Raw genomic sequence first — 72,089 nt, forward strand, 5'->3', positions numbered from 1 at the left:
TGTGTGTGTGTGTGTGTGTTTACTATGAAATAAGTGTTTTTTTTATATTTTTTTTATAAATATGTGTTTGCATACAAATGTATTTATAATAAAATACTTGTTTGTATACATTTTTTTATAAAAAAGTTTTGTATATATTTATGTACATAATAAATACCTATTTTTATAAATAGATATTTCATATACAAAAACGTTTTTTAAAAAAAAGTTTTAATATAGAAAATATAAGATTTTTTATGTGAAAATATTTTTTTTGTATAAATATGATTTTATAAAAAAAATATATTCGAAAAAAAAATTGAGAAAAAAAAAGTTATAAAAACAACTAAATTTAGGATGAATTCATAACAAAATTCTAAAATTTGGGCCAAAAGGGTAAATTTTGGACCAAATTTGTAATAAAATTTAAAATCTGGGCCAAAAGTGTAAATTTTGGACCAAATTTGTAATAATTTTTTAGATCTGGGCCAAAAATGTAGTTTTTGAAAGTTGATTGACCTGTTGACCGAGTAAAAGGGTTGAATTGAATATGATTACCGTTTTTTGGGACTTAATTGAAGAAAAAAAATATATAATTATTCAATCAATTATGAGGCCAATATGTAAGAAATTTATTGGAGTTTTCCCTAAAATGTATGTATTTATTAACATATAATATCATAAATGTAAGTATAATAACCTGTTCAGTTTCATTATCATCAAAAGCCAAAACATCATCATTGAATTGATTTGTACTCCGCCCCCCTTCGTGCCCCCTTTCGTCCAACACCTACATTAATATATAATTATTAACAAACAATATAAATAATTATTTATAGTTTATATCATAATTATAATGTATAATAACCTTTTCAGCTTCATTATCATCAAAAACATTCTTATCAAATTTATTTCTAGTCTGCACCCCATCATCTAAAACCTACATTAGTACCTTTAAATTATTTTAAAAAAAATGTACATATTTATTAACAAGTTATATCATAAGTGTAGGGTGTCACTAACCATTTCATCAAAAGAAAATTTTGTTTGAAATTTTGTCGGTTCATCAAAATTTATGTTGTTCCATATACTTTCGGCATCCACTTCTTCCACAATCACCTCGGTGAGTTCTCAGTTCATATACACCTGTTGTTCGAGTGAAAATAATTGTTTCGCCACTAGAAGATACTCTACACGAAGATTCGTCTTGCCTCCTAAAATGGTTCCGCACTGGGGATGGAACTGAATGCGGTTCACCATATACATACTCTTGACATGACATATAATAAGAAGACCTTCTCTCATCATCACTCGGTGTCATGCTATGTCTTGGTCTTCGTCCCTCCTAAAACAAATTACATATTTATAATGTAGGTAAAATTCCAAACATAAAATTTAGATAAATAAAATAAAATATAAAAACCTTTGTCATATCAAAAATCTTGTTGAGATCAACCCATTTTAATTTTTTTGTTGCACCCCATCGCTTCATTTGAGGTGTATCTTTGTTTTTTCGTAACGCAAAACCATCACCTCGAACAGATGGAAGCATCTCATAGATCCATATCTATAATTTTAGCAATTCTATTAATAACAATTATAACAACTAAAATACTTGTTATATCTTAAAAATAATTGTATATTTGTATACCCTGAATGGCGTCGTAAATCTTGACACGGAGTATTTGAAAGGTTGACGAGGCTCGGGTAATGATAAATATTTATTGATCTTGTTTCATGTATAGAATGACTGATTTAAAATATAACTTTTCAATTATAACGACGATGATGTAGTTAGAGGTCATCGTATGTGAACTCCCACAAATAGTTACCCCAAGCAAAACTACAACAAAAAACTTTTAATTATGACAAACATTATCATAAAAAATATAAAACTTTCAAAGTCGACAAATAATACATGTTCCATCCATCCAAGTTCTCAGCCAAAAAAAACCAGTCTTGTGGCACACAATCATTTGCTTCTTTTCCCAAAAACCCTTCACACAAAACGTATATGAGACATGCTCTAACTACATCATCGTCGGTAACTGTTAAGAATGACTGATTTAAAATATAACTTTTCAAATCACAGATTTTCACCGAACTATTTGTGTGGTTCAGAAAGAGCCGTTCTCGCAATAAACATCTTTTCTGAATACTAAATTTTTTTTTCTGACAATTTTTTTCCAATCATTTTTGGATAAACTCCAAAATTAAACCCGGTTATCAAACAAAACTCTTTCGGGCCATAAACAATTTTAGTATCCCCCAATTTAAAATACAACCGTTTTATGCCATCTGGGGATACTACTGCGTCCGACCGTAATTGATAAAGAAACATTTTATGAAACACCAACTCGTCCCCTTGTAATTGAGGGATGTCAAACAAGTAATCAAACACAGTGTTTCTAAAACTTTACCGTCGCACACCATACAATGCTTCAAATACTTGTCATATGTTACATCCCAATCCTTTTAGGTTAACAACAGCTTTAACATTTAGATTTCTATAATCATGCTAAAATACAACATTTTAGAAAACATATTATTGTAACAAAAACTCAACTGCTTAGAAATTATTATATTTAAAAAAATTTGGCAATTACAATCACAAAATAAACCAAATGTTTATTTATAACCAGGATAAGTAAACAAATTATATATAAACGATATTTCTATTTATAAGCATTTTTATAACATCACCAATTAAATAAACATTTTTGATAAACTATATGTACAACATCAAAAATAAAAGGTACACCATCATCAAGCAGCAATAATCATTATTATATCAAAAAAATCATATTATTAAACATATTAACAAAAAAAGTAACAAGTGTGCAACCACACAATGCACGATTTACGCATTATACACTTGTACAATCATACATCTACTTATCAAATATCATCAAAACCTCAAGGCTACTAATAAAATCTACTAACTATCGAATATAACACATAGATCTAAGAAAATCGAATAATAACAATAAAGTTTCGTTTATTTTCAAAGTTTTTCAGAATAAGTTGTAAATAAACAAAGCCTAAAGTTGATAAATGATGATTAAAACACAAAATGAGTAAAGATCTTACCATATTATCGGGATTGTTCATGAAATCGTCCATAATGCTTCCCAGAGAGAGTTTTCCAACAAAAAAGTGTAAAAAATGAAACAAAAATAAAAATTTTCGTTTTTATACCTTCTTTCCTCGAAATCGCAGATGGGTTAACAAAATCGCAGATAGACTAGTCCATCTGCGAATGTACAAGTCGTTAAAGCACAATCATGCTTTAGCGACTTGTACGTTCGCAGATGGCTTGCTAAAATCGCAGATGAGCTTAATCCATCTATGATTTTCGTGGCTAAAAATGTAATTTGTGTTTTTTTTTTTTGCTATTTTCCACAAAGTAATTAATGGATTAGGCTAGATTTGTAATTTTCTCTTTTATAAATAGTTAAAGGTTATAATTATAGTGTTAAACCTAAATTATAATCCTAAATTAACAAAAAAAAATCATGAAACTATTTTTTATAATCATTAAAAAATTTCATATAAGTAGCATAAAAATAATTTACAATAAAAATAGTTAAAAGTAATATTATATAAAAAAAAATATAATATTATCACTAAAAACAAAAACAGTGTTTGTTATTTTAAATAATTACAATAAAAAAACTAACAATATTCATCAAATAAATATTATAAAAGTTTAAAATCTGAAACCAAATTAAAATAATTAAAAGTTTTCAAATACGTTATTTTAAATAATTTACAACAACAATAGTTAAACGTAACATTATATACAAAAAATATATTGTTACCTTTAAAACAAAAACAATGTTTGATGTTTTAAATAATTACACTCATAGAAATTAAAATCTTAAGCAAATAAACTTTTTTAAAATTATTTAATCATAACAACGACTATAAATATCATTAAACCATATATTATATTTAATTTTATTTATGAGTAACCCGCAGGTAGAGGCTATTGACATAATTGAGATTATAGAATTTTAAAAGATGTCTAAATTATCATATAATCAAAACAAACAATGTTTATACAAACTTATTATAAGATTTATTATATAAGATCTAACAAGAACGCTATTGATATATTTAAAAAACATATATTTGTAAAGATTTCAAATATATTTTTGTATTCTGCGCAACACGCGGGTATTCGTCTAGTATACTTATAAAAGAGACATTTTTTTGCACCATATGCATTTGAAACCTCCACGATTTTTTAATTTCTTTCTAATAATTATTATAAATTGGTTAATAATGTTAAATTAATATAAAAACTAAATTCTAATAAAAGTTTAACTAAACTATAATATTAAAATATCATATTTTACTTCTATTTATAAAATTATCACTTTAAGTTTTTTAATATGTTATTGATAACTTATTAGTTTAAATATGTTGTCGTATGTGAGCAATTATACTTATAAAATATGCATTTTTACTTGAACCACATGCATTTGAAATCTCCATGATTTTTTAATTTCTTTCTAATAATCATTATAAATTGGTTAATAATGTTAAATTAATATAAAAACTAAACTCTAATAAAAGTTTAACTAAACTATAATATTAAAATATCATATTTTACTTCTATTTATAAAATTACCGCTTTAAGTTTTTAACATATTATAGTTAACTTATTAGTTTAAATATGTTGTCGTATGTGAGCAATTATCATTTTAAAATCACAGTTTTGATATAGTTTATGATTTTATGCAAAATACTTAAATTATTAATTTCAATACAATGTTAAACGGTTAACTTAAATCAAAATTTCAGTTAAACTTGAAAACAAAATTGAGAAACTGTTTTATAAATTGTTAAAAGTTATAAATTATAGTGTTAAACCTCAGTTGTAATCCTAAATTAACAAAAAAAAACCCATATTTTTTATAATTATTAAGAATTTTCAAATAAGCAGCTTGAAAATAACTTACAATAGGAATAGTTAAAAGTAATATTATATAAAAAGTATAATGTTATCTTTAAGAACAAAAACAATGTTTGTTGTTTTAAATAATTACAATCAAAGAAACTAACAATATTCATCAAATAAATTTTAAAAACGTTAAATTTTTTAAACCAAATTAAAATAATTGAGAGTTTCCAAATACGTTATTTTAAATAACTTACAATAACAATAGTTAAAAGTAACATTATATAGAAAAATGATGTTTACTTTAAAATCAAAAACAATGTTTGATATGTTAAATAATTACAATGATAGAAATTAAAATCTTAAGCAAATAAACTTTTTTAAAATTAATTAATCATAACAATAAGTATAAATATCATTAAACCATATATTATATTTAATTCTATTCACGAGTAACATGTAGGTAGAGGTCCTTGAAACAATTGAGATTATAGAATTTTAAAAGATGTCTACATTATCATATAATTCAAAAAAACTATGTTTATACTAACTTATTATAAGATTTATTATATAGGAACTAACAACAACGTCATTGATATATTTAAAAACATATATTTGTAAAGATTTCAAATATTTGTTGTATTCTGCGTAAGGCGCGGATATTCACCTAATTTTAAAATAAAGTAATGAACTAAGAAATGGAAAAGGAAAAAATTAAATGGTTAGATTTTTATTATCACTCAAAATTGTTTTTTTTCTAAAATAAGAGCAAACAGAAACGTTTGTCAATGGTTGGGTGGGAAGTGGAACAAAGGAAAGAAAAAAAAGTATATACAATCGATGAATTGATTCCTCATAATGATACGTTGAATATTAACATTAAGGGGTTGTTTGTTTACCTCTTAATTGCAAAATTAAGAGGCAATGTCTTAAAATTTAAGATTCAGAGCGTTTGTTTGTGTATTAATTTTTACCTCTTAAAAATAAAAATGCCTCTTATTTTTTCAGATGACAAACAAAGTCTGAAAATTAAAAACGAGAGGCGCGTTTCTATTTGCCCTAAAGGATTCGACCGCCTATTTTCTTTTCTTCCCTTCGACTCTTCTTGCTTTGCATCGTCTTCTCTTCTGCTCCTACCAGCGACGCCACCATTGAAGACACCGTCGGCGACGCCCAGCGATTACGCCAGCGACGACGGTAGCAGCGCCGCCTTCCTCCGCCGCAGCCCATCTTCTTCCTCCGACGACGCCACTGAAGTCATTACCGACAGCAGGTATATTTTCCGCTCAATTCCTTCAGTTTCTTCATTCTTTCCCATCGAATACATTAGTCCTTTTGTTTTTCTTCCTTCTTTCTCCTCAAAGTTGAAAATAAAAAAACGAAATTGTTATGCTATATTTTCTGATTTGTTCAATCAGATTCAATATTTGATGTTATGCTATATTTTGATGTTAGATGCTTGATTATGATGTTATATGCTTGATTATGATGTTATATGCCCAATTTTGATGTTATATGATCGATTATATCCTCAATTTTGATGTTCATTCTTGATGTTATGTTTGATTTTTTCTATTCATATATTTATGTTTAATGTTTTTATGTTTGGGTATTATCCTGAAATGTTGTTGCTGACATATCCATTAGTTTTGTTCTTGACATATCATGAAATATTCATTAGTTTTGTTGAATTGTGTATTTGTTTTGTAGAAGAAGTTGTTGAAAATGTGTCTTTGTATTGCTTAAATTGTTGTTGAAAATGTGTATTTGCAATGCTTAAGTTGTTGCTAAAACATACGTCTTTTTGTTGAATTGATCAAAGAAATGGGAGAAAAGAAGGATAGGATTAGTTGGAAGGTTGAAGGTGTAGAGAAAGCGTTTCTAGAAGCTTGTTTACGTGAAGTTACAGTCAATGGACGGGAAGGGAGTAGTTTGAAAGCACTATCTTGGAGGAATGTAGCTGAAACATTAAAAATTGAACATAACTTTATTGTCGACCAAAAACAAATGAAGAACCGCTATGACTACCTAAAGTCAAAGTTTGGTGCTTTTTTGAAGTTAAAAAACAAAACCGGCAATGTGTACAATGCAACAACCAACACCTTCAATCTTTCCAAAGAAGAATGGGAACTAGAATCGAAGGTATTTTGTTAATTTATAAAAAATAGATTATCATGTTTAAATAATAAAATATTTTTTCCAAACAGTCAAACAAACATGTGGATTCTTTGAGACGCACACCACTACCGTACCCCGACCTTTGCACACAGTTGTTTGAAGGCGCGACTGCGACATGCATTCATAGTTGGGGGCCAACTTCTACCCTTCCCCGTCCTACTCAAGAGTCAAGCCACTATAGTTTGCATGACTTTGACGACATTGATTGCACTCAACAAGAAACTGTAGGTCTCAGTGACGAGTCATCCGCTCAATCAAAAAAACAAAAGACTACAGATTCGGCAAAGAGCCAAAATAAAAGTAAAGATAAGGGTAAAGATAAGGGTAAAGATGCATCGAATTCAAGATTGCTTGAAATCGGGGAAGATATTGCAACAGTGGCTAAGATATTTGTGGAAAAACATACTTCTTCGAATTTGGGTGCGTGTATGGAAAAGTTGGAGAAGTTAGGATGGGGTATATTTGATCCAAGATACACTACTGCTGTTGCTCTTTTTGGTGAAGGTGCGGATAAGAGGCACGTGTGGTTAACCATTGATCCAGCTATTTGTGAGAATTGGGTCAAGACTGTTGGAGCACATTATGGAATGTTTCGCTAAGTAAATGTTTTGAATGTTTTTTTTTGGATAACTAGATGTTTGGTTTGAACAAGATTTTTATATGACATGAATGACTCGATATTTTGGATTACTTGATGTTTTGGGTTACTATATTTTTATATGACATGAATGAGTTGATGTTTTGGATTACTTGGATGAATTTTTATGTTATATGTTATTATAATTGTTATGTATTTTCAAAATAACAGATTGCTTATGGATTCGGATGAAGAAATTGCATTTTTCCTTTTACTATGTTGCTATTGGTTGAATCTAGCATCCAATAGAATTGGAAGGGCAATTGATAATGATTCGGAAATGAGCGGTCATCAACATACACAAGAATTGCTACATGGAACTTCTACACAATGTCATGAGCTGATGCGTCTTTCACGTGAAGCGTATGTACTTTTATGCAATCATTTTAGACGAAACAATTGGTTGCAAAGTAGTAGGCATATAAGCGTTGAAGAAAAGATGGCTATGTTCTTGACAACTATAGCACATAATAAACGGTTTAGGATTATCAAACGAAGGTTTCAACACTCCACAGAAACAGTTCATAGATGCTTTCATGAGGTGCTAAATGCAATGATGATTTTTGCAAAAGAAGTTATAGTGCCAACGAATTCTAATGCAACCGTGAATTCCTCAGAGAGACATCGTAGGCTAAAAGAAATCTTTCCTGGAGCAATAGGTGCGTTAGATGGAACTCTTGTACATGCAGTCGTGCCTGCTGATCAACAAACTCGCTACAGGGGAAGAGGAAAAGGTGAATGCTTTCAAAATGTTTTAGGAATTTGTGATTTTGATATGATATTCACATTCGTATGGGCCGGTTGGAAGGGTATAACACATGATTCACGAGTTTTGAAAGAAGTTGCATGTAACCCGACTTCAGGCTTTCCGTTCCCTCCTCCAGGTTTGTAATTCTTTTTAAATTTATTCTAAAATACAATTTTAAATTTCTATATATAATACTTCCTTCACTCATGTGTATAGATAAATATTACCTTTGCGATGTTGCATACACCAACACTCGTGGATTTATGACTCCTTACCGCAACACGAGGTATTGGTTAGCCGATTATCGACGACGACATGCGTTAACTAAGGAAGAAAAATTCAATCATGCACATGCGCAACTCAGAAATGTTATTGAACGTGCTTACGGTGTTTTGAAGGCGAGATTCCCAATCCTAAAGCGAATGACTCCTTTTCCTTTATCAGTGCAAAGAGATATAGTCGTTGCTTGTTTTGCAGTCCACAATTTCATAAGGAAATGCGATATTCATGATGAGTTATTTATGGCGTTCGAGGAGAACAATGCTCAAGCACAAGGGGGAGAGAATGATGGCGAAAACGTACATGATATGGAATGGGGTTCACAAGGAAATGAATACATGAATAATTTGCGTGACCAGATTGCGAATCAATTGGGGTGAAATTAAATTTGTAGGATTTTATTTGGATTTTAGTATGATTTTATGGATTTAAAAATATTTATGTTTGATTTGGATTTGTGTTTAATTTTGATTTATGTTAAATTTGGATTTTATATGGTGTTTATATTTTTTTTAATACATATTTAATAAATTTATTAGATTATTTTCTAAATAAACAGTTGAATTCAATAAAAAATAAAACAGAAGGGTAAAATGGTCATTTTAATAATTCAGCACAACAATTCAGAGGTCCCAACCAAACAGCATGTTAAACATTCAACTCTTAAATTTTCAAACCCTCTTAGAAATTCAGACTTTAAAAATTCAGATCCTGCCAAACAGCCCCTAAGTTACAATCATAAATTGTGAGATTAATTTATCAACTTTTTATTATTTATTGTTTGAAAAAGATAGCACATTGTTATAAGTATATTTTCAATTTGTAAAAGTTCAAAATATATAAGAGATTTAAAGCTGAAAACAATACGTATAAGAAATTTCATTTGTTTCCTTAGTCCCACATCGCTACAAGCATCAAACAAAAAAGGCAGTAAAGCGCTATAAAAGGCAAGGGTGGAGTAGCTTTGAGAAGCACATGTGCTTTCCATGTTTAAGCCGTGTGAAAAGCTTGGGCTTGAAATAGCCTCTATAGTTTAAAATTTTTAATTTTTATTGACAAGTTTAATGTCTAATCGGTTTGGTTTTCTCTAACTCGTCAGACTTTGTTTGATTTGGTCAGAGTTGGACTGAATTTTACAACATCTATTGTAGTTTGGGGTAAAAACCGAACCACATTGTTTAAAACCGAAAACTGAAAAACCACAATTGATTGGTTTGCTGCGGTTTTGATTTTGAAAATCAAAAAACCAACTATTGTGGTTTTTAGTTTGGTTTTGGTTAGAAACCGCATGCTCACCCCTAGAATCTCATGTTAAAAATAACCCATTTTATTATAACGACTTATTATTTTTATTTATCTTATTTCTTATCTAACTGTCCAATTTTACATAATAATTTTAAAATTAAGATTAGAATCTCATACTAAAAGTAACCCATTTTGTTATAATAACTTAGACCATGTTTGATATGTGTTTGACCATGTCAGCTCAGACAGACATTTTTAGCTGACTTGGTCTGCTGAAGTTGTTTGGTAAACCTTTTGACTCGGATATTCTGACCCGGTGAGAAAGAAGGAATTGATTGACTGAGAAAGGAAGACATCGTATCCCACTTATGCCCTTGCCCTAACCCTCCTCTTTCTGTAACGACAGGTTCTTGGTAGGTATTTTAACTAAGAATTCTCATTTTTACAAAGGGACTCGACGAGTTGGAGGCCCCAAACTCGTCGAGTAGAAATGGGAATGAGTTTGGATGCGAGTTGAGAAACCTACTCGACGAGTTGGTGTTGGAGAATGAAACCCTAATTTCGGGGTTTTGCACCCTATTTAAGCATCTTATTCTCCACTTGTTGGCCTCATTTTCTTCCTCAATTGTCATAAACCCAAGCTACAAAACCCTAATCCACCCTTGAGTGTTTTGGAACCATTATTGTGTGTTCTTGGTGATTTTGAAGCTTAAGAAGGAAGGAGAAGCTTGAGGATTCAAGAGGAAGTCAGTAGATCCAGAGTTCAAGCCACATTTCGGACTCATTTGAGGTATAAAGCTTATACCTTGACTTTCTATCACTTAGATCCTCATTTAGGATAGTATGTTGTCACTTTTGGGCCATTTTGAAGTCATTTTTGGGATTTGAGTGTATTATGGAGTTGTGATTTCAGATCTAGGAACATATGAGCCCATGAAGCTCAAAGTTGCCAGCTTTATTAGCCCATGGCCTTTCTCCATGCCCTAGATCTCCTTTATAGCTTGTTTTTGGTGTTTCTAGCTCATAACACCATGCATGAGCGCAAAGTTAGCAACTTTACGTGTTATGCTAGCCCTAGGGAACCAAATATATGATTTAGAAGCATTGGACTCGATTGGAATCGACTGAATGAGTGAGGACTAAGAGGAACTCAACGAGTTGCTCATGCAACTCGGCGAGTTGGATCGTGATTCCCTACTTTTCTGACTCCGGAGCAAACCCAGTGAGTCTAGGAGATGACTCAGTGAGTGTTTATGGTTCTCCGAGTTTTGGAGACTGAGGAACTCGTCGAGCGCAAGGAAGAACTCGACGAGTTGTTTCGGTTTGTCTCGACTCTATTTGAAGGAGAACTCGACGAGTCCAAAGAGGAACTCGACAAGTTGTGAGTAAAATACCCCGACTCTGTTTGAAGGGGAACTCGACGAGTGAAATAACTCGACGAGTAGGATCGAGATTTCCAGAGTTTCATGGTTCAGGAACTCGACGAGTTGATGGACCAACTCGACGAATTGAGACAACTAGGATGTTGACTTTGACCAGAATGTTGACTTGACATTGACTTTGACCAAGGTTGACCCTTAGAGGGTTATGAAGTACGTAATGGATGCTAGAGGGTAGCCCCATGTAAGGGTTGGGGCCGGCGATGCGTCCCGGTCGGATGTAAGGGTTTGGACTTGATTGATTTTGGACTTGGGCCTTAGCTAAGTATCTTGTGGCCCAGGGTTAAAATGGTTATTTTACCCAAGCAAGGATTATGGATCACGGTTTGGAACCCAATTGCTATTTGGGTGACGTTTTGGTATCGTCAGCTTGGGAAGCCGTCAGGGCAGCAGCTAGGGAGTTCAGGCAGCGAGCTTCAGCATTCGAGGTGGGTCTACGGCCACAATGTCGGCCCATTAGTAGGAGTTGTTTTTCAGATGATTGTCTTTGTGATAATTGTCTGGGTTTGCCACTATCTGATATGTTCTATGTGCTAGTATGGTATGCTGTTATGTGATAGTGGTAGTAGGGGGAATAGTCCCCGTGTTACGGTCGTAAGGACCGAAGGGTAGGTCGGGCACCCAGATATGTATGATAGTATGTTTAGGCTATGTTATTATGTGGTAGTGGTAGGGGTGAAACAGTCCCCGTAGCCGGTTGAGATAAATCGGAAAGTAGGTCGGGTACCCCATAATTTCCTGGCAGGGTAGGTCGGACACCCCAGAATTGCCTGGCAGGGTAGGTCGGGCACCCTAGAATTTCCTGATAGTATGTTTGTTATATGGTATGTGGTATGATGGGGGAACTCACTAAGCTTTGTGCTTACGGTTTTCAGTTTTTGTTTCAGGTCCCTCTTATTTGAAGGGAAAGGAGCCGGCACGGTAGCAACGCATCACACACATGATTTCCGTATTATGAGATTCTTGGGATTTGTACTCTAACGTTGTTACTATATTATGACATGATTTTGAGACTTATGAGTTATGGTTTTTATGAAATGAAATAACTTGATGATGTTTTATATAATTTGATTTATGAATCGCTATATCAAAAATGAAATTTTTTGTCATGATTTTTGGGATGTTACAAGTTGGTATTAGAGCCTTAGTTTGAGGGATTCGGGCACACTCTCGGGTTTGTCTGGACTCAAATATGGGGTTTGAAAGATTTTTACAAGAAATTAATTTTCTAAAAATAAAGAGTTTTGATAAAGAACAAGGAGTGTGATGCGTGCAATCAGCCGAGCTCAAGTAAGTTTTCCCCAAGATACCCATACATGTTATGTTATGTTATGAATTGGGAATATGTGAACTGCATGCTAGATTAGGGCTAAGGATCTAGGAAGGATGCCTTATATGCCTATTATATGTGCTTGTAGACCTGCATGCTAGTACTGATCAGTCAGTGATAAGATGACCTGTTTAGGTTATGCCTGATTGCATGAGTCATAGAATCTTATGCCAGTATAGATTCCTGATAAGAGGATAGAATGGTTTAAGTGTAGTATGTTGGTTAGATTTTCCATTGTCTGAATGCTGCTTGCTTTGTGCTTTGTGAGACTCTTAGTGATGTGAGTTAGCTACTAAGTGAATATGCTAAGTCACATGGGACACATGTCAGATAATCTCAGAGTGATGGACTTGAACATATTCCGCAACTCTTGTATGAGTCCAACCGTTCTAAGGATGGGTATTTTACTCGAAGGATTATCTGATCTCTGTTGCATGTGGCTATATTCATGAGGTAGCTAGTTGACATTACTGAGAATCTTTCAGCAGCTGAGGACTGGGTGGGACGGGGGAACCTATGAAAGCCTAGGATATGTATCAGTGGGTTAGTAATGAGGTTTAGTGAGACTTGGGTGCATCAGTTGAGGAAGTGGCTTGGAGGATTTGGAAGGATTGCCGAGGAAAGTATGGATAGGTGTGGAAGGTAGTATTGGGTCTGTACTACTGAAAGCACAGGATCCATACTCGAATCAGTGAAAGTCTTGGAGAATCTGAGAAGCTTCGGAGAGGAGAATCCTTGAGTATGTCTTGATCAGTGGTTTTGGGGTTTTCAGTTTGGAGATGAGCACTCAGGGAGATGGTTCTGGTTCAGGAATCGGTCTCGGCTCAGGTGGTAAGCCAATCAAGGGAAGGACTGCCAATATTTTGAGTTCGCGTTGGATTGAGGAGATGGAAGGTGTTTTCCGAACTAGTCCCTACCCCATAGGAGCCAATGTTTGGTTCGCTTTGGATCTCCTGTATCAGACAGCAAGGAGCTGTTGGGAATTGATTGCAGGATCTATTGCGCTTTCTGATTTGGAGACTATGTCTTGGGAGGAGTTTGTGACACGGTTTGGGGCAGAGGATGTTTCAGCTGTTGCAGTTGAGCCATTGACAAGTGAGCTAGTGAGCGTGACAGAGTGTCAGACCCTAAAGGATATGACTTCCAGAGTCCGAGGATGCGAGATTGATTTGGAGTACCTTGGGAAAAGAGGGTCGTGCCAAGTAGAGGGTCCCAGAAAAAGACCCAGACTTATGATCATCGGGTGAAGGGCCAGCAGGGCCGGAGTCAGTGCAGTACGTGCGGGAAAGTGCACAAGGGAGTTTGTCATTCTAGGGGTTTAGGCTGCTACAAGTATGGCAGGGTTGGTCATGTCAGCAGAGATTGTTCTCAGGGGGCAAGCCCATTATGTTTTCACTGTAATCAGGTGGGCCACAAGAAGGCCGACTGTCCGAGGAGGAGGGGAGAAGCAGTGAAGTTTCCTGCTCTGGCTATTTTGCAAATCTATGATGGTCGAGAGGGTGGGGCAGGAGCCCCATAAGATAGGAGTCAGGCCCTGCAGTATCAGACAGGAGGATTCAGAACTCCAGTAGGCGATGTTGCGGGTATGTGACCTTGCCTTCTTTCAGTTTTATCGTCACCTTGTTGTGAGAATTTTGCTTTAGTTTCGAATATTGTAGCGGGTTGGGTAATTGTATCCTTGGTTTATTTCTTTGCTCATGTTGGGTTAGATCATCAGGTATCATCATATGCCAATTGCATACTGTGAATTATTGAGTAGTTCGTAAAAGGTCGTTCCCCCTTTGTTGGATCGGGGTGTTTAGTGTTCTCTCGGTTCGTAGTGGAGATCGGTCAGGGGTACTATGTGGATGGCCTAAGGTTAGTTTCATCGAGCTAGTCCACCGTATCGATGGGATATAGTGGTTTCATCATCTGTTCCGGTATGATCGGAGGTGACCTATGGGAGAACTTCTGGGTTCTAGCACTACCGTCGCTTGGAGAGGAGTGGTAGCAGAAGGATACGAGTGTTAGTCGCATTGGATGTTCCAAGGGAATTGTATTTTCCGCGCGAGTCGTGTTTTATTAGAGTACAGTGGTTCTGCGAGGATTCGTCAGCCAGAGTAAAGGTTAAGTTTCCTAGTCGCCAGCATAGGAACTTAAGGAGTTAGTATAGTAGCATGAGAAGTGGATTGAGGTGTCGGACTGGACCAGATTCCAAGAGTACTCTTCAAGATTCAAGAGGATGGGCGATCTTAGGTTTTGACGGGTAATTGATCGCTAGCATGGGTGAGCACAGGTTTTCGACAGTGGATTATTAGGAAGTAATAAGGACTTGGGAATCCTTCAATTCTCATGTGTCATGGAGACTTAGTCGAATCTAAGTGGGGGATAATTGATCAGGCATTCATGAGCAGAAACAGGGGTGAAACTAGGATGAGTTTCGCATCCCCGTCAGGGAGAAAGATGGTCGAGTGGCCGTCTAGATTGAGGATTCTGTGAGTTGGGAGTTCGGAAAACGTTCCAACATTTGGTTCACGCTTTTTCATTGGCATCGGATAGTAGGCCTCGGGAAACAGGTCAGGGATTTCAGTCAGGACATGAGTTCATATTGGGATATTAGATCGTGTTTATATGCTCGACTTTGGATGTGTTCGGGTTAGTAATCAGCAGAAAGACCATGGTCAACGGTTGAGTTAGCATGAAAAGTGTTGTGAGTCAGTGGGTGTATCTGTAGCATTCACAAGGTTGTCAGATAGTGATAGAAGTGTTGTAAGTCTGCGGTGTAGCCGTAGCATTCACAAGGTTGTCAGATATTGATAGAAGTGTTGTAAGCCTGCGGGTGTAGCCGTAGCATTCACAAGGTTGTCAGATAGTGATAGAAGTGTTGTAACTCTACGGGTGTATCCGTAGCATTCACAAGGTTGTCAGATAGTGTTAGAAGTGTTGTAAGTCTGTGGGGGTAGCCGTAGAATTCACAAGGTTATCAGATAGCGTTAGAGTGTTGTAAGCCTGCGGGGGTAGCCGTAGCTTTCACTAGGTTGATAGATATATAGATAGTATGGGAGTGATGTTAGATCACGAGAAGAACAGTAGTACCCACCAGTTCGGGTACAGTAGTGAGGGCGTAGAAAATCCATAGATTAGTTTACAGATTTTCCCAGATGAATTAGATCTGGTTGAGCCAGTGACTAGACCGTAAGGACACCATTGCGGTCATGGGAGAAAGGAAGAGTTGGACCATATAAGGTCGTTTGTGATATAAGGCTATCTTTGGTCATGTAGCATTCACTTTTATCTTGGATTTGGTGACGTCAGGATTCTACGTATGGACCCGATCGGTTGGATCAGGATGTCATTAGAGCTACAGTGACAAGTAACTAGTGGCAAATATTGTCAGGTGATGATTTCGTTCGGAAATCGAGAGAGGCGACTGTATGGGAGCCTTTGGCTCAGTAACTAGGTAAGAACCCGATATTTCAGATGACTGGCAGACGAACCGAGACCAGGAAGGTCTCGGTGGATTTTGGAAAGTAGCCACGGGGCAGCATACTGTTTCAGGCAGTTCAGTGTTTTAGGCATATCAGCGTTTCGGGCAGTTCCAGTGTATCGGGCATCATTGGCGCTTTTAGGATTTCATGTACGGACGAAGTAACTGAATGATTGGGAAGCGATAAGTCACTCGCAGTGGGATTAAATAATCTTAGAGTAGTCGATTTGACTCTGTTGCGCAGCTCTCATATGAGTCTAACCGTTGCAGGGATAAATCTTCTACTCTCAGGATTATCTGATCCTTTGGTCAGGTGTAAGTGTTCTGTAGCTGTTTATGGACAGTAACTTTTTTCCTTTTCAGCAGCAGCGAGAGGGGTGACAGTTTGGTCTGAGAGGTATGACAGGGAGTCAGACCACTGAGACCGTAGGCTTCAAGCTCCAGGGAAAGTCGGATTGGTTTTACTTGAGAGATCGAGGAGTCATTCTTCACTGAGTTTGAAGAATTACTCTAAGAATGATTTTAGTAGTTCAGAATAGGCTTATATATATGAACATAGTTGGAAGGGTCGTGATTGTTTCGCTAGCAGTTTGGGGAATTGACGGAGAGTTGTTTCAAGTAGTTTCAGCACGGGCGAGCCGTCGGAAGCCAGGTTACGATGAATTTCAGGTCTTAGAAGGTAGAAGTAGAGTTCAAGGGTTGAAGGTTCGGGTGGTATATCCTGGGTAGAAGTTTCGGTGGCCTTGGGAAGGCTATTGATCACGCGGGGTGATCGGTGTAGCCTCAGGATGGCAAGTGTCAATGCTCGTAAAAAAAACATCAGTTGGTTCATGAAAAACCTAAGGAGCCGCGGGCTTATAGCGTGAGTCATTTTTGGGGATAGGTGATTGCGGTAGACTTCGAGGACGAAGTCCAAGATAAGTGGGGGAGAGTTGTAATGCCCAGTTCCTGGTAGGTATTTTAACTAAGAATTCTCATTTTTACAAAGGGACTCGACGAGTTGGAGGCCCCAAACTCGTCGAGTAGAAATGGGAATGAGTTTGGACGCGGATTGAGAAACCTACTCGACGAGTTAGAGTTGGAGAATGAAATCCTAATTTTGGGGTTTTGCACCCTATTTAAGCATCCTATTCTGCACTTGTTGGCCTCATTTGCTGCCTCCATCATCATAAAACCTAGCTACAAAACCCTAATCCACCCTTGAGTGTTTTGGAACCATTATTGTGTGTTCTTGGTGATTTTGAAGCTTGAGAAGGAAGGAGAAGCTTGAGGATTCAAGAGGAAGTCAGTAGATCCAAAGTTCAAGCCACATTTCAGACTCATTTAAGGTATAAAGCTTATACCTTGGCTTTCTATCACTTAGATCCTCATTTAGGATAGTATGTTGTCACTTTTGGGCCATTTTGAAGTCATTTTTGGGATTTGAGTGTATTATGGAGTTGTGACTTCAGATCTAGGCACATATGAGCCCATGAAGCTCAAAGTTGCCAGCTTTATTAGCCCATGGCCTTTCTCCATCCCCTAGATCTCCTTTATAGCTTGGTTTTTGGTGTTTCTAGCTCATAAAACCATGCATTGGCGTAAAGTTAGGAACTTTACGTGTTATGCTAGCCCTAGGGAACCAAATCTATGATTTAGAAGCATTGGACTCGATTGGAATCGACTGAATGAGTGAGGACTAAGAGGAACTCGACGAGTTGCTCATGCAACTCGGTGAGTTGGATCGTGATTCCCTACTTTTTAAAAGACTCCGGAGCAAACCCAGTGAGTCTAGGAGATGACTCAGTGAGTGGTTAAGGTTCTCCGAGTTTTGAAGACCGAGGAACTCATCGAGCGCAAGGAAGAACTCGACAAGTTGTTCCGGTTTGTCCCGACTTTGTTTGAAGGAGAACTCGACGAGTCCAAGGAGGAACTCGGCGAGTTGTGAGTAAAATGTCCCAAATCTGTTTGAAGGGGAACTCGATGAGTAGGATCGAGATTTCCAGAGTTTCATGGATCAGGAACTCGGCGAGTTGAGTCAACCAGGATGTTAACTTTGACCAGAATGTTGACTTGACGTTGACTTTGATCAAGGTTGACCCTTAGAGGGTTATGAAGTACGGAATGGATGCTAGAGGGTAGTCCCATGTAAGGGTTGGGGCCCAATTTGGAAGATTGGGCCATTAGTGGGCTCTTATGGATTTTGGAGTTTTGGACTTAATTGATTTTGGACTTGGGCCTTAGCTAAGTATCTTGTGGCCCAGGGGTAAAATGGTTATTTTACCCAAGCAAGGATTATGGATCATGGTGTTGGATTAATGTCTAAGTCCATAACTATATTTGGTATGTACTTGACCCGACCCGGCATGGTCCATTTGGGTTGCACTTCACCGGCACAATTTATATGGATAGTCTTTTGAGAATAGTATATTTATGATTTATATTAATACATTATAAGTTCTAATATATTAATATGGAATCATATTATTTAATTAGTATTGATCAAGAATTAATTTAGAATTAATTAAGTGATCAAAAAGAACTAATTAAATATGGACTCTTATATATATATGGAATGGGCCAAGTTCATTTAGGTTGGGCTAAGCTTTCATGGATGGTCCATGGAGCTTTTAACCCATGGATCCTATGTAAATGAAAGGTCATGGGTATTAGGGTTTACATGGATGTAACCCTAATCCTCCATAATATATAAAGGGGTCCTTGGCTCACAAAATTGATAAAAGTGTGTGAAAATAAGAGTGAGCCGATTTTAGTGTGCATACATATTCTCTCAAGTTCTTCCAAGGTGTTTTGGTGATTTGTGATTCCATTTGAGGCTTCCACACTATTGGGGCTAAGCTCTTAAAGATTGAAGACATCAAGCTACATCAAAAGGTATGTCATCTAACTAGAACTTTGTAGTATAGGTGCTTCATAATATGCTAGTTAGGATTTAACAAAGTAGGCAAAGGGTAACTTAATATTTATCATAGTATCGGTGGAGCTCGTGTGGTTAACCGGCACATCGATTGAGGGGTAAATATTAAGGGTACCAAGTATATTTGCATGGTTACTTCACACCTTGTTTTGTGATCCTCGGCATCCCAGTCACAAAACCTGAAGGGCACACTCGAGATTGAAACATGCCATTGAAAAGTTCAATGAATCTCAAAAGATCTAGGAGTTTCAAATCCAAGTAAAAAACCTAATTAAATTATTTCGTTTTTCATGGTGCAAATTGGTAAATCGTCATTTACCTACCTTCAACTATTTTATAACTCAGATTACGACATCCCTCTTCCAGTTATAAATAGGTTGTTGGATCCTAGCCTTAATATTTCATATTGGGTGTTATATTAAGGACTTTAAATCAACTATCTTGAATATCTCCCAAAAGATGTCGAGTTCAGACATCTATGATCTTCCCAAATCTCTTGGAACTTTACTTCCTCCACCTCCTCCAACTATTCTCCCTAACCCACAAGTTCAAGGTCACTCAAGCCCTAATGGCAAACAAGGTCTATGTGTGATCACATCTTAGAGATGAAGTCACATATTGACAAGCCGGGAGAGTCGGGTGTCAAAGTCTTGAGAAAGTTGGATGTTCAATCACTTTCTAAGTCACATAGTGAGTTCCTTTGGGACTACTATGAAACAGACTATGACATGAACCTTAATGATCATATATATTTGCTTGGTGCTGCTGAATCAGCAATGATTTGGAACGATAGTAAAGCAAATTTGATTAGAAGATCAACTTCCCAAAAACTTTATGGACAGTGACAATGGTGACACTGGAAATCCAGAAAAAGCATTCTCTTCCCAATGGAAAGGGATTGGCCATAGTCAACCCGGTTGACCAAATGGTAAAGAGAAAGGCTAAGTCTGAGATAGTCCCATTACCAAAGGGTCCATATGTTTATTTTGACAAAGGAAGGGGCGTTGATTGCAAAGCTTCCAAATTTACCTAAGGATGTTAAAGTCAATAAGTTTGACTCTACATCAGGTAGAGCCCATTATCTAACTCTGTTAAGTTCTATTCTGAGATCCTCATTACATGATGTGACTGGGTCACATGTTGATGTTTTAAGAATCAAAGAATAGAGAGAAATCTTAAAGGAAGTATATGCTGATTCTGATCGCGAAGGTGGATTTCGATCGCATCAGAATTTTGAGCAGTTGCTTAAGAAGTTATGATATATTGCTAAGGAATAGATAACAACAATTTTCCATGTGGATTGTAAGGATAAGTTTTTCCGCAAAGTTTTAAAATAAAAGAAAATTGTTTAATTTTATTTATTTGAAGTATCCTTACAATGGCCTTTGTGGAAAATTGTTGCTTATATGATTCTGTGCCCATTCCAGTTAAAGTTGGAATCATATAAGCAAAACTCGGGAAGTCATATTCATTAGGAAAGCTTGGTTTGGGAAGATCATTGTTGTCTAAACCAGACATCAACAATGGGAGAAATTCACGTAAAGTTGATTTAAGTCCTTAATATAACACCCAATATGATATATTAAGGCTAGGACCCAACAAACTATTTTATAACTTGGAAGAGGGATGCCGTAATCCAAGCTATAAAATATTTGAAGGTAGGTGAATGACGATTCACCAATTTCCACCAAGATAAACGAAATGTATTATTAGGTTTCAATTGGTTTTGAAACTCCTAGATTCTTTTGAGATTCATTGAACTTTTCAATGGCATGTTTCAATCTCGAGTGTGCCCTTCAGGTTTTGTGACTGGGATGCCGAGGATCACAAAACAAGGTGTGAAGTAACCATGCAAATATACTTGGTACCCTTAATATTTACCCCTCAATCGATGTGCCGGTTAACCACACGAGCTCCACCGATACTATGATAAATATTAAGTTACCCTTTGCCTACTTCGTTAAATCCAGGTTAGTATGCCGGTTAACCATACACGCTCCACTAACGGTTTAAACAAAGTGCAAAGTGTAATTTCATGGATTAGCACCTTATTCACATTTTCCTAAGTAACTAAGATTGGGAATTAATAAAAGGTTTAGTTACTTAGTATTAATCATTAATACGTTTAATGAAGGGAGAATTATAGTCTTTGTCCTACCTGTTCGGCTAACGACCCTCCACCAGTCAAGGAAGCGGTGGGTGGGAGTGGACACCCATTAAGCTGCCATTTTATAGGCAACAACCTTATACCCCCCCTTATAGACCGACTTTGTGAATGAGGCCTACTAATGGTAAGACGACTTGCTCTTATACATATAATATATTAAACTTTTAATATTATAATAGTATAAGGGTGTATTTTAGACATTTAAAATACTTGATGGTTTAATCTATTAATTAAACTAGACTTTTAATTTAATTAAACTCAAACCATATATTTATGGATTAATAATACTCTTTTAATTAAACGCTTTAATTAACTATTAATAAAGTCCATAAGAGTTAATTTGAACTATTCAACAAAACATCATAATTCCAATTATTAAACTCAAAATTAAAACCATTTAATTAATTGTTTAAGTTATGAACCCAAGAGTTTTAGAATTCAATTCTTTTTTTCATAAAAAACTTTTCTCAAATTCCAAAACTTGAGGGCAAGTTTTGTAATTCTTGAAAACCTTTGGATTCCATAACTTATGGAATCAATGGTGTTTTATAATGAAACTTTCCATGTTCCATAACTTAAGAACAAGTTATGGAATTCTTTAAAACATTAACACCAAATTTTGTAACTCCATAAAAACTTTGAATCAAATTTTTTTTAAAAAAAAAACTTTCATATCCATAACTTATGGAAGTTTCAAAAACCCTTAAGATCACAACTTAAAAAAAAACTTTTGAGCTCCAAAATTTTATGACAAAATATGTAACTCCTTAAAACATTTAGATCAAACTTTTAAAACTAATAAAATAATCATATCATTTTATCTTTTACAAAATTTGACCTAATTCAACTCATATAACAAATGATTCAAATTTTACAAATAATTCGTTTTTCACAAAACAATTAATTATCTTAAAATTTGACAAACGTCATCTTTTTTTTCTTTTTTTTTTCAACTTGAAAATAAAACATTTGCATTAATATAACAGAAAACAACCCATGGCTCTGATACCACTGTTGGGTTTTGAGCATTCTAACACTCCTATGGTGTACATGCAACCCTATAAACCTTGGATCTATGTTTTTCTCTATTATACATGCAAATATTAACTATTCCAAGGTTTCATCCTAACTAGCATATTATGAAGCACCTATACTACAAAGTTCTAGTTAGATGACATACCTTTTGATGTAGCTTGATGTCTTCAAGCTTTAAGAGCTTAGCCCCAATAGTGTGGAAGCCTCAAATGGAATCACAAATCACCAAAACACCTTGGAAGAACTTGAGAGAATATGTATGCACACTAAAATCGGCCCACTCTTATTTTCACACACTTGTGCCAATTTTGTGAGCCAAGGACCCCTTTATATATTATGGAGGATTAGGGTTACATCCATGTAAACCCTAATACCCATGACCTTTCATTTACATAGGATCCATCGGTTAAAAGCTCCATGGACCATCCATGAAAGCTTAGCCCAACCTAAATGAACTTGGCCCATTCCATATATATAAGAGTCCATATTTAATTAGTTCTTTTTGATCACTTAATTAATTCTAAATTAATTCTTGATCAATACTAATTAAATAATATGATTCCATATTAATATATTAGAACTTATAATAAATTAATATAAATCATAAATATACTATTCTCAAAAGACTATCCATATAAATTGTGCCGGTGAAGTGCAACCCAAATGGACCATGCCGGGTCGGGTCAAGTACATACCAAATATAGTTATGGACTTAGACATTAATCCAACAAAGAACACATACACCATAAAATCTAAGGGTCATAAGGTTTCTCTCCGATTCATGAAAATGATGGTGAGGAAACACTTCCACCAAGTAGATTTGAAGCAGATGGAAAAAGGTCTAAACAATTGAGACTATGATTACGACATCCCTTTTCATAGTTCTGAAATTGCTTAGACACACATGCATGCTATCTAAGGAAAGGTGTATGATTTTGATAAAGTTTTATCAAAGCATCTCGTATCAGAAATCTGAACTTTGGTAAGAAAGTCAATAAAGTATTGATTTCGAGAAGTCCAGCTGATTTCTGAGTACATGTCAAAGCTAGTGGGAGCATAAGTGTTATGCTAATAATCATCATGTAAGTGGGAGCATGATAATTATTGTTAGTGTTGCAAGTTAGCAATGTTAATTATAGAAAACAAAAGTTTCAATTCGTGAGGCTGCAGGGATTGAAAAAGTTGTTTTGCTATAATTAAGGGAAAGGATATACTTCATTTCAGTTCTAAAGGCTTAGATTGAGACCTTAATCATCTTTAGTCAAGAATATATATATATGAATTTCATGTTGGATTGGTTCAACTTAAGGAAATTCTATATATTGCGTTCTCAAAATTCGATTATGATTACGGCATCCCTCTTCATAGTCAAATTTTGAAAACATGGCAAATAAAAGTATTGTAGCAAAAGACTGGTCTAGAATCATGTCTTTATGTGAGACATCATGAATCGTGTACCATTTGCTTTGGGTATAGGATCGATTGGATGTGCTATAATATTTGTCATTTCTAAATTTTTCCAAATTCCCAGAGGCATTAAGAAGGGAAAAGGTCTAGAATTGGATATGACTAAAATGATTAAGAAATTGTTGAGGACAATCTGAGGTTTACCAAAGATTAGTTGCTCACGGACAGTTGGAAGTATAGTGCTAATTTTGGAAGGACCATATTGACATATTCTGAAAAGAGGCATCTCTTATTCAGAAGTGATAGTCAAAATGAGAATATGGAGTTGTCTCCATAGGTGAAAGCTATCTGTGTAAGATTAGAAAACTTAATGCAAGAAGCATGTCCAAAGCAATGTACTTTGAATATGAGACTTAGTTTCCATGGAGTTGATCTCCATTGGAATACCTTATAATGACTGTTGACAAGTCTTTGTGACTTTCTACATATTCATTACAGGAGGGTCAGTGCATATAAGTTTAAAATCTAAACAGATTTCGATAAATGATAGGAATTTAAAATTCTCACATTTTTCGATAAGGATTTGGGAGTGTGAAATTAGAATCATTGAAATTATGTTCAATTGGTTTATTTCACAAAGTAAGGATCATAGACAAACATAGAGTGCATACTTGGTGTATGGCAAAGCTATTGTTTAAGAAAAACATAGTGTACATGCTTGGAGCATGGGACAACTAGTGTTTTTAATTCAAGTATAAAGTTGATAAAACCGAAACAATGAATAATGAGTAATCAGTATGGTGATAAATAAAAGTGTTTATTTATATTCATAGGGTTTGATACCATATTTGATTCATTTATTCTTGTGTTTCACTTTGCATGTTTTGACTTCCAGAATAACTAAGTCGCTCTTCCTGAATGATTAAGTTATTCAAACCATCCACAGTCGGTCATATGTTGGAAGTAGATATGAATCAAGACTGTCATGGGTTGGTTTGTAGAGGTCCAAGTTGGTGGACAAAGTGGTGCTACAACACTCATGAGTGCTCATAAGTTCCGAGTATTGGATTCAACCCGCGCTCATTTGAATCACTTCATGGATTTTATCACGAGTGATCATGAGACGATAATATCTTATATTCTTCAAACCTAGAGATATGAGTTGTTACTATGAGTTGGTTATACATTGATTGCACGAAAACGCATTTGGTAACTCGATGTTATAAAACGTGCCTTTGTGTATGATTCAACAAGTAGTAGAACAAGCCATATGAGTCGAAGTTTATCCATTCCTTTTACCTTCGGGATAAAAGCGATATATGTGGGCCCCTCGATGATTTAACGATGACACATGTGAGTGCTTGGCCAAGCCAGGACTGATTTGATTTGTTCAATCAGTCAGTCATCATAAATCGAAAATCGGGAAACAACAAATGGACAGAGAGAATGATTATAATCCATGTCTCAGTCCATATGATATCTAGAATGGAAGAATATATGATCCCTTATCTAATGGACAAGTCATTGACAAGGTCAGAGTTCGACAGCGGCTTTAAGAGCTACGATTGCCAGTTAGGTTTTGAAGTCATACTCAATAATAGTTTTAGACTTATCCAAGTGGGAAACTGTTGGATTAATGTCTAAGTCCATAACTATATTTGGTATGTACTTGACCCGACCCGGCATGGTCCATTTGGGTTGCACTTCACCGACACAATTTATATGGATAGTCTTTTGAGAATAGTATATTTATGATTTATATTAATTTATTATAAGTTCTAATATATTAATATGGAATCATATTATTTAATTAGTATTGATCAAGAATTAATTTAGAATTAATTAAGTGATCAAAAAGAACTAATTAAATATGGACTCTTATATATATGGAATGGGCCAAGTTCATTTAGGTTGGGCTAAGCTTTCATGGATGGTCCATGGAGATTTTAACCCATGGATCCTATGTAAATGAAAGGTCATGGGTATTAGGGTTTACATGGATGTAACCCTAATCCTCCATAATATATAAAGGGGTCCTTGGCTCACAAAATCGATAAAAGTGTGTGAAAATAAGAGTGGGTCGATTTTAGTGTGCGTACATATTCTCTCAAGTTCTTCCAAGGTGTTTTGGTGATTTGTGATTCCATTTGAGGCTTCCACACTATTGGGGCTAAGCTCTTAAAGCTTGAAGACATCAAGCTACATCAAAAGGTATGTCATCTAACTAGAACTTTGTAGTATAGGTGCTTCATAATATGCTAGTTAGGATGAAACCTTGGAATAGTTAATATTTGCATGTATAATAGAGAAAACATAGATCCAAGGTTTATAGGGTTGCATGTACACCATAAGAGTGTTAGAATGCTCAAAACCCAACACATGGTTTGGAACCCAATTGCTAATTGGGTGATGTTTTGGTATCATTAGCTTGGGAAGCCGTCAGGGCAGCAGCTAGGGAGTTCGGGCAGCGAGCTTCAGCATTCGAGGCGAGTTACCTTCTAGTAGAAGTGGGTCTACGGCCACAATGTCGGCCCATTAGTAGGAGTTGTTTGTCAGATGATTGTCTTTGTGATAATTATCTGGGTTTGCCACTATCTGATATGTTCTATGTGCTAGTATGGTATGATGTTATGTGATAGTGGTAGTAGGGGGAATAGTCCCCGTGTTAGGGTCGTAAGGACCGAAGGGTAGGTCGGGCACCTAGATATGTCTGACAGTATATTTATGCTATGTTATTATGTGGTAGTGGTAGGGGTGAAATAGTCCCCGTAGCCGGTTGAGATAAACCGGAGGGTAGGTCGGGCACCCCAGAATTTCCTGGCAGGGTAGGTCGGACACCCCAGAATTGCCTGATAGGGTAGGTCGGGCACCCTAGAATTGCCTGATAGTATGTTTGTTATATGATATGTGGTATGATGGGGGAACTCAATAAGCTTTGTGCTTACGGTTTTTAGTTTTTGTTTCAGGTCCCTCTTATTCGAAGGGAAAGGAGCCGACACGGTAGCAACGCATCACACACACATGATTTCTGTATTATGAGGTTCTTGAGATTTGTACTCTGACGTTGTTACTATATTGTGACATGCTTTTGAGACTTATGAGTTATGGTTTTTATGAAATGAAATAACTTGATGATGTTTTCTATAATTTGTTTTATGAATCGCTATATCAAAAATGAAATTTTTGGGATGTTACACTTTCATCGCCTCCATCTCGTTTATTCTCTCGTTTCGACACCTTCTATTCTTCTCATCATGTACTTTGTTCTGCTTCCGGTTTTTCTAGAGTTCAGTCTATTGCATTCAATTGACTTCTTCTTCTTTCAACATTTTTCTTTCCGTTGACTCACATTCAATTGACTTCTTTTTTCAACGTTTTTTTCCTGCTGGGATTTTTATTTATTGATTTATTTTCATCAACATGTATTTAGAACTCTTGTTTTGCAAATTACTCTTTCAATTCATCTCAGATTGTTGGCTACTAACCTTCATTCGATTGCAATATGCACGTACATGTTCACATTTAATTGATTTATTCTTCTTTTTGGATTTTTTCCCTACTAGGGTCTTCATCTATTGTGTTATCATTACTAAAGGTATGTAGAACTATTGCTTTTGACCCCCGATGCATATGGATTTATTTGATTTTTAATCATCCAAATGTATTTTTTTGTTGAAATGCATATTTGTTTGATTGATTGCTCAATGAAACCAATCCACCATATGGACTTTTATTCCTTTTGTTGTACTTAAAATTCTATTTCTCTTTTTTGTTATACACATAATATAGATAATTATTAATATTATGAGTGTTGGTGAAGCTCTCTTTAGGTATATATATTATAGATAAGTATATATTATATATGTTGGACTTTGGTTGTTGATATTGTATTTTCTGAATGTGTTTGGTTTGAAATCAAATGTCTTATCAAAAGTACCATCAAGCAACATGGTAAAACGATTATTTTTTATCACTCAATACATTTAGTTAGATCTATAATGAAACAACATGGTTTTTACTCTAATTTCTTAATATACATATTTTTTACAATCAATATTTTCTGAGTAGGCTAAAACTACTTATTTTTATTTACCTTATTTATTATCTAACCGTCCAATTTCACAATTCATATCCAATTGGGTAAATTACACGGATCGTCCCTGTGGTTAGGATAATTTGCACATTTGGTCCCTAACAACTTTTTTGAACTCAGATCATCCCTATTGTTTCTTTTTGTTGCGCGCTTAGTCCCTGGTCAACTTAGAAAGACAATTATACCCTTTTGATTTTATTTTTATTTTACTTTTTGTTATTTTTCATTTTTTTTATAAAAGATAATACAAAGTTGGGCCCACCACTACCCTTATCTCTTTCTTCGTTATCCTCTTACCCCACCGGGAAATCGTTGACCGCCTCCCCACACATCCCCTCCTTCTAATACGTCCACCCAACGCCTAAAACACACAAATCATCCATCAATTTTCTCAACCATTCTAAACACACATTTCCCCCATCGATTTCCTTGACGTTAATGGGGTAAACGATGGCCAGTAATCCTCGTCTAGGTTGCATCAAAGTTGACAGGCGGGTTGTAGTGATGGAAGCCTGCCTACGATAGAAGTGAGGAAGGAGAAAGAGGCATCTTCGGTTTGATAAAGGTGGGTTCTTCAAAGCTAAAATAGAGAGAGGCAAAAGAATGCGAAGGGTACTAATACAAATCCATATTGCAGTGGAAGATGGATTTAGGTTTTGAGATCGATTTAAGATTTGCAAACACAAGAAACAATTTCAGCCCCAACATTTGAATTCAATCCAGACTAAAAAAAAGATTTCATCAGAAGATTTCTAGCATAGAAGATGGTTTTAGATGTCGATTGACTTGCATTAGGTTTGTAGAGGTTTGATTTTCATTATTTGCATCTGAGTCTGATTTAAAAGGTGTTACTAGTGGGATGAGATGAATACGGTGGTGGAACGAATAGTAGGTGGAGGTGGTACCAGAATCGATAGCAGGTGGGTTTTGATTTGGTCTTGTTTTCCCTCTTTTTTTCTCACAATCGATAGACACCTTTGTCTCTTCTTGAATCGATAACAGGTCTCCTTCCCCTTTCTTCTTATTTGTTCTCAATCGAAACTCCAAGTCAACAATAACATGAAAATAGGGGATCATGATGAAAGGGTCGATGATGGTTATAGGGTGAAAGATGGTGGAAAGGAATGTGTTGTGGGGTCTTCGATGATGGCTGTAGAGTAGGTTCTGTTTTGGCTAAAATCATTAAACAGAGGTGATGTTAAGGTGGATGAAGGCTGATTAAGGAGGTGGGAATAGAGATGGAGAAGGATTGTATTGGGTGGTTAGTGGTAGTAGAGGGTGGCTGACGGAGGTGGTTATTGAGTGAAAGAAGGGTAAAGATGATGGTGTTTTTGGGTGATAAAAATGGTGGGTTCTCAGTAGGAATGGTGGAGGTATAAGGTGGAGAAGGGTGGTGCACGGTGGTTTAGGTGTTGGTGGAGAAGATGATGTTTAAGAAAATAATAGTTGGAAGAGATAAGGGGTAGGGTGAGTCCCATTTGTATTATCTTTTATCATAAAAATAAATAATAATAAAAAGAAAAGCAAAAATAATATCAGAAGGGTATAATTGTCATTCTACATCGACCAGGGACTAGACGCGCAACAAAAACAAACCATAAGGATCGTCCGAGTGAAAAAAACTTATTAGGGAACAAACGCGCAAATTACCCTAAACCATAGGATGATCCGTGTAATTTACCCTATCCAATTACATACGCCCCCCAGATTTGAGATCCTGCAGCGCACAATCGCCAAACTCCCATATGATACCTTGCACAGAATCCAGATCCTTTCCTCTTTCTTGTTTCAACACCGTTTTCGCCATTGAAACCTCGAATCCTATTGTGGCTGCAAGAATTTGATCCGTATACTTATCAGATGTTAACACTTTTCGCGAAGAAACCTCTCGTCACTCTCATTTTCTTCACAATCATCCTATTGTTCGCGGTGATCTCTCTGTCTCCATCTTCACCTTTTTCCCAGATCCCTCTCTATTCCGCCATGTAAGTCCACAGATCCTCCTTCGTATTGCTTTCAGTTTCTGGTAAATTGCTTTAACTGATTTCGGATCTATCCGAATACTCAATTTGCAGTGGCGAATCCGATATATGGAGTGCTAAAAGGATTTTAGAATGGCGACCTTGTAAATGGTGGCTTCAAGGGCATTTGACTGGTTAGTTTGTTTCCTTGTTTTGTCGATTCTCATTCTCATTTCAATCTCTTCATCATTCAAAGGCTTAGAATAGATTGAACTACAGTGAAATACTGCAGCTCTGCCGGTAGAGACTAATGGTTACATTCGTGTGGATTGTTATGGCGGGCTTAATCAGATGAGGAGAGATGTAAGTACAATTCAAACATTTACATTTTCATTTTGGCTAATCTTCTGATCATTACTTTTGAAGAAAGTTTTATCAAGTATCAACACACTGCTGTTTATTGTTTTCAGTTATGTGATGGTATTGGCATTGCAAGATTACTGAATGCAACTCTTGTTTTACCAAAATTCGAAGTGGCTGCATATTGGAATGAATCAAGGTACTTACTCGTTACTTCATCTTGTTAAAAACTCAACCAAACCAAAACACCAACTTCATTGAAATTCCTGTGTGTTTCCTCTTCAGTGGTTTCACAGATGTGTTCGATGTGGACTACTTCATCCAACAACTAAAAGGATTTATAAAAGTCGTGAAAGAACTTCCTGCAGAAATTGCATCAAAAGAACCTATTCGAGTGGATTGCAGCAAACGCAAAGGCCAATTTGATTATATCGAGTCTGTTCTCCCCTCTCTATTGAAGCATCATTACATCTCCATCACACCTGCAATGAGCCAACGCCGTGATAGGTACTCAACTCAAACTATTTACTAGGGTTATTTTAAAATATGGAGGAGGGCATTAATGTCATTTTGCCAAATATAAGATTGAGTGTGATTGTGTAAGTGAGTTGACTCCCTACCCTACCTAGTTCCACCTTTTAGGGTGGGATAAAAAGTTGCAGTGTTTGTACTGACATCATGACATCAGTCACATCAAATACAGTCTGTTCTGTCATGTCATGTCCTGTCCTGAAATCTTGCAGGTTTCCAGTCTACGCAAAGGCCGCCCTTTGTCAAGGGTGTTACAGTGCATTGCGCCTAACGAACTCCTTGGAGACCAAAAGCTCAGAGCTTCTAGAAGCTATACCGAAACCCTTTCTCTCTCTTCACCTTCGTTTTGAACCCGATATGGTAGCATACAGTCAATGCGAATACAACGGTCTTTCTCCGGCGTCCATGGCGGCAATCGAGGCGGCACGTGGCGGTGGTGATCGGAAACCATTCACCGGAGACACCGCGAGTATTTGGAGAAACCGAGGAAAATGTCCACTCACTCCAAAAGAAACGGCTTTGATTCTCCAATCTCTTTCAATCCCAACAAACACAAACATTTATTTAGCAGCTGGAGATGGAGTTATGGAGCTTGAAGGGTTGACTTCTGTTTACACGAATGTGATTACAAAATTGTCTGTTTTGAGTGGGGAAGAGTTGAAAGACATGCATGGGAATACGAAAGCTGCTCTTGATTATTATGTGTCGATTAATAGTGATGCTTATGTGGCTACTTATTTTGGTAATATGGATAAAATGGTGGCTGCTATGAGAGCTTATAAGGGTTTGTATAAAACGGTTTTTTTGAATAGGAAGGCGTTTGCCGAGTATACTTCAAAGGGGCTAAAAGGGAAAGAATTGATGGAAGCTATGAGAAAGGCTCAGGAAGATGATTTTGTTATGGGGAAAGGCTCTGCTTTGCCTGATTGTTTTTGTGACTTCAAGTTATGATGTTTTTGTTTGATTTTTATACCTCTATTTGTAACTTTCTCTTGTATTTTTTTTCAATTTCTAGTAGCACTTTATGGTTTTTTTTTTCCACAAACTTTAGCATTTCATTGAAAGTGTACCATTTTTACAATAGTTTTATACCATTTTATTCCAATCAAACACAATTTGTTGCACCAAAATGGTGTAAAAAAATATTATAACACTAACTTTTGCTTAATAATATAATTTGTAAAGTTGGTGTAAGAAAAAGATGAAAGACAAATTTGTAGAAAACTAATAAACATAAAAGGTATTTTTGAAAACTATATAAGTTAGAAAAATGGAATATATTTGAATTTCTTTTTTGTATAAAAAATGATGTTATGGATTGGAGACGATATTAGTGGGCACATGGATTTCCCTATCCCTAACTAACCAAAACTTTAGGTGCCCATGTTTTTCTGCAAAAAGAGTTGTTTTTCCAACAACCCCTAAACTGTTCCACATATCCTGCCTTACAAGCATCATGCGAGATGTAAATCAGGTAGACAACGTTTGTTGAGATTCAAACTCTCAGTTTCTCTGCAAATGTATCAATCTAGAACCAATTGTCCTAGTCTTTGTGATCTTTGGACTTGAAATCATCAAGCAACATCCGCAAAATCAACGAACCTTCAAAGCCCACTCCTTTCGGGACATAATGATCGAAAACCAACGAATACTTTACAGCAATACCGAGCTCCGACTCATTCAAGTTGCAAGAAACAAGAGTCTTCCATTCTTTTCCCTTCCCTTCCCAACAAATACCATATATCAAAGCACCAAAAACAATAGGGCAATCCCTAATCTCAATTTTATCACTCAACTTCAAAGAAACACTCATCATTCCATGAAGACAAAGGCATACAACAATGGTAGTATATGTAGCCACTCTTCGCGAAAAACCATCCAATATCATCCTATTATTAAAATCAAGAAGCATAGACTTCTTCTTACCTTCATCAAACTCATTACCATTCTTAGCAACATACTTTGAGAACCCATGAACCAAATAACGAAAGGTAACATCATTCGGTTCACACTTGTTCATTAACATTTGTTCAAAAACCAAAGCCGCCTTTTCTAACTTTCCATTTTTGCAATAGCTTCCGATTAGTATACTATAAGTAACAACATTAGGGATCAAGCCACAAAGTTTCATTTCTTCGAGTAATATTTCAGCATTGACAAAATCGCCCTTTTGACAAAATCCGTTAATCAAAGAAGTATATGTAACCACGTTCGGCTTACAGTTCTCTTTCACCATACGACTAAATATCCCTAAAGCGCCCTCCATATCATGTTGTTTTACATACCCATCGATTATTGTAGAATAAGTAAACTCATCAGGAAAAACACGTGTTTTGATCATCTTTTTGACGAATAAAATCGCATCTTTTAACTTTCCATCTTTACAATACCCCTTAATCATTGCATTATACCCAACAACATCAAGATTCAAGTTTTTTTGAATCGTATGCTCGAATATCTTTTTGGCCTCATCAAACTGTTCATTTCTGACAAATCCATCTATCAAAGTTGCATACACGAATTTATCAGGTCGAATATTGTGATCAAGCATGTTGGAAAGAAGGTTCTTGGCAGCAGGAAGTTTTCCTTTTTTACAAAGTCCACTCAAAATTACATTATATACCCCTGCATCAGGGGACACTCCTCTTTCTTTCATCTTGTCCAAGATTACCAATGCAGTATCAACTTCTCCTAAAACAACAATTCCATGGATGAGAGAAGCATATGTTAGTAGGTCTGGTTTTTCGCCATTATCAATCATCTTTAAAAGCAAATCCAATGCCTTGTTTACATCATTTTGTTTGCAATATGTGTTCAAAAGTGGTGTATAAGTTAACCGATTGGGGATCAATCCTATTCTTGAAGCCTGTTCGATAAGTTGCTCAGCTTCTTTAACTTTCCCATGTCTACAAGAATCATGTATTAAAATATTATATGTTATAATATCTGGTGAACAACCAATTTCAATCATTTTTCTCAACATTTCTACTGCTTTTGTCTTGTAGCCATGGCGACATTGAGCATCGATAATGGTGTTATAAACTTGAACATTAATAATCAAACCTCTTGACTTCATTTCGTTTATAAGTCTTTCAACAATACTGAAATTTCCTTCCTTGCAAAGACCATTTATCACTGCTCCATATGTCTGTACGCTAGGCAAAAAGCCCTTTAATTTGAGCTCTTTGAATAACAAAAATGCTTTTTTAGCATCACCTTTCTTGCAATATCCATCGATGAGTGTATTGTAGAAGACAACATTGGGTATGCAACCTTGCCCCCACCTATCAAGAATTAGCTTTTTGGCTTCCTCTACCTTTCCTTTCTTACAAAGCGCGTTTACCATTATAGAAGTACTAAAGTTATCAGCACAACAAGAAGTTCCAGTCTCGTCGTTTCTTTGAAGCATTTCGTCATACACTTGGTGTGCAGTTTCCAGGCGACCACTTTTCACAAGCCCAGATAACAAAGAATTACAAGCGAAAACATTTGGAAGACAGTTGTATGTCTCAATTACATATGTATAGAATTCAAGAGCTTTATCGATCAACCCACATTCCGAATAGACTCGAATTATATAATTTAAAGCGTCAAGGGTGGGCAATTCTTTTTCGGTTTTCATACGAATGAACACCGAATCAATCTCACGAAAAGCTTTTGACTTGGCTAAGAGCTTTAAAAGAGAAGAATAAGCAATCCCATTAAGAGGACAGCCATAAGGCCGGTGTAAAATCCAATCAAAGAACTTCAACCCCGATTCAACGTCTCGAATTTTGTCAAACACTTGGTGAGCAACATCCGATGGAACGATGTCTTCTTCCGAGAGTCGGGTTTCGAGTGTTTCTTCCCAGTGGGTGTTTCGGGTTGTGAGAATGTCACAGATTTGGTTAACGATTTTTTTTATATGAGATGGAATGTTGGAGGGTGATTTTGAATTGCGACTGTGTCGGGGAGTGATGCGAGAGAGGAGAGTCTTCGACATACGAGGAAAGTTGTATGTTAGAAATTTAAACAAAAGACGAGTTTTGCATATGATGTTTGTACCATTACTCTTCCAGAGAATAACGTTGACAAAAGGTCTCAACACAACGAGAATAGGTTTATATGGTTGGGATCCCTCTCATACGGGAGACAATTAGCGATTATTATTACGTTGTATTTTATGACACTTTGTAATTGCAAGTTATATGAAAAAGTTATTAATATCTTGTTGGTGGTTTTTTTAATTTTATTGTCAAAAAGTTATTATTAAGCTATAAACATGAAAGTTGTGCTATTTCAATATAACAAACTTTAATAAACACTTAACTTGGAAAGTAAAACAAGAAAAGAAAACTTATTATCTTTATACATTTGCATTATACATAAAAGTTGTGGAAGAAAAATATAGAAACAAAAACCATTTTCTTTACAGAATTACCCCCATATTTAGCCCTTTTGTATGTAATCAAATCTCCCAACAAAATAACACTCTACCAGATCCAGATGATTTTATGTATTCTTTTCCAAAGCTGATAATGCTGGTGTTAAGTAGTTATTCGCTTTGTCTGGCAAATGAGCCACCTACAAAAGGAAAGCAAATATAAGAAAAAGAAAAAAAAAATCTACCCAATTATAACATTCTACTTACATTTCTTTTTCCTTATTAAGACATTATATTTTGAAAAACCTTCTCAATTATGATGTACAGCATTTAATACTTCCAAGTTAAATGTAAACTATATATTTATAATACCAGTTCATACAACTCCTTTCCTGGCTCAGCAACATATTCATAGCATACCTGTTGATTTCCAACAAATTAAGTCATTTTGGATTAAATTAAATAATAATAATAATATATGTTACCCACATCAAAACTCTTGTTCCTAGCAGTTGAGTCATGCAATGCCTTTACACATATATCCGCCACGTCAGCACAGCTGATCCCCTACAAGTAATTAGCAACCTTCATGTCATTAATTAAAAAAAAAATTAATTTTTTATTTTTATATTTTTATATCACTATCCCTATTCCCCACCTGTGATATCCTGTTTCCTTGATCAAAAATCAAAGCTCGTTGTCCCCCAGGTTCTTCCTGAAATTAATAAAACTATTTTTTTATTTTTTATTTTTTTATTTTTATGTTTTTGTAATCATAATTTATAAACTCACCATTAATGGACCAGGGCGAATTATTGTGTATCCAAGGCCTGATCTTCTTAGGGAATCCTCTCCTGCCTATAAAATATATATATATATATATATATATATATATATATATATATATATATATATATATAATAGTCTAAACTTTAAAAATATTAAAATTAAACATAAATTCCATGTCAGCGCCACATAGGCATCAACTGGTTTCCTGACCTTCTTGGCTCTTAAAACACTCTCCCTTCTGCTACTTTCAATTCCTGAACCCGTACACGAGACCAATATGAAGTCCGTTTCTTGTCCGGTCTGCATAAGGGTAAATTAGTAATTTAGCATTAAAAAACTCTAGAAAAAAAAAAAAATAATAATAAATACTTACTGGCAATGCTTTTATATATTCCAATATCATTTGAAAGCTTCTCAAGTCCTGGCTCCCTCCAACAGCTGCTTCTGAAGGTCTCTGTCAATGTAAAAATAACTCATCCATCACAATTCATATTAAAGAGTTTGTCTTAATACATTAAGTCATTATTATGTCCAAAATCTAAATTAAGTAAAAAAGGAAAGAAACCTGTCTTCTGGGTTCAAAACGAATGGTGAAAGTGTGCACAAGAAAAGGATCCAATGGTGGATCAGCTGGATTCACAGGGCGAAATAACGAAAAGGGTACTCTCACCTATCAACACAAATATCAGAAAAATAATGTTTCAGGTAAGAATCCCACCTGTCAAAAACCAGAAAAACTAAAATAAGACAATTAAATGCCACATAACCCCATTAAGTAACTAATCTACTTTTCTTTGTATAAGACTAAGACTTGTCAGTTCTCACCCTGCAAAACCCTACTTTTGTACTAATTCTAGCAAAGTACAAACTGCTTTGACTGGTGTCTGCTGAAGGACCCGATTCAAGAATCACAACATATGATCTTCCGTTTCCTCCTATAGAAATTATCAGACCTTCATACCTGAATTTGGGAAACTAGACTTGAGTAAGAATATTAAAAGGTCAAGATTTCAGATATTTCTAAAACAAAATACCTGTCTAATGTGCTACCAAGAGGAAGTGATAACTTAGTTGAGAGTTCCACATATCCTCCTCTTGTAAAAACATAACCTTTTTATACGTAAAGAAAAATATTAACAGATGTGGTGTGGGGTTGTTACTTCTTACTTATAGAATCTGGAAATGTTTACCTGAAAAAACTGCATCTCCACTCTCACTGAATTCAAATTTAGCATCCATTCCTCCATCGTATTTAGCAGCAACTTCATCTTGGAAATAAGTTCCCTTGCGAACTTCCCACCCTTTTAAGGAATCTGCAGACTTGAATTTTGCAAGTAAAAGCTTGCTTTTGCTGCTTTTTCCAGCTCTCAACTGTGCTAGCTGATTGTTGTAGTCCTGATACAAGATGTAGGAAGTAGAACCAAACAACTAACTATATGCATTGGACTTACATGGTGAAATGATTTTGAAAGGTGCAGGAAGAAAAAGGAAAACCTGAAAAGCTTTGCTGAGGTTGTATACACCCTGATAATCAACTCTGTTGAGATCTACGGTTATGGAGGATCGAGCAGTGGCACAATAGATGATCTTACTGCAACCTTCTACAGCAACCCTGAGAGTTGCAGGATCTCCAACGTCCCCAATCACAATTTTGACGGAAGTTGGCAGCATGTCCACAACTTCTTGATCCGCATTCCTTACTAGAGCCTAATTGGAAGAAAAATCAGGTTAGATCAGACAGAATTTGGAAATACAGTAAAGGTAGGGCAAAGAAAACCTTGACGGAGTAGCCTCTGAGCATGAGCTTCCGGACGACGATACGGCCAACACGGCTGGTAGCACCAACGACGAGGACGGTGGTGTTCTGAGCCCCCGGGGTTGCAAATTCGCACATAGGACCACCCTCCTGAATGAGAAGGCTGCTCTCATCGTTCGTCCTGGTTGTCCTGGAAATCTGCCCCAATTCCGAGAACTTCCGCCACGCCTCATCGAATATCTGCCTGGATCGTCTCCCTAATCCAACCGGATTGGCGTCGACCAATCTCTTCATCACAGAAACGGAGGACGGCTTCTGATCGTCGTCAATACCATCATCGTTATCACTCTGATCCTGTTTTTTCTCGGGAGGAGGAGGAGGAGACGAAGAAGAAGCCTTTGCGAACACCAAACGTCTGCGAGGATGATTCGTAGCAGCATTCCAGCAATTGAAGCCATTAGAGCTGCTCACAGCCGTATTGAGTGCGGCGAAATCATTGGCGATCCTTTTGTGGGAACAAAGTTTACCACCGCCGACTCCGGAGGTAGTCGTGGAGGTCAGTCCGGCGGTTGCAGTTGTCATTGCTTGAATGACAGTATTGAAGTGTATGAAGAGACGATGCTCTTCTTCTTCTTCTTCTTCTTCCTCCTGTCAGCCAGGTCAGCTGAGACTCGCACAGAAACTCCAGCCACATAGAGAAGATGAAACTTAAAAAAAAGGAAATGATCGAAATCGTCGAATATTGCACAGCAATTTGCCACGTAGAGATGCTTAACTTCACTCCTTAAACGCTCCTAAAAAAATATTGATTTATTTATGTTATAAACTTATCCACTTTTTTTTTCTTTTCATTTTTTGGATTATATGTGTTATAAACTTATCCACTTTTTTTTTTTTCCTTTCATTTTCTGGATTATATGTGTTATAAACTTATCCATTCTTTTTCCTTTTTGAATTATAAGTAAATCCATTTTTTGTATTCCCGCCGAATCATCTTTCCATGGTATGATACTAATATCACTATGTGGTTATAGTATTTAACAGAAAAATATTAAGATTTATTTAGTAGATTTTCTGAAATGTATATATTTTTCAAAATTAATATTCATAAATACGTATGTAACGAAGAAAAAGACATATTGGTTTCACTTGATTCTAAATAAAGGCCTTTGGCTATATTAGAAAAGGAAGGTACGAAATGAATCTCGGAGAGAGAGTGTTTGACGGGGAAGGAATGGAAAACCGTCAAAGATGTTTTATTTGTTGTCGATACGAATAGCTAAATAGCCTAGTGATTTTTTGAACCGGTTTGAATTTCCAAAGCCTCAAGAAACTTGTCAAGATAGATGACGTCACTGGCGCAACAAAACTAAACAAGTTTACTTGGGAGATAGTTTTCTCACCTACTTCATTTGGAACTTCGAATTTGTTTGGTGACACATTCATTCATTTATAATTCATGTAACAATATTGATACTTATACATGCTAATGAGATATATACCTAATTGGTCATATAATCTCCTCGGCAGAATCCCGACATAAGCCGCCATGATCGAACCAAAGAGAAGATAAGTCGAACTATCGAACCTGTTCACGCGTAATAATGTGTCATACTACCGAACCAAGATAACAAATGAGCCGAACCATCGAATGACGAAATGAATTACGTACAACTAGTGGACAAGATTAGGACAGATAAAACTCGATATAATTGGCGAACAGACTGTAATTTACCGTTGAGGACTACAATAGTGCACATGTTCTATCGGAATGGATTAATGACTCTACATAAGTACAACCTTTTGTAACTTCGGCCATCAGAGCATTGATGACGACTGGACTAGAACCTGTTTGGCCAAATAAGGCGACATTTTCCGATGAAAGACGTATAAAGATCACGAGAACAGGAGACCCACGTACGCAAACACGAACACGTTAATCTAATTACTAAGATTCGATCTAAACTCGTCATCTGACTTAATCATCGAAACATTCTCCCGAGACCTTCTCATGGTGAACGTCTGACGAGTTGTGGTGCTTTTCAAGTTCAAAACATTGGCTCTTATCAAGGTAATCAAAATTGGACGTACCACCCAAGCCGGAAAATCTAAGTTACATCAAGTGACATCATCTATGGGACCACACAAAAAATGGTCACCTGTAGCGATCTGATCGACGGCTCAATTATGATTCCGAGAATGCAAACTTTGGAAGCTCCCACAAACACACCTGGTAGTAAAAAACATAAACATAGCAACACATTCCGTCCCAAAAGTTCAACCTATGAGAAATGAAGAAGAACCCATAACCGAAGAACAATAAATGGAAGAGTACGAAACCATTAAAAGGTATAAGCCCATGGCAAAGTGACAAGTAGAAAAGGAAAAACAAAAAGCACATATGGAGAGAGATTGGGAACACATGTCCGTTCATACATACAACTCGAGTGTTTTTTAAAGTAAAGTAGTAAATGACTGACAAAATCATGACAAATGTGAGGTTGTAAGGAGAGAGAAGAATGAACCAATGACAAAAATGCCACGAGGTGTCATAGAAGTTAAAGAATACAACAAGGCTTTCGATATCCTTAACTTCATAAATTTGTTCACAATTGATATCAACGAAACACCGATCCAAGTTGGGCTCAAATGGCCTAAAGTAAAGCCATATGATGGTACTAGAGACCCAGATGATCACGACGAACTTCCAGTGGGACTTGGAAGGGGAGTTATGTTAGAAAGCTGGTGGGAAGATAATGGAAAAATGTCGAATAGATTATCAGGAAGGTCAATAGGTTCCCCAGACAAGAAGACGAAAGTGTTGAGAAGGTCCAAACTGAGGGAAGAGTCGCGTCTAAGGCAAAAATGTATGCTCATTGGGCTCATAACCCTTTGTTAGGGTGTCAAACCCAACAAATGGGTACAAATTATTACTCCAAAAATCACTACAATACTATAATTAGAATGTAACACAGAGCAAGTAGGTTCGGTCCACGGAGACCCATGACTAATTGTAATTTGATTGTCTCTTTGCACAAGACGTATTGTAACAAAATGGGGGTTTGTTTGTTCAATTAAAATACAACTTAAACACACACAAAACTTGTAAATAAATTCAATTCAGTTGGGTGATATGGGCATATTTAGTTATAAAATTCATGCATTATCTTAATACTTTATTTTGTTTTTGTCTCAAATATTGAACAAAAAGTACTTAATTAGTTTAAAATTTCATTTTCAGCAACAAAGACATGCTCGGAAGGAAAAGGAAGCGGATTTGGCAATTGGAAGCTTGGATTTTGGATTTTGAAGAAAAAAGATAAAATTGAAGAAAAGCACGACGTGTTTATCCTAAAACACGACATGTTGGTGTAGAAAATCCCGACAAAATAGTGTTTTGTCGTACACATGATTTTAATGAAGAACACGGCGTGTTTGGGTCCTCCAACACGACGTGTTGTGTCACACCCCCGAACCAGACGGCGGAAACGCCCGGGGGCTTGGATGACTTCATTTTTGTAGTATCATCACAGTGTATATAATTGAAACAAAACATCATCGTCATTACACATGTAATATTACAACTGTCATTGTTTATATCAAGTATTGTATTTCAATATTACATGCTAAAATATCCAAAATAAGGTGATAACAAAACACAACAAAATATCCAGGTATTCTTGCTGACCAACCTGCTCAACGATTTCCTGAGAATACAAGTTAATTTGAAAATGTCAACATATATAATGTTGGTGAGTTCATAAGCATGTTTGAGTAAAATGTTTTGTATTACTTTGTAAACACCAGAAAATCCGATATTTTACGAAAAACGATTTGAAATGTTTGTGTCCGATCTTGTATTAATGCATGTGTGTTAATGTTTGAAAATGTATAAAGTGAATGATTCCAGACAACCCGATGTTGTCTGTTTAATATAAAAAAAACGTTGTGATTTCAACACCCTAAAACTGAATACTAATGTGTGTATATTCCCGTGTTATCAACATATGTTGTATTCCGTAAATTTTATAATGGTGTTAATTCCGCTAAGTGAGTCGTTATAACCATACTTGATAATGACAATTCCGCCTGTCATGACGTTTTTCGGACGCCGACGTATTTACGGTAAGGTTTGTCACCCTAGACTGGCCTAGTCTAACCGTAGCGAACAACTCTGGTGTGGGGTGTCACCCCCGTATAGATCTATACACAACTCCCGCTCTCCCTCTAGGAGAGTCTGGTTATAACTACAGGCTACGATTGTACACTCGATAGGTACCAAACGAAGTGTCTCACAAGATCCTTAACTAAATTTACGCGAATATGAAATTGCACAGTTTTATATTGTTTACGTGTAAGTATTTAGTTTTCAAAGCCCAACGAGTGCGTATGTGAATATGTGCAGTCAACAAGCATGTAGATGGACCACGAAGGCCCAATAAACATGTAAGGTATATTCCAGGCCCAATAAACATGTAAAAGGACAACTAAGGCCCACTAAACATATTAATTATATACCAGGCCCAATAAACATGTAAAAGGACAACTGAGGCCCACTAAACATGTAAATTATATTCCAGGCCCAATAAACATGTAAAAGGACGACTAAGGCCCACTAAACATGTAAATTATATTTCAGGCCCAATAAGCATGTAAATGACGTAATTGATCTGTTTGTTGTTACGTTGGTTGTTAAGTTTAGTTGTTTACCAAAATGACATAAAAGGTCGACTTTTTGTAAAAAGACATTTTTGGTCCTTAAAACCGAAAGTTTATAATTAAGGCACATTTTTGGTAAAAATGACACTTTAGGTCCTTTAAGGCCAAAAGTTTACATTTAAGGCTAGTTTTAAGTAAAAATAACATTTTTAACCCACTTTTGTCAAAAATATCATTTTTGCCTCAACTTTATGAAAAATTTACATTCTCAGCCCAATTATGAACAAATATATCTTTTTGGCCCAAGATTTAATAAATTTACATTTTCAGCCCTTTTTATCGAAAATTTACATTTTTGGCTCAACTTTGTTTAAAATGACACTTAAGCCCACAAAAGCCCAAAAATTTACAATATGGGCCCAAAAGCCGTGAAAGCCCAAAATGAGGCCCATTTGTGATAATTTACACTTTTAGCCCTTTTAAAATCACAAATACCATAAAGATTCATATTTATCAAAAATAAATCCTTTTTGGTCCTTTAAAATAGTGAGTTACATATAACCTCACTTTTGATTATTTTGTCATTTTTGGCCCTCTCATGCAACTTTCTTAGTTTTAAACAACTTTGGAGTGTTTAAACCTTTTCTTTGCATAATAAGTTGTAATAAGTGTTATGTTCTGCAATCATCATCATATTTTAGCATATTTTCAAGTTTATGAAGTTTATAACACATAATCACACTTATATCATGAAAATCACACAAAATCATGCATATACACATAGATCTTCACAAAACAACTTGTATTCTCCCCCAAAACATAGTAAAAACCAAAAATAGGGGGTATGAACTCACATTGGGGTGTTGGATCGGTTTTGGAAGAAGATTGGAGGAGTTTTCGGCTCTAACAAGCTTCCTTGAAGAGATTTTCGAACTTAAGGAGTTCTAAGAAGCATGATCATGAAATAGAGTGTTAAGGAGTGAAAGATTATCATAAAATGAAGTTAATCATCATACAGAGAGTAACTTACCCAAGAGTAATGATCTTTGATGAAAAGCTTTGGTGAAACACCTCTAGTTCACAAATCTTGGAAGAAAAAGGGTGGGATATTTCTTGAGAGTGTAGAGAGAGTTTTTGTGTGTTTGAAGTTTGAATGAAGAGTTAATGATGAAGGGTGGCCGAGAATAAGGAATGGAAGGAAAGAAAGAAATAAGAGAGAGGGTGAGATGTGATGTGCATAGATATATGAGATTTGCTTAGATAAATGTTGTGTATTAGGCTTAGATGTATGGAGGGTATTAATGAGGTGTCATCCTCTAATCAACCCCATAACATTTTTTTTATATATATGGGCTGAGAATGGAGTAAGGGGGAAGAGAAAGGAATTGTTTGGGCCATTTTTGAATATATTCGAAATTATGTGGCCCACTATGAAGGTTTTCGGCCCATTTGAGGGTTTTCGGCCCAAAATGATGAAATAATTGGGTTTACGGCCCAAAAGAGTCAACAAAATGGGTTTTCGGCCCATTTAGGTTCAAGAAGATTGTTCACGGCCCATAAAGGCCCATGAAAATGAAGTGAGATATTTTAGGCCCAACATGGCCCAAAAGGTTATAGTTTAATGAAAGTGGGTCCAATTAGAGCCCAAATGGAGTTCCTTGGCCCAAAATAGCTAAATTGAAAGTTTACTGACCCATTAGGCCCAATAAGAGGATCCAAATCCATTCTGGGTTTGAATCGGGATATTAGGGTTACGAACCCACAATTGAGTGTATGAAAGTATTGAATTAGGTTTTGGGCTTCATGAGTGAGTTTTGATTCGGATTGTTGCTTTTGAGTGAGTAATATGCATAACATCAAACTTGGGGTCACAAGATACACTAGAAGTTGTTTACGCATGAATAGAATTTCCTAGCTCAAAATGCGAGTTGTGACATGTTGCACATATTTTCAGAATCTATTTAAGGACCGTTTTTGTTTGAAACCCTAACGTTGGCTTGGAGTTTTTAGCGACTTTTGGAGGCCAGAGACATTCTCAAGGAGCTTTGGAACTCAAAATTCGACTAGAGGCTATTTGTGAAGAGATCAAAGGCAATTAATCCTTACTTTTCTTAATTCTTTTGTGTGAATCATGTTTACAACATTAGATTTCGAGTTTATGGTTTTATTTGCTGAAGTTATGGGATAAAACACCATACTTTCGTTTAGAATAGATGATCTTATGACTTTGTGTTAATTGAGTGGCTTTGGATTAAGTAGAATTGATTATTTATCATGATAAGCTTGTTAAAAGATCATTATGTGTTAATGACAATTATTTTATGTTAATTAGTAAGTATATTGAGTTGTATGAACATCTATTTGATTGCTTGCCTCTTATGATTTTTGTGAAAACAAGATTATAAGCCTAGTGTTGTGAACATAACCTAGGATTAATTAGAAAATAAGTAAATTAATGTGTGAGCATGTATGATGACCAACAATATATGAGTTAATTGAACCAACCAATTTAATTAACTACCATTACAATTCTTGCTTGATTCGAATTGAACACTAGTAAACTCTTTGATTTAATCACTTGATCATTGCTTGAATTGATTTATTTTCTAAAAGATTAGTAATAGTGAACATGAACCTAATCACATTATAAATCGGTAATTGATGATATATTAATCCATTGCACTTGCCACGAAATCAACCATAGGAATAAGTGAATCGAATCTAAACAGGAGTCTCTTTAATCTTATTGAATCTAGTTGTCTTTTGTTTCTTCTTTTAGTTATTAATTGTTCTTTGCTAAGTGTTAAAGTAATTGTTTAAGTTTCTAGTCTTGTAAAACTAGAGAAAAACCCCTTCTTTATTAATTGTTTAAATTAGATAATATTAGTAATAATTTTAATTGTTTACCATTCCCTGTGTTCGATACCCTACTTATTTGCACTAAACTGCTAATCGATAGGTACACTGTCTTCCATGTGTTTGTTTTTGTGTTTAAGTTAGTTAGGATTAAAACTAGTACATTCAACACATATCACTAGGGCCCCGGTTTATTGGTCCCTTCAGGATTACCACCCGGGTGCGCAAGGTTGCATACCAGCTAGATTTACCTGATGAGCTCAGTCAGATCTACACCACCTTCCATGTCTCTCAGTTACGGAAGTGTGTAGCCGATGATTCAACGATGATTTCTTTGGATGATATTCAGGTCGATGAGCGCCTGAATTATGTGGAGAGGCCGATTGCGATTCTCGACAAAAAGAGCAAGACTCTGCGTAATAAAGTGGTGAACCTTGTGAAGGTTCAATGGAAGCACCAGAAGGGTTCGGAGTGGATGTGGGAGCCGAAGGGTGAGATGGGGGAGTATTACCCATACTTGTTTGCAGTAGCGGACTTCGAGGACGAAGTCTGATTCAAGTGGGGGAGATTTGTAACGCCAGTGTTCCAGGTATTTTCATTTTAGCATTGTTTCCTTAAAAGATTGAAAAATTGGTCCCTACATTGGGCGTACGAGATGGGTACATTAGGCGTAGGTCCTTAAAGATGGACGCGGATTCCCTCACGTACGTATGTCGTAAGCATGCGTACACTGGGCGTACTCATGCAAAGGGAAAACCTTAATGTTTAGGGTTTGGACCCTATTTAAAGAAATTTATGGCCTCAAACCCTTTCTTACCTCCAGTCTCCATCTCTCTTAGCCTCCATCTCGAAACCCTAATTCTTGTGTGTGAGTTTTGAAGCTTTAGAGTGACATTTTGGTGTTCTTGGTGGTAAAGGAAGACCTTTTAAGTTGTGATGTTGATCTCAAGCCTTTGGATCCAGATTCTTCTCATCCTTGTGCATCTTCAGGAGGTATAAAGTTCAAATCTTGATGCTTGCCTTGCTAGATCTTGTTAGGTTGCAATTTATGACCTTTTTGTCCAAAAACCTTGGTCTCTTAAGTATTGTCTACTCCAGACCATTTGAGTTTTCAAGAATTTTAGAGTGTTTAGTGTCATAAAATTTCAAGCTTGGTCCTTGGTATTCATCCATGCAAGAGTTATGGAGTTTTAGATGGTTATATAAGTTAGGGTTTTGGTGTTGAGCTCCGTGTAGTGTAACGTCGGGTTCCAGGTACATATTTTATTATAATTTATTCATTTTTACAGAGCAACTCGACGATTTGGAGGCCCCAAAATCGTCGAGTAGAGATTAGATGAGACGCGGGTTTTAAGTGATCTACTCGACGAGTTGAGAGCCCTCAACTCAACGAGTAGGCTGGCAGAGATGAAACCCTAATTTCGTGGTTTTGCACCCTATTTAAGCATCTTAATCCCCTCATGCCAGCCTCATTTCCAGCCTCCAAGTCCCAAACCCTAGATCTCGAAACCCTAATGCATTGTGTGAGCTTGTGAGTCATTTTTGAGAAAAAATATTATGTGTGTGAAGCTTGTGGAAGAAAGAGAATGTAACACCCCGAATCCTGGATGAGAAATTTAAGAGTTATAATGAACTTTGGAGGACCTACTCGACGAGTTGGTTGGTCCCGACTTGTCATGTAGGGGCTGAGCTGTCCACACGTGTTTTGAAGCCTACTCGTCGAGTCAAAGGGATGGACTCGACAAGTTGAGTCTGTATTGAGAAAACCCTAATTTTAGGGCTTCCACCCTATTTAATGGCCCTTAGGCCCTCATTTCTGCCTCCCTGACCATTTAGACACACTGAGAGAAACCCTAGACGAGCTGTAGTCGCTATGAGAGAGAGAAAGGCTAAAGATCTTGTGTTTAAGTGCATTTTTAGAAGAGGATTGAAGAGCAAGAAGGTTTGGAATGAGAAGAAGCTTTGGATCCAGTGTTCTTTCGGTGCTAGCTGTCAATTGGAGGTAAAAAGCTATCTCCTTGATCATTCCTTTTGTTATATCTCTTTCTAGAAAGTTTTAGGGCTTTATCCCATCCATCCTTTGGTTTGGAGTTGTTGAGCTGGTCATGGAAGTTGAGACTATAGATCTGAGCTATATGAGTCCCTATAAGCCCAAAGATTCGAGCTTTATCAAGCTTTGGGCAAGTCTTCAAGCATAAAGACCTTTATGGAGCTTGTGTTTAGCATTTTGAGCCCTATATGCCATGCATGAACGTAAAGCTTTCAGCTTTACATGAAGATTCAGCCTTAAGAGGCTAGATCCAGAGTATGAGACCTTATTTCTGTCCAAAAATGTCTGGATGAGAAAATAGACTTAATGAACTCGACGAGTTGATGAGACAACTCGACGAGTCGGTTAGGGTTTACCCGATGGTTTGGACACGTTGCAGACTCGGCGAGTTGATGAGACAACTCGAAGAGTTGAGATGGTTTTTCCCGTCTTTGGATTCAGAGTGGGCTCGACGAGTTGATGAGACAGCTCGACGAGTAGGTAGGGTTTTCCTGGTCTTTTGGACGCTGCATGGACTCGACGAGTTGGCTAGCAACTCGACGAGTAGACTCGGGTTATCACGAATTACTGAGTCCTGTGGGATTCGACGAGTTCATGAGTTGTACTCTGCGAGTTGAGTCAACATGGCCTGTTGACTTGAGTGTTAACCTCTGTTGACTTTTAGATTTGGGTCAGCTTTGACTGTTGACTTCCGTTGAATTTAGGGTTCTAGTCAACTGTGGAGTTTGGAGGCCATAGAGGGTCGGGGATTAGACCAACAACTCAAGTGTGGGATACATTGCTTTACTCTGCGAGGTGAGTCTTCTCACTATATCTACTGAGTGACTGGAGGGTCTTATTTGAGTAGTCGACCGGAGGGTCCTATGTGCTAATATTGACTTATGTGTTATTATGCATCTTGTCTTTGTGATATATGTTATATTATTTTGTGCCTTACTGAGTTAGGACCGGAGGGTCCAAACCGAGTTGTGAGACCGGAGGGTCTTCACTGAGATACAGGACTGGAGGGTCCGACCCGAGCTGTGAGATCGGAGGGTCTTCACTGAGTCACATGACCGGAGGGTCCATAGCCATGAGAGGCTAATGACATATGGGTGGTATTTTGGGGAACTCATTAAGCTTCGTGCTTACTGTGTTATGTGATATGTGTTTCAGGTACTTCTCAGGATCGCGGGAAGGCGCCGTCTTGATTGTACACTCGCGATGGAGTTATGATTTTGGAGGATCCTGGATTTTATTCAACAATTATGAATATGTGTTTTTGATAATTTGACAATTAGGGATTTTGTGAAATGAGCTCGTGAGATTTATGTGATTTTAAAATGAAAATTTTGTTTGAAAATTTACAGTGTTACAAGTTGGTATCAGAGCCTTGGTTTGAGGGATTCGGAATCACCTTCGGGTGTGTCTGGACTCAAACTGAGGATTTGAGAAAGATTTTCAAAAGAAATGATTTCTCTAAAATGAGAAAGAGTTATAAGAGAAAACGAGTTGGAGCAGTATGTACGATCAGCCAGAGCCCGAACGGTGATTTACCAAAATACCCTTACTTATTTATGTCATGGGATATTTATGAGATATTAGTGATGCATGCTAGAGGATAGGCTAGATATTATGTATTTTAGGGCTAGAGTTGCCTGATTTGTGATGCCTTAGCCTAGGAGTTGTTGCTATCTGCTATGTGCCTTGAGTATGTGCTGAGTAAGAGTATCTAGCAGGAATCTTTTAGAGAGAGCTCTGAGTAGTGGAGTAATCTAGGAGAGATACCTAGATGTGCTTTTGAGGAATCTACTGAGAGGGTAGTTAGATGCCACGAGGGGTAGGGTTGCTTGAGTCGGTGATGCCTTTTGCGTTGTGAATAGAGCGATATGAGTTATATGCCAGAGTGGTTTTACGTGCTGGTAGAGGTTATTCGATGCCCGAATGTTGCTTGCTTCGTGCTTTATGGAACTCTTGATGATGGGAGTCGGCTACTAAGTGAATATGACGATATTCAGGAGGTAGATGGATGGCATCATAAGGAGTTTTTTAGCAGCTGATGGCAGAGAAGTGTGAGAACCTAAGAAGAGCCTAGGGAGATACTTTAGTCAGATGAGTACGCTCATAGAGGAGAGTATTCGCTGGAAAGCGACCATGAGCAACGGGATTGGTGATCGAGAAGGTTAAGCAGCTACTTAGGAAATCTGGGACGATCCGTATGGAAAGTATGGGTAGATGTGGCAGGTAGTATGGGCCCCTACTACTGAAAGTAGAGGACCCATACTCAAAGCAGGGAGAATCCCAGAGCTTCTAAATAGCAGGTTAAGGGGAGATAACATGGTTCGGGTACCATGATTCGTAGCAGGGTGTATTTCATCTTTACTAGTTATTTGACGATGGGTGTTCAGATTGAGAAAGGATATGGTAAACTGTGGGGCCAGAGGGCCATGTCGATTGAGCTTCGATAGAGTGTACCTTGTGAGGGAATTGAGTTTAGATCCCGAGGATTTGACTGGTGGGCTTCCGGTTGGAGTCGCAGGACTTGAGGAAAAGTAAAGGTGATACGCAGAGGAGGATTGCGATCCGAGTTAAGTGATCGGCCGATGGTTGAGATGTCCCATTCTGTGACGAGAATGACATTATTTCCGCTTCTCGTATGGAGCGAACGAGATAACGAGCTTCCGATTCCAGAGTTTGGATGTAACCCCGAGGGGTAGCACGTATAGTTACAATATTTTCACCAGAGTAATTGTGGTATGTTTGTTGCGAGGTATTTCTTATACCGTGAAAGAGTCATTAGTGGGGACTGAGATGGATGAGGACAAGGAGATGCCTTATTCGAGTCAGGCATACTTTTTTTAGTAGCAGTTTCAAGTAATCAAGAGGTGTATACCGGGGCGGCGGCCCTCGTTGTCTACGTTGTGTATCGACTGTGAGAGTGAGGTCTCTTGTTTCTATGATGATCCATGCGATGGAATGTTCGTTGAGGGATCGGAGACGCGATGTGTGATAGTGCATTACTTCCAGATTAAGAGTCGTGACTAGTTCAGGACGGTTGAGATATCCGGCGGTATGTCGGTATGAGATTCCGGGATGACTAGAGGCAGTCACGATGGGAGGGTTCCGAGGATTTCATCTGGGATTCGAGATATTTAGAGTTGCTTGGTCTCTATCGGGAAGATCATCGAGTGTTACGTTGTATGATTCCAAGAGTCAAGTGTGATGTACCTGGTGCAACAGTCTATGGGGTGGATTGTTGGTGTGCCGATTGGTGACGGTTCAAACCCGGAGTGGGGGAGAACTGGGTATTCTATTGAGAGGACCAACGATCTGTTCAAGGGTGGTTAGAGAATTGGTTATGTGGATTTGCGGTGCAGACACATGATACTTGGGTTATTGGTGGATGAGGCAAGGTGAAGAGCGAGATGATGCATATTGTACGTGTTCAGGAAAGGATGAGTGTATCCACAGCGAGTAGTTGTTGGTCAGAGACCTTATGGTGGTTAGGAACTCTTCGAGTTTGTAGTGGTTGAGTTCGAGGCGGTTGGCTCGTTGAGGTCCAGTTTCGACTGTTGAGAATTTCTAGTTCGATGTATGGGTTGTTATATGCACTCCAGGAAGGGCAACAGTTGTTTTGGCAACCAACTTCAGAGTCGATATGAGTATTATCGCAAGGGTTTTGAGGAGTAGAGGATGGGGTTTCGGATTGCCGTCAACGTGTTCTTAGTCATTGACGATTCCTCCGTGTTTCAAGTTGTGAGTTGGAGTATTTCGAGGTTACGAGTTTTGTGAATGGAAGATCAGTGGTCGAGGCAAGACATTGTGAGATTCTTAGAGGGTGTATTGTCGTATCCGAGTATGATGCTGTGAGTGGAAGATCAGTGGTTGAGGCAAGACATCATGAGGTTCTGTGATGGTGTATCGGGGTATCCGAGTATGACGCCCTAAATTTTTGGATTATTTTGAGACTTGAGTTGTGAGATGGAAAGTGGAGTACCGAGTGACTATTGTTCAAGTGGGAGCCCTTCAGCTAATTGTCATCGGATGGGATTATCCAAGAATGTGAATTGTAGCAAGAGAAAGTGTCTTGTTGCGGCGATTGTCGTCAGGAGTAGAGCTGCTTAATCTGGGCGGGTGTGTCTACCTATCTGATATTGGACCGCGGAGCATGAGCTAGTGGACTCAGTGGGGTGATGACTCGAGGATGAGATTGTGGGGTGATAAGAGGGCGAGTGGATCCGAGTGGGAGTAATCACTTGGGACTGTCAGGGAAAAACCGTGGGGTGAGCCCACGGCGAGTGAAAGAGTATTGTGAAACTGCGGGGAGCCGTAGCATCCATGAGTCAGTGAGAGTGTGTCATAAGCCTGCGGGGAGCCGTAGCTTTCACGAGTCAGTGAGAGAGTGTTGTAAGCCTGCGGGGAGCCATAGCATCCACGAGTCAGTGAGAGTGTGTCGTAAGCCTGCGGGGAGCCGTAGCCTTCACGAGTCAGTGAGAGAATGTTGTAAGCCTGCGGGGAGTCGTAGCATTCACGAGTTAATGAGAGTGTGGCGTAAGCCTGTGGGGAGCCGTAGCTTTCACGAGTCAGTGAGAGAGTGTCATAAGCCTGCTGGGAGCCGTAGCATTCACGAGTCAGTGAGGTAGTGTCTTAAGACTACGGGGAGCCGTAGTACTCATTAGTCACTAAGAAAGGATGGTGTACTACGGGGCGCCGTAGTATTCACAAGTCAGAGCATGACGCATAAGAGTTCTTAGGCTGAGTAGCCTTACCAATTAAGTCTTTGGGGAAACCGGAGGCTGGACCAGGGCGAGACTGGGGTCTCCATGATGGGCGGGAATCGTTACATCCCGATTGGAGAACTGGTGTACGCATAGATTTGTGGATCACGGGGCGTGAGTTCAGTATCAGATTGGAGATGAGTAGTTCCAATTTTTTTGTTGAATCAGACTCCCGAGCTTGATTTTAGCCATAGACAAAACTGCAAAAACGGTCCCTGTGGTTTCTCATTTTATGTGGCTACGGTCCAAACGTTTGAAAAGTTGCAGATTTGGTCCTTTTCAACAACTTTTGTTGTGGTTTTAGTCCCTCATCCGTTAACTTCCTTAAAATGACAATTTTAACCCCAGGGACCATTTTCGCAGTTTTGTCTTTTACTATACTATAAGGACCATTTTTGCATACATTCTTTTTTATTTTAATGAAGTATTATATATTAATAGATATTATTTTTAATATATAATATTATATATTAATAAATATTTTTTATTGGATTATTAATTTATTTTAGTTGATTTTTTTAAAAATAATTGTTGGAGTAATTCTTTTTTATTGAATTATTATATATCAATACATATAGTTTTGAATATATAATATTTATATCATAATAAATATTATATTATTGGATTATCAATTTTTTTAGTTACTTTTTGTAATTTTTAATTATTTTTTATTGTATTATTACTTTTAATTTATTATTTTCTTCATATATTAAATGTTGTTTTATTGGATTATTAATTTATTTTAGTTAATTTTATATTTTTTTAATTTTTTTGTCGAAGTAATTCTTTTTTATTGAATTATTATATATCAGTACATATATTATTTAATATATAATATTTATATCATAATAAATATTATATTATGGGATTATTATATATTACAAAACATTATTTTATTGGATTATTAATTTCTTTTAGTTGATTCTTTTTATAATTTCTTTTTTGTTGGAGCAATTTTTTTTATTAGATTATTATATATCAACAAATATTATTTTTAATATATAATATTTACATCATAATAAATAATACATTATTGGATTATTAATTTTTGTAATTTGTTTTTTTGAATTATTAATTTGTTGAAATATTACTTTTAATTTATTATTTTTTTAATATAATAAATATTATCTTATTGGATTATTATTTTATTTTTAATGTATACTATTAATTGTTTTTAATTTTATTAGTTTCACCACAAAGTCGTCGAAATACATAAAAGTGTCGCTTATCATCATCAAAAATTGGCAAGATCACCTCCAAACACCTTCATTGGAGGTTTAATAGATACCCTACCCTATTCCACCTAGCGTTGCTGGTAGCCACCTGCGACAACCTCTTCATAATCCACTGGAATCCTTCATATATCCCACATAATGCGCAACAAACCCCTATAACATTTATAAGTGGTGGTGGTGACCGAGTGATGGTGGTGGTATTTTCCCTATGGTTTCTCATTATAAGCTAGATGAAATGAAAGTGTTTGGCAGCGATCCTAACGATTTCGATGATGAGAGACGACGGTTTTGCGTATCCCATGACTTTGTGGTGGAACCAATAAAATTAACAAGAACTATTATTATAATTAAAAATAAATTAATAATCCAATAAAATAATATTTAGTATATGAAGAAAATAATAAATTAAAAGTAATAATCCAATAAAAAATAGTTAAAAAAAAAGAAATTACAAAAATTAACTAAAAGATAATAATAATCCAATAATATAATATTTATTATGATATAAATATTATATATTAAAAACTATATTTATTGATATATAATAATTCAATAAAAAATAATTACTTCAACAATTGTTTTTTTTAAAAAGAATTAACTAAAATAAATTAATAATCCAATAAAACAATATTTAGTATATGAAGAAAATAATAAATTAAATAATCCAATAAAAATAATTTAAAAAAAAAGAATTAAAAATATTAACTAAAAGAAATTAATAATCTAATAATATATTTATTATGATATAAATATTATATATTAAAAACTATATGTATTGATATATAATAACTCAATAAAAAGAATTACTCTAACAAAAAAAAATTAAAAAAAAAATCAACTATAATAAATTAATAATCCAATAAAACAATATTTATTAATATATAATATTATATATTAAAAATAATATTTATTAATATATAATACTTCAATAAAATAAAAAAGAATGTATGCAAAAATGGTCCTTATGGTATGGTAAAAGACAAAACTGCGAAAATGGTCCATGAGGGTAAAATTGTCATTTTAAAAAAGTTAACAGCCAACCAGTTAAACTTAACGGATGAGGGACCAAAACCACAATAAAACTTGTTGAAAAGGACCAAATCTGCAACTTTTCAAACGTTTGGACCATAACCACATAAAATAAGAAACCACGGGGACCATTTTTGCAATTTTGTCTTAGCCATATTTGTGTAATGAGTAGGCAGGATGAGATTCCGAATTTCCGGATGGGATTCCTTTTGAGAAGTAATGGTTTCCATCTGACGTTTTAGACCTGTGTAGGTCAGCTTGTTGGTTTGGGAAGGACCACGAGACGCATGGAACTAGTAGGTGGTAGACGACAGAGGTCGGAGGTGAGATGACTCTAGATGGGGTTGTAGTGATTCGCTTGAGGTGGAGCGAACTTCGTGACTTTGTGTGTCATGACGGGTTGAGATAGCTATTGTGAGAAGGAGTCTGTAAAGTCGTTTTAATGGGTGTGCAAGGATAGCCTTGGAGGTTCAACTGTTGGGTCGAGAGCTCACCCGATGCCCGGTGTTGGGAGAGATATTTGAGAGGAACCGGGGGCTTATGATTATAGATGTATGAGGATAGTTCTGAGCTGGCATGATCATTTTCTTGTGTCCGGGGACAGAGTACTGAGGTTCATTTTCCAGACAAGTTCTGATAGTTATGCAGGCGGTGGATCTTTGGTGGGATGTGACCCTTCCGTTCCTTTTGAGCTACGATCCGGATCGATTGGTATATCTGACATGAGTGATCGGTAGCCAATTTTTGGTCAACGACTTGTTTCCATTAGTCGCAACAAGAAAATCAGAGTTGGCAGTGTGTTATCGGGGTCTGTTATTCGATGAGTGAGTAACATGATGATATCTTGCAGGGACGGTCTAGCAGGGAGACAGACCACTAGAGTTCCATGTTCTGGAGAGTCAGAACTGGTATGCAGCGACAGAGGGGTCCGTCCTGTTTTGGGATTGGGAGTTCCTGATTAGGTGCGAGTGTCTTGGGAGGGAGGCTGTTGTATGATATGAGATTTTTGGTGGTGATTCTCGGGTTATTGGGTTGATCTACGTGGTGTCAATAAGCGATTTCGAGGGAGAAATCTAATTCAAGTGGGGGAGAATTGTAACACCCCGAATCCTGGATGAGAAATTTAAGAGTTATAATGAACTTTGGAGGACCTACTCGACGAGTTGGTTGGTCCCGACTTGTCATGTAGGGGCTGAGCTGTCCACGCGTGTTTTGAAGCCTACTCGTCGAGTCAAAGGGATGGACTCGACAAGTTGAGTCTGTATTGAGAAAACCCTAATTTTAGGGCTTCCACCCTATTTAATGGCCCTTAGGCCCTCATTTCTGCCTCCCTGACCATTTAGACACACTGAGAGAAACCCTAGACGAGCTGTAGTCGCTATGAGAGAGAGAGAGAGAGAGAGAGAGAGAGAGAGAGAAAGGCTAAAGATCTTGTGTTCAAGTGCATTTTTAGAAGATGATTGAAGAGCAAGAAAGTTTGGAATGAGAAGAAGCTTTGGATCCAGTGTTCTTTCGGTGCTAGCTGTCAATTGGAGGTAAAAAGCTATCTCCTTGATCATTCCTTTTGTTATATCTCTTTCTAGAGAGTTTTAGGGCTTTATCCCATCCATCCTTTGGTTTGGAGTTGTTGAGCTGGTCATGGAAGTTGAGACTATAGATCTGAGCTATATGAGTCCCTATAAGCCCAAAGATTCGAGCTTTATCAAGCTTTGGGCAAGTCTTCAAGCATAAAGACCTTTATGGAGCTTGTGTTTAGCATTTTGAGCCCTATATGCCATGCATGAACGTAAAGCTTGCAACTTTACATGAAGATTCAACCTTAAGAGGCTAGATCCAGAGTATGAGACCTTATTTCTGTCCAAAAATGTCTGAATGAGAAAATAGACTTAATGGACTCGACGAGTTGATGAGACAACTCGACGAGTCGGTTAGGGTTTACCCGATGTTTGGACATGTTGCAAACTCAGCGAGTTGATAAGACAACTCGACGAGTTGAGAGGGTTTTTCCTGTCTTTGGATTCAGAGTGTAATCGACGAGTTGATGAGACAGATCGACGAGTAGGTAGGGTTTTCCTGGTCTTTTGGACGCTGCATGGACTCGACGAGTTGGCTAGCAACTCGACGAGTAGACTCTGGTTATCACGGCTTACTGAGTCCTGGGGGATTCGACGAGTTTATGAGCTGTACTCGGCGAGTTAAGTCAACATGGACTATTGACTTGAGTGTTGACCTCTGTTGACTTTTAGAGTTGGGTCAGCTTTGACTGTTGACTTCCGTTGACTTTAGGGTTCTAGTCAACTGTGGAGTTTGGAGGCCATAGAGGGGTGGGGATTAGACCAATAGCTCAAGTGTGGGATACATTGCTTTACTCTGCGAGTTGAGTCTTCTCACTATATCTACTGAGTGACCGGAGGGTCCTATGTGCTGATATTGAGTTATGTGTTATTATGCATCTTGTCTTTGTGATATATGATATATTATTTTGTGCCTTATTGAGGTAGGACCGAAGGGTCCAAAACGAGTTGTGAGACCGGAGGGTCTTCACTGAGATACAAGACTGGAGGGTCCGACCCAAGCTGTGAGACCGGAGGGTCTTTACTGAGACACTTGACCGGAGGGTCCATAGCCATGAGAGGATAATGAGATATGGGTGGTATTTTGGGGAACTCATTAAGCTTCGTGATTATTGTGTTATGTGATATGTGTTTCAGGTACTTCTCAGGATCGTGGGAAGGCGCCGTCTTGATTGTACACTCGGGATGGAGTTATGATTTTGGAGGATCCTGAATTTTATTCAACAATTATAAATATGTGTTTTCGATAATTTGACAATTGGGGATTTTGTGAAATGAGCTGATGAGATTTATTTGATTTTAAAATGAAAATTTTGTTTGAAAATTTACGGTGTTACAGAGAAGCTTGAGGACTCAAGAAGGAGATTATAGGTCCAACAACTTCCTTTCATTCTCAGCATTTTCTGGTAAGCAAGTCTCAAACTTGCTTAATGATTGCTTAGATATCTTTCTTAACACTTTTATTGGGTTTTTGGTCCAAATACCTTGATCCTTGGGAAATGGACGTCCCAAGTTATTACCCTTTCAGATCTAGGACATTCAAGGGCTTTCATGGCATAAAGGTGCAAACTTTATGGCCATTGAATCCCCATGCAAGCTTTAGGATGTCATTTTGGCCTTTTAAGCTCCAAAAGGCCATGCATGGGGAGAAAGTCAGAGACTTTACGTGTTCATGTAGTGTCTAGGGTCTAGATCTCAGTTTGTATGCCTTGTCTTGAAGTTTTGATGACTTTTGGAGTTGGATCTAAGCCATTTTGAGTTAGGGTTAGGGCTTATTTCTTCTAGGATGGGTCTTAACTGGTAAAGTCAGAAACTTTACCCTCCTAGGTGTGTTTTCAACCCAGATCTGGAATATGGGGAAAGAGGCCACAGACTGAAGAACTCGACGAGTTCATGTAGGAATTCGACGAGTTGGGTCGGGGTGTCCCGATTCTGTTGATAGGAGAAACTCGACGAGTTCGTGAAAGAACTCGACGAGTTGGATCGCGATTTCAGGATTTATGATTTATGGAACTCGGTGAGTTAAGTCAACCCAGAATGTTGACATTGACCAGAACGTTGACTTTGACCAGAGTGTTGACTTTGACTTTGACTTTGACCAAGGTTGACCCGTGAAGGGGTTTTGAGTATGGAATGATAACTAAGAGGTTGTTATGTATACGGTGTGAGTAGAGTCGGGTGCGGAGCAGAGATGTTTCAGCTATTCACACGACATTGAGGTGAGTTTCCTCCTGTAGGAACGGGTCGAAGGCACCAATGCTGGCCCGTTTATGTATGTTAGTGTATTCCGGGCTAAGGTCCGATGTCGGGTAGTGCCCGATGTAGGTTTATATGTTTCCGGAATTCGGTCCGATGCTGGGGAAAGCTCGTGGATTGTTTGTATGCTTGATGTCTTCGTGATTCTTGCATGTGTTTGTTTATATGTTCCAGATTTCGGTCCAATGCCGGGGAAAGCCCGAGGAATGTTTATATGTTATGTTTTATGCTTTCGGACTTTAGTCCGATGTCGGGCGGGGCCCGAGGAATGTTTATATGTTTATGTTATGTGATTATGTTTATATGTATTTGTTGATATGTTATTATGTATACAGGATTTCGGTCCGATGTCGGGCGGGGCCAGATGTTGGACTTCGGTCTGATGTCGGGCGGGGCCCGATGTCGGACTTCGGTCTGATGCCGGGCGGGGCCTGATGTAGCGGACAATGCCCAATGTTATGTTATTATGTGATTATGTGATTATGTGTATGGTATGTGATAGTTTGGGGAGACTCACTAAGCTTCGTGCTTACAGTTTTCAGTTTTGGTTTCAGGTACTTCTGGTAGCAGTGCATACACCATGATTTTAGCTTGGGATGTTTTTACTCTGATATGTTTGACAGATGTTTATGGTATTTTGAGATACATGACTTATGGTTTTTATGTGATGATTCGATAACTATGGTTTTGTTAATAATTGAAAACGAAACTTTTGGACCGTATTTTTTGGATGTTTCATGTTGCCATGCAAAGGAATAAAGGTTGCTACTTTGGCTAGTTTGGCGTTGGCTAGTTTGGCCATGAATGGGAATGGCAAAATGGTCTTTTCCCTTAGATATATATATAGGATGAATCAGACATTCGTTTATGGATTAAATCTCGATTATTAATTAGGGTGGTTATTGGGTTATGATTACTATAAGGAGCCATGTTAGCAACAACTCGAGGGTACGGTTCAATTATATTCAGTTAGAGGTAAGTCTTCTTACCATACTAGTGGGTCGAATGCACCAATGCCGAACCACTGAATCGTATGTGTAGGATGTATGTGATTATGTGATTATTACTGATGCGATTGTATGATATATGCATGGAGCCAATCTGGGCTTGGAGTCATTATGGACTCGGGGTTGATATGGACTCGGGGTTGATATGGACTCGAGGGTTGATACAGACCCGACACAACTACTTTTTGTTACATGGGGTTGATACGGACCCATGGGTTGCTACAGACCCGACACAGCCACGTGCTGTTATATTTATGTATGTTGTATGTGGTATTTTGGGGAAGCTCACTAAGCTTTGTGCTTACAATTATGTTTATGATTTCAGGTACTTATGGTACAAAAGGGAAGGGCCCAATGTAACGACCCAATTTTCAAAAGAAATGTTGAACTGACAAGCTAAGATCAGGAAATCCCACACACTGCTCCAAATCAACTGCCTATAATCATCATGTGATTAACTTGTCACAATCCCGCAATACCATAAGTACCCTCAAAGTCAACCCTAGTCAACCCTGGTCAAAATCTGTGACAACCCGGAACTTCCATCTTGTACAATCATTCAATTCAATCAATGTTAAACTCGTTTCTGTTATCTTTTAGCACTGTTTAAGGGTTCATTTGAGTGTTCCAAGCTTAAGTACAACCAAGATTGAGCCTAGGGATGAGTTGTCAAAGTCATAAAGTAGCAAACCGGGCCATACACTCCCTTACGAGGAGTGTGCGGCCGTACACATGGGTGTACGACCGTACACCCCCCTCCTGGACGCATACCCAAGGTGGTGGGTCACCCACCCATATATATATGGGTAGACCTCCTTCTTTCATTCCTTTCTTCCCTTGGCAGCACACTACTCCTTCTTTTCTCAAGCTTCTTCAACCGTGAACCCTTCCAAGGCCTCAAAAACGTGATTTTTTCCATCACCTAGCTTATTAGACTTGAAGGACCTCTTGATCTAAGCCTTGAATCATCAAGTTTCATCATGTTCTTCACCCTTTGAAGGAGTACGGCCTCACACCTTCATAAGGTTGGTCGTACACTCCCTTAAAGGCTCTCTAAAGTGAGAGTTTGTCCCCTATCTTCTAGTTGGACATAACCCTGGCCTTGATGCACCTTAAAGTCGACAATTTTTGCATAAACATGAAGGGTGTACGGCCGCACACCCCTTTGTACGGCCGCACACACACCCTAGGGCCGCAAACCCACTTTGATGATCATTTTAGGCATCAAACTCGCATTACAACTAAGCATGGGACCTAAAAACTCCTTGGATGCTAGTTAGGACCTTGGAAATACCTCAAGAGCACATCTCATCATGAGTGTACGGCCGTACACTCATGGGCCGCACACCCATGGCCGTACACACCCTTAGGGTGGCCGTACACCTCCCTCACTCAATCACATATGGTTTAAACATTTAGTTCAAGTGTTTCCATGTCCTTAGGGCGGTTTTCTATCATGTCTAGTCGTGAAATACCCTAATTTGAATCATATATGTGTTATTACATGATAATTAGGATCCAATTGTGTTCGAGGCTTCACTTGACACTCAGCATCTCATATCGATCTTTCATACAAACCAATCGCTCGAGGTGAGTTCATACCCCTACACTTTTCTAAATTTTTAATGTTTTCAGGGGGGAATACAAGCCATACATAAATGATTTTATGAAACTAATACAAAAAGGATTTCATCTTAAAACGGATGAAATCGATACAAATATGCAATTTCTATATCTTTACAAAATATTTAGATATTTTATCCCTTTTTGTAATATGCTGAGCATAAAGGACGTTTTCAAACTTATAAACATAATCATATAGTTTCCAGATTAATACATAAGTCAAAGTTACACATACATACACATAAACTATTAATGGTATAGTTTGGGAATTCATACAAGGTTATACATACATACACACAAACTATTAATGGTGTAGTTTGGGAATTCATACAAGGTTATACATACATACACACAAACTATAAATGGTATAGTTTGGGAATTCATACAAGGTTATACATACATACACACAAACTATTAATGGTATAGTTTGGGAATTCATACAAGGTTATACATACATACACACAAACTATTAATGGTATAGTTTGGGAATTCATACAAGGTTATACATACATACACACAAAATATTAATGGTATAGTTTGGGAATTCATACAAGGTTATACATACATACACACAAACTATTATAGTATAGTTTGGGAATTCAATGCAAGGTTATACATACATACACACAACCACACCAAAATTGCTCACAAAAGCTCTCTCTCTCTCTCTCTCTCACTCTAGAAGGTGCAAGGTTCAACTAGGGTTTTCTCTGGCTAACGAAGTGGTAATGGAGGCCACAAGAGGTGGATTATGTTCTTTAAATAGGGTGCAAACCCTAAAATTAGGGTTTTCCTTTACTGCACCTACTCTTCGAGTCGGGGCCTTCCGACCCGTCGAGTAGGATTTAAAATCCGTGTCCTCATACGATCTCTACTCGACGAGTTGGAGGTCCCCAACTCACCGAGTCCCAATACAAAACCCTATAAATTATAAAATTAAATAATATATGGAACAGATGTTACAACCCCCCCCCCCCCCCCCACTTGAACTAGACTTCATCCTTGAAGTCTGCTGACCCAAATAAGTCCGGGTAGTGGTCTCGCATCTCGTCCTCTGGCTCCCATGTCCATTCGGAGCCCCTTCGGTGCTGCCATTGCACCTTTACTAGCTTCACTTCCTTGTTTCGAAGGACCTTGGTCTTCCTATCTAGAATCGCAACAAGCCTCTCAATGTAGTTCAGGCTCTCGTCCACCGGAATGTCGTCCAAAGAAACGACCGCGGCCTCGTCTGTGACACACTTCCGAAGCTATGACACATGGAAGGTGTTGTGAATCTGGCTAAGCTCATCCGGCAGATCCAAACGATAGGCCACCTTGCCTGCTCGGGCCGAAATCCTGAATGGGCCAATATATCGTGGCCCCAACTTGCCTCTCCTCCGAAACCTGATGACTCCCTTCCATGGAGACACCTTTAGCAATACGAAGTCCCCCACCTGGAACTCGAGATCTGATCGCCGCCGATCATCATAGCTTTTCTGACGGCTCTGCGCGACCCGCAGCCAGTCGTGCACCTGCTGAATTAGCCCGGTAGTCTTGAGCACTACCTCAGTGCTCCCCATGACCTGATGTCCAACCTCACCCCAACAAACCGGGGTCCTACATCTCCTACCATACAACATATCAAACGGGGGTCGGTCGATACTGGCATGGTAACTGTTGCTGTATGAAAACTCTGCCAATGGGAGGTATGTATCCCAACTCCCTCCAAAATCTAACACGCATGCCCGAAGCATATCCTCAAGTGTCTGGATCGTCCTCTCACTCTGGCCATCTGTCTAGGGGTGGTACGCCATACTAAAATGCAGCTGATTGCCCAGTTCCTGGTGGAACTTCTTCCAGAATCTAGATGTAAATCGAACATCTCTGTCAGAGACTACCGACACTGGCACCCCGTGTCTAGCCACCACCTCTCGCACATAAATATCCGCCAGCTTCTCTGCGGATATACTCTCAGAGATCGGAATAAAGTGGGCACTCTTCATCAACCTGTCCACAATCACCCATATGGCGTCCACACCCCTCGCTGTCCTCGGTAATTTCGTGATGAAGTCCATAGTGATCTCCTCCCACTTCCACATGGGAATGGGTAGCGGATGAACCTAGCCATGCGGCCGCTGATGTTCGGCCTTGACCTTCCTGCATGTCAAGCACCACTCCACGAACCAGAAAATCTCCCATTTCATGCAGGGCCACCAGTAACTCAGTCTCAAATCCTTATACATATTTGTAGCCCCCATATATATAGAGAACTTGGACATGTGTGCCTCCTCCAATTTCTTATGTCTCACTCCTCCAGTCACCGGTACCTACACTCGGCCACACTGTGTCAGAAGACCTCGGCTATCCCGAACAAACAAGGGATATTGACCCCGAATCCGCTCTATCTTCCAATTCTCTTTCTTCACACCCTCGACCTGAGCTTCCTTGATCATATCCAACAATGGAGAGTTCACCGTCATCCTCAAACAAACGTTCCCAATCTAGGAACCAGCTGCCTTGCGGCTCAAAGCATCGGCCACCATGTTGGCCTTCCCTGGGTGGTATAAGATCTCACAATCATAGGCTTTCAGCACGTCTAACCACCTCCTTTTCCGCATGTTGAGGTTCTACTGATCCATCAAATACTTCAAACTCTTGTGATCAGTACAAATCGTGCACCGAACTCCATACAAGTACTGGCTCCAAATCTTGAGGGCAAACACCACTGCCCTCATCTCCAGGTCATGAGTGGGGTAATTCTCCTCGAGGCGTAGGCTATCACATGCCCCCTCTGCATCAGTATAGCACCTAACTCTGAGATCGATGCATCACAGTACACCACCAAATCATCTAACCCCTCAGGTAGTACTACAATCGAAGCCTCGCATAACCTCCGTATCAGGGTCTCAAAAGCCAACTACTGATCTGTGCCCTATCGAAATGTCACATTCTTCTTGGTCAAGCGGGTCAAAGGCACAACAATCTTGGAGAAATCCTGGATGAATCTCCGATAATAGCCCACTAAACCCAAGAAGCTACGGATCTCGGATGCGTTCTTCGGTACTTCCCACCGCATCACTGCCTCAACCTTGGCTGGATCAACCGAAATGCCCTCCTGATTGATGATGTGCCCCCAAAAACTATACCTCTCACAGCCAGAAATCACACTTCGAGAACTTTGCATAAAGCTTCTCCACCCTCAGTGTCTCCAATACCTCCCACAGATGTTGCTCATGCTGCTCCTTGGTCTTAGAATAGACCAGGATATCATCAATAAAAACGATCATCGACCGGTCCAACATCGGTCTACACACTCTATTCATGAGATCCATGAACGCTGCTGGGGCATTGGTGAGCCCAAATGGCATCACCACAAACTCATAGTGCCCGTACCGAGTCTTGAAATATGTCTTCGGTATATCCTCATCCCGAATCCTCATCTGATGGTATCCCGACCGAAGATCAATCTTGGAAAACCAAGACGCACCCTGCAACTGATCGAACAAATCATCGATCCTCGGTAACAGATAACGGTTCTTCACCATTAGTTTGTTCAGCTCTCGATAATCAATACACATCTTGTGTGACCTGTCCTTCTTTTTCACGAACAGGATCGGTGCTCCCCACGGGGAACTTCTCGGACGGATAAACCCTCGGTCTAGCAGCTCCTAAATCATTGTAGATAGTTCCTGCATCTCGGGCGGTGCTAGCCGATACGATGTCTGCGCTATCGGAGCGGCTCCCGACACTAAATCAATGCGAAACTCCACTTGCCTCTTCGGAGGCACTCCTGGTAACTCCTCGGGAAAGACATCCTGAAACTCCTGTACAACCGGCACACTGCCCACATCTGTCGTGGTCCCAACCCTTTTATCCGAGATATATGCCAAAAATCCCATACAACCCTACTGGAGAAATCTCCTAGCTCTCGCAGCTGAACAGAGGGTTGGCCCCTGCAAGGCCCTCTGTAACAACCCGTTATTTTTCAAGTCAATTAAAGTCAAAACCTTTTAAATAAAATTCGAGTTTTGTGATTTGGTTAAGATCATAAGGGTTAAATATGATTTAAATTATATAAATGATGTTTTTATATAAGTATTTAGAATAAAATACACTTAAAAATCTACATTTTTCCATTTGGAACCGAGAACCCTCGGACCGAAAACCCCTTTTCGGCCGAAAACCTTCGGACCGCAAACCCCACCGAGAACCACTAGACCGAAATCCCCTTTCCGGCCAAAAACCCACTTGATATATATATTTTTCCCCGAAAAATAAGTCATTTTATCACTTTTTCAATTGAAAACACTCTCATTTTGCTCTCAATTATCATACAAGAACCTTCAAATCTTCAAGAAAAATCCTTCAAATCTTCATGATTTTCACCAAGAACATCAAGAATAATCTTCAAATCTTCAAGCTGACCGAAAACACCTTGGACCGAGAACACATTCCTGACCGAAAACCTTTATCAACACTCCAAACTATTCTCGATAATTTTTGTGAGTATTCCTTACATAAATTAAGTGTTGTCTAACACTTTAATTAATTATCTCGCTAATTTAAATACGATTACGTGTTTAAATAATATTAGGATTCCGTTCTTTCCACGCACGCTAGCCCGAGGATCATCTCTACAGTTCCGCTATCCAAACTCTAACACGCACTAGAGGTGAATTCATACCCCTACGTTTTCACTATTTTTTAATGTTTTTAGGGGGGGGGGGATACAAGTAAACACAAGGACTTTGTGTTAATATTCAAACGAATTCAAAACGTTTCAAACCATTTGCAATTGTTTCAAACCGATTTATCGCTGCACTTATCAAAATATACTTATATATATATATATATATATATATATATATATATATATATATATATATATATATATATAACCCTTTTCTTACATGCCAAGCAAAAGGGAACGTTATACAAATATTTTATTACTGCTTTATACACACTTATAAATTGCAAAGGTTTTCATTCATTACAGAGTATACATTCAAACTATAATAGGCATAGTTTGTGAATCACTACACTATTTTGTTAAGATCAATAAACGATACAAGAACATACATTTAAACTATAATAGGTATAGTTTGGGAAACACTACACTATTTTACAAGTTCAATAACACTATACAAAAACAAGTATATAAACTATAATAGGTATAGTTTATGGAACACTACTCTATTCCACTATTTCAAGGATACACTACTAAAATAATTATTTAAGTATAATTATTTTACATTACAAAGTACACTACTACAAAGTAATACATACAATTTCAAGTACAAGAGAACACTACTACACTACACATAAACTAGTTAATATAGGGTTGTGAGGCACTACTTCGTTGTACCCATCAGGGTATAAGACTAAATGCTATAAATTATAACCAGAATCTCCTGGAGGGAGAACGTGAATTTGTGTATAGATCTATACAGGACTGACAATCCCGCACCTGAGCTACTTGCAACAGCTAGGCCGACAGGCCTGGGGTGACAAATATCATAACATTCAGACACCTGAAGAACGTCGTAGAGGTCACTAGTCATTTTAGCATGGTTATATGAAACTCACAATAGTATTAACTAAAACATTTGTTTACGAAATTAACACTACTTCAAAGGTTTTATTTTAATTAATAAAACTATAGTACATTACATTACACTACAGTTGGTGGATTCCAGGCACTCATACAAAAGGTTTTATTTTAAATAATGAAACTACAGTACACTATTTTACACTACAGCTGGTGGATTCCAGGCACCCATACAAAAGGTTTTATTTTACATAATGAAACTACAGTACACAATTTTACAATATAGCTGGTGGATTCCAGGCATTCATACAAGAGGGTTTTCATACAAACACTACCACAGACACTACTACAATATACTACTTTTCTAATACAGAGTACACTAGTACAACATACAATTTCAAGAAAACATTCACGATATAGTTTTATTTAATAATAAGACTACAAATTACTATTTTAGAGTACAGTAAGAAACATACGTTTTGGTCTTAAGTCCTAAGACTACATTTCATTTACTAAAGAAAATATTGGATTTTATGGAAGTACACTATAACATTATCAAGAACAAAGACGAGCTTTCCATCTCAAAAATATACTTATGAACTCACCAACTTAAATGTTGATACACTTTCAAAACCACTTGTATTCTCAGGGAACTGGTAGACAGGTACACCCACAGGTTTTGACAAGACGGAGCTTTTAGAGTCGCGTCTTTTATACTTTTGCTATACACATTTGATGTCATACAAACTATGTATTGAACAAATGTAAATACTATATTCTATCAATGTAACGGTTGTGTTTGCTTTGATTACTATTATGCAATGGTTGTGATACTGTACAAGACGTCCTGCGCCTCCGAATGTTTCCGCCGTTCCGGTTTGGGGGTGTGACACCTTATCACCATGAATAACCAGTTCTCCCCCACTTGGGGTTCGAACCCTCACTAACTGGCGCTCGCAATCGATCATGGCCCCATTGGCCCCCAACCAGTCCATCCCGACTATCACTTTCAGCCCTTCCAACGGTGTCAGGACTAGATCAACACGAAACCTCTCCCCAAGCACATTCAGGACACAATCCCGATACACCCTCGCAACACTCACAGTGCGGTCATCTGCAATCTCCACCTCGAGCGGGGAATCCAAAGCTCCCGGCGCATCCCGAAATTCTTGCTAAGCGCAAGAGACACAAAAGATCGGGTAGCTCCCGAATCGAATAAAACATGATCCGACATACCATTGACCAAAAAGGTCCCTATACACAAGCACAATATACACATAAGCAATGCAATAAATCTAGAGCAGGAAAGAATAATCATGTACCAGCCTCAACGGCTAGCGCTGCCCGAGCCTCCTCGGTAGTCAACTAAAATGTGCGGCTCTTCACCGCTGGAGCATCCGCCTTAACAAGGCGACCATCAGTAATCCTCATTGTGGCAGGTGCAGGCGCCGACACTGCTCCTCCCCCTCCCTGCAACCTCGGACAATCGACCTTTTTATGGCCAGTCTGGTTGCAGTGGAAACAAATCAGGCCCTTCTTGGGGAAATCCCTGCTCAAGTGACCCTGCTGGCCACATGCGTAACACCTTGAACCTGCTACCCGACAAGCCCCACTGTGCGGTTTACCACACTTGGCACACGGGACACGCCCTGCTGGCCCCTACTGTAAGAATCCGAGGTCTTAGGCTTTTTAGCCTGACCTACTGTTGTATGTGCCTGCTTCGGCTTCCGCTTGGTGTGGAGGTCCAACTTCATCTCCCGCTCACGGGCCTTCTCCACCATCTCATTTAGGGTTTTACACCTTGTAAAGCTCACAAACTCCCGAATATCATCCCTCAGCATGGAATGATACCTCGTCCTCCTTATGTCCTCATCCGCAGCATATTGTGGGATCAACAAAGCTCGTTCCCGAAACTTGGCGGTGATCTCCGCCACAGTCTCGGTGGTCTGTTGGAGGTCATGAAACTCCGTCACAAGCCGTTTCACCTCAATAGGTGGTGCAAACTCCAAATCAAAATGCCAAACAAACTCGACCCATGTCATCTCAGCCACACCGGCTGCTCCCACCTGACTAGTCACCTCTCCCCACAGTCTTGGGCTCTGTCTCTCAGCATACATGAAGCAAAACCCACCTTCGCCGCATCAGGGCAAGAACTCGTGCGCTGGGCGCTCTCAATATCCACCACCCAACATCGGCTAACAATGGGGTCCTTGACCCCGAAAAGCTTCGGTGCCCCGCACACCTTGAACTCCCGGAATGAGGGAGTTCGGGCCCCGACCTGGCCCGCAGCAATCTCGACTCTTAATGACATGAGACTCTCCTCCATAATCTCCATCATAACCTCCTTGATTGTCCCAAAGATCACTGGGGTAGCGTTAAGGATGCCCTTCGTCACCTCGGCTGCAATGAGCTTGCGCAACCTCTCATCAACGGGCTCAGTACCGCTGCCCGATCCGGATCCAGATCCCGATCCTGACCCCCTGTTCCCAATCGTGTCACCACCATGTTGAACTGAAATGTCATAAATCATAATGATCAGGGTATTGTTGGGTTATGAGCATTCTAACACTCCTAAGTGTACATGCAACCCTAAATACCTTGGATCTATGTTTTCTCTATTATACATACAATTATGAACATCCAAGGTATTATCCTAATCTAGCATACAAAATAATAAATATAACAAGATAGAATACATACCTCTTTGATGTAGAATGTCTTCATGAAGCTTGAGTGCCTAGTGCCCCAAGTGTGACACCTCAAATGGTTCACACAACACCAAATACACTTGGAATAACTTGAGAGAAACTTGAAGACTCCTTAAAATCGTCTAGCCCTCACACTCACACATTAGTGCACGATTTCTTGAGCCATGGGATTCTTTTATATGGTGGCTATTAGGGTTACACCATGTAACTCATAACTTTACCCATTCCTTATGCTCCATGGATTTTAACCTCCATGGAGTATCCATGGGTCACCCCATGGACTTAGTCCAACATAAGGAATCTTGGATCACAAGCCCACATATATAAGAATGAATGATTTACACAATCAACCCATATATTTAATTAGTCTCCTTTTGATCACTTAATTAATTCCAAATTAATTCTTGATCAATACTAATTAAATAACCTTATTAATATATTAGAACTTATAATATATTAACCAACCTTAAGTGTTATTTCTCTCATTATAGTCTATCCAAATGCATGATGCCATGCAACCCAAATGGACCATGCCGGGTCGGGTCAAGTCTTACCAATTATAGTTATGGACTTAGACATTAATCCAACAGGTATCCATATAGGGGATCTTCCCAAACCGGTCCTCCTCAGAGCTTTCAGATCTAACATTGGTTCGGGTACAGGTCCTGTGCTTTCAGTAGTACAGGCCCAATATTGTTGGATTAATGTTTAAGTCCATAACTATATTTGGTATGTACGTGACCCGACCCGACATGGTCCATTTGGGTTGCACTTCACCGCCACAATTTATATGGATAGTCTTTTGAGAATAGTATATTTATGATTTATATTAATATATTAATATGGAATCATATTATTTAATTAGTATTGATCAAGAATTAATTTAGAATTAATTAAGTGATCAAAAAGAACTAATTAAATATGGACTCTTATATATATGGAATGGGCCAAGTTCATTTAGGTTGGGCTAAGCTTTCATGGATGGTCCATGGAGCTTTTAACCCATGGATCCTATGTAAATGAAAGGTCATGGGTATTAGGGTTTACATGGATGTAACCCTAATCCTCCATAATATATAAAGGGGTCCTTGGCTCACAAAATTGGCACAAGTGTGTGAAAATAAGAGTGGGCCGATTTTAGTGTGCATACATATTCTCTCAAGTTCTTCCAAGGTGTTTTGGTGATTTGTGATTCCATTTGAGGCTTGCACACTATTGGGGCTAAGCTCTTAAAGCTTGAAGACATCAAGCTACATAAAAAGGTATGTCATCTAACTAGAACTTTGTAATATAGGTGCTTCATAATATGCTAGTTAGGATGAAACCTTGGAATAGTTAATATTTGCATGTATAATAGAGAAAACATAGATCCAAGGTTTATAGGGTTACATGTACACCATAGGAGTGTTAGAATGCTCAAAACCCAACAGTGGTATCAGAGCCATGGGTTGTTTTCTGTTATATTGATGCAAATGTTTTATTTTCAACTTGAAAAAAAAGGAAAAAAAAACATGACGTTTGTCAAATTTTAAGATAATTACTTGTTTTGTGAAAAACGAATTATTTGTAAAATTTGAATCATTTGTTATATGAGTTGAATTAGGTCAAATTTAGTAAAAGATAAAATGATATGATTATTTTGTTAGTTTTAAAAGTTTGATCTAAATGTTTTAAGGAGTTACATATTTTGTCATAAAATTTTGGAGCTCAAAAGTTTTTTTTTTAAAGTTGTGATCTTAAGGGTTTTTGAAACTTCCATAAGTTATGGATATGAAAGTTTTTTTTTAAAAAAGAAATTTGATTCAAAGTTTTTGTGGAGTTACAAAATTTGGTGTTAATGTTTTAAAGAATTCCATAACTTGTTCTTAAGTTATGGAACATGGAAAGTTTCATCATAAAACACCATTAATTCCATAAGTTATGGAATCCAAAGGTTTTCAAGAATTACAAAACTTGCCCTCAAGTTTTGGAATTTGAGAAAAGTTTTTTATGAAAAAAAAGAATTGAATTCTAAAACTCTTGGGTTCATAACTTAAACAATTAATTAAATGGTTTTAATTTTGATTTTAATAACTGGAATTATGATGTTTTGTTGAATAGTTCAAATTAACTCTTTTGGACTTTATTAATAGTTAATTAAAGCGTTTAATTAAAAGAGTATTATTAATCCATAAATATATGGTTTGAGTTTAATTAAATTAAAAGTCTAGTTTAATTAATAGATTAAACCACCAAGTATTTTAAATGTCTAAAATACACCCTTATACTATTATAATATTAAAAGTTTAATATATTATATGTATAAGAGCAAGTCGTCTTACCATTAGTAGGCCTCATTCACGAAGCCGGTCTATAAGGGGGGTATAAGGTTACTGCCTATAAAATGGCAGTTTAATGGGTGTCCACTCTCACTCACCGCTTCCTTGACCGGTGGAGGGTCGTTAGCCGAACAGGTAGGACAAGGACTATAATTCTCCCTTCATTATAAGTATAATGATAAATACTAAGTAACTAAACACTTATAAATTCCCAATCTTAGTTACTTAGGAAAATGTGAATAAGGTGCTAATCCATGAAATTACACTTTGCACTTTGTTTAAGCTGTTAGTGGAGTGTATGTGGTTAACCGACACACTAACCTGGACTTAACAAGGTAGGCAAAGGGTAACTTAATGTTTATCATAGTATCGTTGGAGCGTGTGTGGTTAACCGGCACATCGATTGAGGGGTAAATATTAAGGGTACCAAGTATATTTGCATGGTTACTTCACACCTTGTTTTGTGATCCTCGGCATCCCAGTCACAAAACCTGAAGGGCACACTCGAGATTGAAACATGCCATTGAAAAGTTCAATGAATCTCAAAAGAATCTAGGAGTTTCAAAACCAATTAAAACCTAATAATACATTTCGTTTATCTTGGTGGAAATTGGTGAATCGTCATTCACCTACCTTCAAATATTTTATAGCTTGGATTACGGCATCCCTCTTCCAAGTTATAAAATAGTTTGTTGGGTCCTAGCCTTAATATATCATATTGGGTGTTATATTAAGGACTTAAATCAACTTTACGTGAATTTCTCCCATTGTTGATGTCTGGTTTAGACAACAATGATCTTCCCAAACCAAGCTTTCCTAATGAATATGACTTCCCGAGTTTGGCTCATGGAAGTCATACTTCTCTTCCTTCACCTCCTCCAATTATTCTCCCTAACCCACAAGT

The 72,089-nt window shown here is 37.6% G+C and overlaps 3 protein-coding genes across 4 annotated transcripts; 1 reads left to right on the forward strand and 2 right to left on the reverse strand.

Moving 5' to 3' along the window:
* Positions 1-29,543: 29,543 nt before the first annotated feature.
* On the forward strand, positions 29,544-31,736 carry LOC145108142 (O-fucosyltransferase family protein). 2 transcript variants are annotated; one of them, XM_079045137.1, is made up of 6 exons: positions 29,544-29,811; positions 29,902-29,981; positions 30,080-30,150; positions 30,258-30,346; positions 30,433-30,654; positions 30,891-31,736. In XM_079045137.1, the coding sequence occupies exons 1-6, from the start codon at positions 29,687-29,689 to the stop codon at positions 31,627-31,629; spliced, it is 1,326 nt and encodes a 441-aa protein (XP_078901263.1). In that variant the 5' UTR covers positions 29,544-29,686; the 3' UTR covers positions 31,630-31,736. The 2 variants fall into 2 exon arrangements, with proteins under 2 accessions (XP_078901263.1, XP_078901264.1); XM_079045138.1 differs by having other exon boundaries at positions 29,546-29,811; positions 30,067-30,150.
* Positions 31,737-31,938: 202 nt separating this feature from the next.
* Positions 31,939-34,790, reverse strand: LOC145108143 (Pentatricopeptide repeat (PPR) superfamily protein). Its single transcript, XM_079045139.1, has one exon. It carries the CDS (start codon positions 34,658-34,660, stop codon positions 32,222-32,224), a length of 2,439 nt encoding a protein of 812 aa, XP_078901265.1. The 5' UTR covers positions 34,661-34,790; the 3' UTR covers positions 31,939-32,221.
* Positions 34,791-34,995: 205 nt separating this feature from the next.
* On the reverse strand, positions 34,996-38,290 carry HCF173 (high chlorophyll fluorescence phenotype 173). The gene is made up of 13 exons (XM_079045140.1): positions 37,608-38,290; positions 37,325-37,537; positions 37,021-37,225; positions 36,865-36,940; positions 36,656-36,791; positions 36,396-36,500; positions 36,204-36,284; positions 36,041-36,130; positions 35,834-35,899; positions 35,700-35,756; positions 35,531-35,608; positions 35,414-35,461; positions 34,996-35,241 (listed from the first exon to the last, which is right to left on the reverse strand). The coding sequence occupies exons 1-13, from the start codon at positions 38,166-38,168 to the stop codon at positions 35,170-35,172; spliced, it is 1,788 nt and encodes a 595-aa protein (XP_078901266.1). The 5' UTR covers positions 38,169-38,290; the 3' UTR covers positions 34,996-35,169.
* Positions 38,291-72,089: the final 33,799 nt, after the last annotated feature.

The sequence above is a fragment of the Lactuca virosa genome, chromosome 4 (genome assembly GCF_052849685.1).
Source record: "Lactuca virosa cultivar CGN04683 chromosome 4, Lactuca_virosa_CGN04683_v6, whole genome shotgun sequence".
In the NCBI taxonomy this organism is placed as follows: Eukaryota; Viridiplantae; Streptophyta; class Magnoliopsida; order Asterales; family Asteraceae; genus Lactuca; species Lactuca virosa.

Excerpts from the sequence above, each read along its gene's own strand:
- LOC145108143 (XM_079045139.1), bottom strand. The coding sequence starts at position 34,660 with ATGTCGAAGACTCTCCTCTCTCGCATCACTCCCCGACACAGTCGCAAT.
- LOC145108142 (XM_079045137.1), top strand. The coding sequence starts at position 29,687 with ATGTTAACACTTTTCGCGAAGAAACCTCTCGTCACTCTCATTTTCTTC. Across the intron at positions 29,982-30,079 it reads GCTTCAAGGGCATTTGACTG|CTCTGCCGGTAGAGACTAAT; the intron begins GTTAGTTTGTTT and ends GAAATACTGCAG. Across the intron at positions 30,655-30,890 it reads ATGAGCCAACGCCGTGATAG|GTTTCCAGTCTACGCAAAGG; the intron begins GTACTCAACTCA and ends GAAATCTTGCAG.
- HCF173 (XM_079045140.1), bottom strand. The coding sequence starts at position 38,168 with ATGACAACTGCAACCGCCGGACTGACCTCCACGACTACCTCCGGAGTC. Across the intron at positions 37,226-37,324 it reads ACCTCAGCAAAGCTTTTCAG|GACTACAACAATCAGCTAGC; the intron begins GTTTTCCTTTTT and ends ATCTTGTATCAG. Across the intron at positions 36,941-37,020 it reads TGGAGATGCAGTTTTTTCAG|GTTATGTTTTTACAAGAGGA; the intron begins GTAAACATTTCC and ends ACGTATAAAAAG.